Source organism: Camellia sinensis, chromosome 10, assembly GCF_055761805.1.
Source record: "Camellia sinensis isolate YWXY chromosome 10, ASM5576180v1, whole genome shotgun sequence".
NCBI lineage: Eukaryota > Viridiplantae > Streptophyta > Magnoliopsida > Ericales > Theaceae > Camellia > Camellia sinensis.
This window is the reverse complement of record NC_138970.1, coordinates 74211650-74283738: the sequence shown is the minus strand read 5'-3', so window position 1 is coordinate 74283738 and position 72089 is coordinate 74211650. Positions and strand designations below refer to the sequence as shown.

Genomic DNA, 72089 nt, shown 5'->3' with positions numbered 1-72089 from the left:
ACCGGCGCTCTCCGGCAATGTAATCTGACTTCTGGCCCTTCCGGCCACAGCTAATATTCCTGCCCCTGCTGGGCTCTGTTCTAGTTGGGACTCTTCCACCACATCCGGTTGATCATCCAGCCATCCAGTGGCCTCTGCCGATTCCTCATAATCAAACTAGTTGACTGCCGCGCCCCCTGATTCTTGGTCATCGAAAAACTGTAGGTCGGCAAAGTCCTCCTCCACAGCCGTCAAATCATTTGCCCCTTGCTCAAATCCATCCCCTTGGATCACACACAGCTCTTCCTTCTCTGGTAATTCTATACCCAGCCCAATCTGGCCTGTTGACAAGATGTACTCACTCGGATCATAGACTTCCCCAACAAAACTCTCAGACTGTTCAATCCCAGACTCAACAATTCCATTCTTTTCTGAAGTCTGTCGTACCCCATTTTCGATGGTCACCACCGTCGGCTTTGGTTGGGTTGTGGAGATGTCCAACATGCACAAAGAGTCGGTGCAGTCAGGAAGGAGCACCTCCGGCTTGGGTATGTGGGATGGGGTGATATAGATACTAGGATCGTAAGATGCGACCCCAGTTTGGATAAAATTGATTCTATTGGAAGGGGGAGCTTGGTTATGCGGTGGGAGAGGATTGGTTGTGACATTGGGTTTGTCGGGAGGCGCAATCACCTGCTTGTCAATAAGATCCTGGATCTCGTGACGCAATCTAAAACAACGGTCGGTGTCGTGACCATGTTGTTGGTGATACGCGTAGTATTTTGCTGGGTCATGAGAGGGAGGGAGTGGATTTGGTAGTGGCCTCGGCTCCAGGGGCTTCAAATGCTTTTTCCTGATTAATACCCCTAGAGCTTTGGACAGGGGCATGTATAAGGGTGTGAAGGTTCTTTGGCCTCTGGGTTGGTATTTGGTGGTCTGCGTGTTGCTTACGGATGCACCGGAGAAGGGCGGGGCTGCCATGGGTCTTGGAAGGGGAGGGGGAATGGTGGTGACCATGCTCACCTCTGAAGCTCTTGCAGTTGCAGCGCCATTCGGGCCTGCATTGTTGTTACGGTTGAATGTCCTCCTTGGTTGCTCCCTATCTTGGTCGATCAGACCCTGTTTCATTGCATCTTCAATCTGTACCCCCATCTCGTGCAGATCTGAAAAAGTGGGGAAGGGGAGTACAATCATCTTTTGCATCAATTTTGGCTAGAGATTGCGCACAATCATCCTGATCTGGTCTTTATCGGTGGGCCTTAAAGTCATCATCGAGGCCTTCGCCCTCCACCGGGTTACGAAATCCGAGAAACTCTCCTTGGGCTCCTGCCTTGTTGTTTCGAGATCACGAGTTGTAATCTCAATTTGGGTGCTGTAAGAGTATTGCACAACAAAGGCCTCGGCCATTTCATCCCAACTTCGCTTGACATCATCCTCCAACTTCGCATACCAGATAGCGGCCACGCCTGACAGGGTCCGGCCGAATAGCGAAAGCTTCTGGGGTCTGGTGAGGCCCATTGGCCGTAATATATCTGAGAATAGCCGGAGGTGGACCATGGGATCACCAGATCCGTCGAAGCGATCGATCTGCGGCATTTTAAATCTATCCGGTAGCGTCACGGCCACATCGGTATATCCGTCTTCGATATCCGGAATAGCCTTTACCCCTTGGGATTTTTGAATAGCTTCTCGAGCTTGCTCAATTTCAGTGCTGTATGGTCTACCTCGAACTCGAAGGGAGAGTCCGGTTGATTGACAGGCGTAGGTGCCTTAGATAGCTGGGGCAGAATTGGGGGCGGAGCTGGCCCTGTTGGTATGTCCGTATCTGCCTGGACATTTGGTGCCTCCTTGGGTGCTGGGATTCCTGGTAGGGGAGGGACCGGGTGTGAAGCAGATGCTCTGGCTTGTTGTTGCAGCCTAACAATTAATTCTGCTTGCTGGGCCATGATCTCAGCCTGTTGTTTGGCAAACTCATCCCGGCGAACAGCGTCCTGCTGCATGGCTCTCATGGTCTCTTGCATCTGACGCATCATTTCCTCAACTCCCGTCGGTACCGCCATACTGCCCTGATTTGTCTGAACTATTGGCAGGTCTATTTCTATAGCAACAATCGGGATCTCAATCTGACTGTCTACTGATGGGGTAATCCACTGCTCTGGCAACCTCTGCTCGGGTACACTGCGTTTTCTTGGCCTCCGTCTGATAACTGGGGGTAGAGAGTGAAACACTGGCTGTCCGTCGACCAGATCCTCGGATCGATTGAGTCGGCGACCTCTTGTCCAAGGTGCTTGGGGAATATCTACTTGGTCGGATGCAATTGTGCTAAAACTGCCCTAGTAAAAAGATAAATAAAGCAATAAGGAAATAAATAAATAGATAAACGGACAGCATAACAGCTTAAAATAAATACACAACACACAGCTGGGCATAATAACACATGGTCGATAAGCTGAATACACATTGTCCTCAAACACTGATCATTGTCCCTGAATCACTGTTTCCCTGTCCTATTTTGTTAGGAGGTAGGGTTTCACTACGCACGCAGCGGTTTCAAACAACCTATATCGGGTAAGCAACCTGTCCTAGTTTGCAATGGTCACTATGGATCCGAATATGCACTAGGTCGAATGGTCGAAAAGGGTGCCCCGGTAAAGCCGGGGTTTGTGTTCCCATACTGGCAGAGCCCATAACCGGTTAGCCTTATGGTCATGCCTTGACAAGACAAGCCTCCGGCAAACCGTTCAGGAATAGCAGATGGAAAACACGGTGTCCTAGGCGCACCAATGCACATGCAATGCAAAGAAACACACAAGTGTAGTCAAAACAAGATATCATGAGTTCGAGTCAAGTTCTCCAAACTCCCCAGCAGAGTCGCCAGAAACTGTAGACGTCCCTGAACGCCCCGGGAGGGAGAGTCCCCCCCCCCCCCGGTTCTGTTCGTATTGGGCTCACTACAGTTCAGGACTCTCAAATTGTCACAGTTCTTAATCTGACCCAAAGAGTCCAAATCCGGCAAATCGTTTTGAGAAAAAATAGATTTTGAAAGAAGTGCCAAACATGGACTGCTTTGCCAGATACAGAGTCGCCACCTAAATATTTTATTTTGGGAAAATTTAGGAAACCCTGACTCGTTTGCCTAAGGCCACGTGTCCGTCATCACCAAAGTTGCCTCGGCTCGGGAACTTGGGTACGATTGGGGAAGGTCACTTCGTGAGCACCCCCGCTCGCCCGATCAAAGATCGGCCTCTACTAACCATGATATCTATTTTTGAAAACATTATGCGTTCTTATTCCGGTTATTAGCCTAGATTTACTATGTGATGCGTACAGCATACAAGTATAGACTGGATCGCCTGAATTGGAACAAAACATTTCATGTTTGTTTGTTTGAAAATGGTTTGATGGTGCTACCCGCAAGTAGGCTAAGACGTGGATTTGCCACCCTCGGGTGGGCTTAGAAAACATGATTTTGCCACCATCTAGTGGGCTTAAAACACACATTTGATGAATTGTTCCAATTCAAATAACCCAACCTTTACCCACAGGCATTCAGGCAGATATATCACATAAGCAATTACCCTCATGGTAAGCATGCTATCATGGCAGTCACTCACACGCATGCAAGGATGCTAAAGCATAAAACTTACCGAGTACTCCAAGCCAAAACAGAAGCTAATTAGAAATCCATACATGATCCGAATTATACAGAAATGCCTAATGCAAAACATGCAAAAGTGCAACTATAGCAGGCTCGGCTATTCTAGACATGACATATGAAATGCTATAGCTAACATGTATTCAACTTGGAATTGAGATACAAATGCAGTTAGTACGATGCGCCGAGCCCGATGCATGCAAGACAGATGAATGAATGCAAACATGCTATCATACTGTATGCTAATTGAAACATGCCCTAATCTAACCATCATAAGCGGGTAAATAAAAGGGAGAAAGACGTGGGGTTGGAAGACATACATCACACACACGCACACTTATTACAACATTGCCCTCGTGCAGAGGGTCCGAATAAATAATATACAATCCCAAATGAATAATTACAGTCCAAATATGTACAAAACCCTAATTAATTAACAAATTAAATTAGGAAAGTAATAAATTGGCATGCAAGCCAGGGACTGCCTCAAATCTGCTCCGGATGATGAATGATGCATGCTCCGGTTGCCTTGTGCGGAGAATCCCTCGCGATGCCCCGGTTTGCCTCTGTTTGTAATTGTTCTTGGAATGTGTGCCAAGCTCCAAAAGGCTGCCGATTTCTGATTTGCTGCAACAGAGAGCAACAAAGGGACATGGCGAAGTATTTTCACATATGTATGCATGACTACTCTTCAAGGAGTGTAGTCCTCGATCCTCGTGCCACCAATCACGCATATCGATGCATGATGGCCAAGGAGTCGAATTGCACGACTCAATATGAAATGAATGTATATATAAACACAACAAGACCTAAACTCCATCATGGATAATCCAGAGTGTCGGTGACTGGGAATTGAGACACGTTCCGTCACTCGAAGTACGAAACGTCCCTCGTTTCCCGTGCTCGGGCTAACTCCTATCCCAAACACAATGCAATATGCATGACATGCATGAATGCAATTCTAACATGCAACCTAGCATACACAATGCTATGAAATGGCATACACGATGCACGAGGTAACATGGCATACACAATGCGCTAACATACAACCTAGCATACACAATGCTATGAAATGAAATGGCATACACAATGCACGATGGACTTACACCAACATGAGTGGACCTCAGCCACACTCACATTAGTAGCCATGGGATGAAAATGAGACTCTTGAAATACGTCCACGCATGCACGCAAACCGAGGACCAAGCCTAAGGCATAGTATGCAACTCTAACAAGGCATGGCAAGGCATGAAATGTGGCACATAAGCATGTAATTCCAGCACTGAAATATGATACAAAGCAGTCCCGAAACATGGAAACATTGCACCCAATGCATGGAATGAGCCCCGAAATTCGAAACTAGGCACATGGAATGACTTACAGCTATACAAAGCATGCGTTATTTGACCATGAAGCATGAAGACAGATGCAAGAAAGTCCCAAAACATGCATATTTCCAGTTTATAATAAGTCTCAAAAATGAACACAAATAGGGCTAATCTATCATGCAAAAATGGCCCTAAAGGAGAGATTAAACACAAGGGACAGCAGCTGACCCAAATGGCAAAGATCCCTTCAACAAAGTTTAAGAGAGGCTCAAAACAAGGCACTTTACAGTTTATGTCAAGCCACGAAAATAATCACAAATAAGACCAATCTATCATGCAAGAAAAGGCCTAAAAGAGGGGTAAAGAGATAAGCGGCAGCTTCTGTTCCCAAAAAGAGGAGATCCCTTCAACAAAGTTGAAGAGGGGCTCAAAAAAAGATATTTCACAGTTTATGGAAAAGTCCAAAACAGCTCACAAATAAGCTTAAAATACTATGCAAAAATAGGCCTAAAAGAGAGTTAAAGAGGCAAGTGATAGCTTCTGGCGTCAAAAAGGGGAGAGCCCTTCAACAATGTTGAAAACGGGCTCAAAACAAGTTATTTTACAGTTTGTGACCAAGTCCAAAACAACTTACAAATAAGCCTAAAATACTATGCAAAAAAATGGCCTAAAAGAGAGATAAAGAGGCAAGTGGTAGTAGGAGACCTCAAACAGCCAGAGGTCCTTGATCAAACATGAAAATCGGGTCAAAATATGGCTATTTACAGTTTGGGTCGGAGCCCAAAAAATCTAGCAAGTATGGCTTAGATACAAAGAAAAATAAGGCAAGAAAAGAGGAGAGGAGGACTCACCCTTGAAGACCAATGAACCAGCAGCTTTTGGTTGAAGAAATGGTACTCCTAACCTCTGGAAATAACCTCCAAGTTGCTGGAATGGAGTATGGATGTGTGGTGCTATGAGGTGGTGTAGAAATGGTCCAAGAACAAAGGTATTTGATGGTTGAATGAGAGAGATGGAGGATGTATGTATGCAAGGCTCCAATTGGTTTTCGTCAACCCTTAGAAATGGTGGAGAGGTGCTGGTCTTATAGAGGGAGAGAGGCAAGGAAAGGGGGGGAAAATGAAATTCAAATTTCCCCCCCAAAAGAGCCCCCCTCGGATACAGGATCTGGGGGGAAAAAGAGGGCATATCTGTAAGGAACCAGGTGAGGGGGTCATGGCCGGCCAGGTTTTGAGGGTTCAGGGGGCCAGCCGGCCACCCCCCATGGCCGGCCGACCAAGGGTCAAAAGGGGCAATGACAATTGCTAGTCGGCCACCTCAAAAGATGGCCTCCCATGTGTGCACAACACAACTATGTAGTCAAAACCCAGAAAAAGTGAACCAGGAGAGAGAAAAGATCATTTTTTAGAGGGGTTCAAAAGGGTCAGGCACAATTACTGGTCGGCCACCAAATATTGGTGGCCTCCCAGGTGTGTACAACACAAATATGAGGTTTAGGGTTCAAGAAAGTGGCCCCGGGGTGGTCAACATTGGCTTTTTAGTGAGGAAAACGGGCGTCGGAGAGCGATGAAGAAATAAAGCTGGCTTTTCAGAACAATTGCTGGCCTCCCACCCTACTACAAGCTTCCTAACTATAAAAATAAGGTCTCCACCAAAAATGAACCAAAACGGATGCAAAACGGAGGTTCGGGGAACCAAAACGCGCGGCCCGGGACCCCGAAAATGGGTAGTTAAGCACCGGAGGTGGTATTCGACCACGAAGTTGGTCTCTCGGGCCACAGTGTTCCTCAAAAGGGAGGAAATAAGGTGTATGCCAAAAACCGGAGCAAACGGAGGTGGTTAGGTGGTCCCGAACCAAGGCACACAGCCGTCGGCTCCGAAAAACCGGAAACCGGGCTCCAAACGGGAAAAATGGCCTACGACCGCGAAACGTAGCCTACGGCCACTGAGAGATGGTCTATGAGACCTCTCCCTCTCTTTGGGAAGAGAAAACAGAGAAAACAGAGCTGGTTCGCAAACCGAGGCAAGGTACAAAAGAGTCCGGAAGTCCGGAGGCAAGGCTTGCAGCCGGCACTCTAAAACTTCTGAATGAGCGCAATATGCAATATCACCGAGCGTTCAATCAGTGACGTCTGAGTCTTAAGGTCGGTCAAAAATGGGTTGTCTACACCGAGTTGCTCCTTGAACATGGTGGTGACTAGTCTCTGGTAAGTTGCCCCTGCATTCTTCAGCCCAAAAGGCATAACCTTATAGCAATAGGTTCCTCTTAGAGTGAGGAATGCAATTTTGTCTTGGTCCTCCGGATGCATGGCAATTTGATGGTAGCCTCTGTAGGCATCGAGGAAGCTCATACGCTGATAACGTTCCGTAGCATCTACAAGTTGGTCTATCCTGGGGAGAGGAAAACAATCTTTGGGGCAGGCTTTGTTTAGGTCTGTGAAATCGACGCAGACTCGCCAAGTCCCATTTTTCTTCTTCACAACCACAGTATTAGAGAGCCATGTAGGGTAGGTCACTTCCCTGATTGCCCCGGCATCAAGCAATCGGTCAACCTCTTCAACGACGGCAGCAGTGTGCTCTGCGGCTAATCACCGGCTTTTCTGAATGATCAGCTTGCATTTAGGGTCAACATTTAAATGGTGCTACAAAACAGACGGATCTACACCCAGCATCTCATATGGAGTCCACGCAAATACATCAAGGTTGCCGAGAAGAAAGGAAATTAGCTGCTGTCTGTCGGCCTGATTCAATGAGGCGCCGACCATGAAGAACCTGTCTGGGTTTCTGTTGATTTCAACTCGATCTAGGACTTTCGTGGCCTTTTCACTTGGGAGTTGCCCAACATCATCGAGGCTCTTCCGATCCGTCACCTCAATAGAGTTCACTCGCAACTCCTTTGGCATTTTTTCAACAAGGAGATAACATGCTTGTGCCGATTTCTGGGAGCCACGGATTTGCTCGAAAGCGTAGTAGTTGATGATAGGTGCTTGGCACGGCCTGCATAGTATGCAACCAGGATTGCCCCATGATAAGATTATACGACGACGGAAACTTGACGACCAAGAACTCCACATCCACTGTTCGAGAGCCCGCTCGAACGGGTAATGTAATTTTTCCCAACGGGTATTCTGGATTGGCGTTGAAGCCGAATAGGGGATAAGGAGCTGGAGAAAGGTCCGATTCGGAGAAGCTGAGTTTGATGAATGTCTTGTAATACATAACTTCCGATGTGCTCCCCGGGTCAATGAGTACGCGCTCAACGGTGAATCGGTTTACGCATAACTCAATTACCAAGGGATTAATGTGGGGAAGTGTCACTCCGGCCAAATTTGAATCATCAAAAGCAATGCTTGCAGCTTCATGGGGCCGTTTAGCCGGAGTGAGTTGAGTTTGAGGGTCGGGATTCGACTGAATTGTATGCACCGCGGATGACATTGGCAGGCTGTATATCATGTGGATTACGCCGAGCGGGGGTGAATCCTGTCTTAAGGCTATTGTTTTGGTTGGGTTGCCTTTTCGGACATACTGTTGTAATCGACCATCTTGTACCAATTCCTCCAAGTGATCCTTCAATGCATAACAACTCTCAGTAACGTGGCCATGATCCTTGTGATATTCGCATCGCCTATCCTGTCTTCGCGTGTCGAGAGGTCCCACCATTTTCGACGGCCATTTGAAGAACGGAAGGTGTTGGATTTTGGACATAACCGCACTAATCGGCTCTGTCAACTCCGTATATTTCTTTTCGGCGCGCCTTGTGCGCCTACTATCGACTTGCAGCTGTTCGCTTGCTCGATGGGACCATTGGTCGCTTGATCGGCGAGAATCCTGTCTCTTATCTTGTTTAGCCCGATGCCGCGGTTCAAGGCTCTGAGGTGGTACAGAACTTATCGGCTGGGCAATTTCAAAAGGGGCCGTCTTGTTGGCCACGTTTCCGGCTTTAACCTGCAAGGCGTCATCCTCCACTTTGCAGTATTCCTCAACCTTCTTCATCAACAACCAGACTGTTTTGAGGGGTCTTCTAGTCAAGGAGCTGCGGAGAGCACTGTCAGGATGCAAACCCATTTTGAAGGTGGTGATGGCCATGGAGTCGTTGCAAGCGTCATCAACAAGATTAAAGCACTCCCAGTAGCGTGCCGAATACGCTCTTAGTGTTTCTCCTAGCTGGATCTGCATTGCCCAGACAGAGTCGGCTTGTTTCGGCTGGACCTTGTTGGTGATGAATCTGGCCCTGAAGGATTTCTGTAATTAATGGAAGCTCTTGATCGAAGCCGGCTCCAATTTATAATACCACCTGACAGCCAATGGTCCCAAACTGCTGGGAAATATTCGACACATGAGGGCCTCGTCGTCTACATGCAATGTCATGGCTTGCTTGTAGTGACGGATATAATCGGTGGGGTCTGATTTTCCATCATAGAGAGTGAACGACGAAGCTTTGAACTTTTTGGACAGGATTGCCCTTGTGATCTGTCGTACAAAGGGATCATGCTGGTCTTCTTCATCTGAACTGTTTCTTCTTCGCTTGTGCCTTATGTGTACACTCTCTTCAGAAGAACTGGTAGCTTCGAGTCGACCCTTCTTTTGGGCTCCGGAGATAATGAGTCAGAGTCACTATCAGTGCCGTGTTGTCGGGCTCGAGGTCATCAACCATCTGCCCTCAGGGGTCGTTCCGGATCTTGGCGTACAGCTTGTTTGGACTTCGCTACTTCCAAGGCCAAATCCTGACGGAGACGTTCGTTCTCAGCGATCATGTTCTCCAACCTCTGTTCACTTTGCTTTGCTTGCTCCATAATCGCTTGCATTGCCTCTTGTGCTAATGTCGAGGGTGAACCGAAGTTCAAGGCCCTTCTTGCAGTAATATTCTCTGGCCCAAGCATGTTGCTTGGGGTGGTTTCATCTTGCGGTGTAGGGTCGACAGTGACTGCCAGAGGATCTTCTGTCACGCCCTCCATGGATGTGCTTGAGTATTCCCACAGACGGCGCCAATTATGGGGAAGTGGTTTGGAAATACTCTTCTGATCCTGGAAGATATTCGTGATCCTCAGCTAGTCACCTGAAAATGAATAAACACTTCAGTCGGGGGTGCAGGAATTAGCACTTCGACGGGCAAGTCAGTCTCTACACTCTGGATTACTTGTATTCTAAGCTAAGCATAATGGTTCTCACATACCTTTCTCTGACTGATGATCTCGTATTTATAGTGTTCTCTTTAGGCCTTAGGGCCTGGCCCATCCTTGATTCTTTACATGTACTTCTACTCGGCCTTTGTTCTACTGGCTGGAGTGCTGGTTATTTTATTCGGCTCTTCGATTGACTAGGATCAAAGCCGAATAGGGGTTACGTTCCAGACCGGACGGGTCCATTCGTCCCTATAAATCCAGATAAATTCGGCTCCCACAACCACCTTTATTCCTTTCACGTAAAACGTGTTAGGATTTGATGTTTACCCGATTAAAACATTTCCCCTCTCTGTATAAGATACGGTTAGGTATGATGTTGGTTTCACACCTTTGTTCCTTTCACGTGAAACGTATTAGGATTTGATGTTTACCTTCATCCTCTCCGTATGAGACACGGTTAGGTACACCTGTTGGTTACACAACCTTTGCTCCTTTCAGGTGAAACGTGTTAGGATTAGATGTTTACTTGGTTAAAACCTTCCCCCTCTCCGTATGAAATACGGTTAGGAACATCTATTGGTTATACCACTATACCTCATCCGCATGAAACGCGTTTGGATTTCGAGTTCACCTATCATTTGTGTTCTGGCACATTTGTATGTGATCTTGTGGCACATTTAATGCGATGCACCCCCTATTATGTTTCATATCATTTGCACGAAACTTGCCTCTCATGTTTCCATCTTCATATCTTTATCATCACTTCATGACATTGCATTGCATTGCATAATCATGAATTTTCAAACAATCAGCTTCACGAAGTGTATAAGTCCAACTTTCAAACTGCATTTTGAGCATGTCATTTGCATTCTGCCCCTGAACTACGTTGGTTTGATTCCTTGCAAAGGGATACATAGGAAACCTTCGGGTTTGTGAAAACCCATCTTTTAATTATTCTTTAAAGAAAATTAATTAATTAATTAATTAATTAATTTTGTCCACAGTCTATCTGAATTATATATTAGTGTAAAAGTTAGTTTTAAATCGACTCAATTCAATCACTAACAAGACATTATTAAGAATAATAATTTTGTGGGTGTTCAATATTTGTTGTTTATAAATTATTTTAATTAGGATTCAATATAATAACTATTCTTACTAAATACCTTAGTTAAAAATCTTAGTGTGTCAATTTTCAGAAACCCACACAAAAATAAAATAAAATAAAATAAAATAAAAAAATAATAATACAAACAAACAAACCGTGGGCAAACAACCCACAGCTCCTACCAAACCCACCATCCTTTATAAAATTTAGGGAAGAACTTATAAAAATTAGAGAAAGTTTGCTCTTAAAAATTGGAGAAAGGGAATGGAATGTTTTTGAGAAAATAAAATAATGGAAAGAATGAGAGGGAGAGAGAGATGTCTTCAATTTATATATATGCATGCAAGCTTTCCTTGTGCATGCAAGCATTCGGTGGGAAAAAAAAGAAAAAAGAAGAGAGAAATTCCCAAAGCAACCAAGCTTAGTGATAGGAGAGGAAGAAGAGTAGGAGATTAAGGAAGCCAAAATTCTCAACCATTTTGTCACCCTATTACTAGGTAGGAAAACCCTCTCAACCCTCTCATTTTTTTTTACATAATTGAAATTTTCAGATTGTGTACATATGATACATTGTCTAAATTGTGTTGAAGATAATCTGTGTTGAATCTGCCAGCATGTTGCCTGAATTTTTAGACAATTTTATACTCAAAATTTCGAGATGATTTCTTCTACAAAGTTGTTGATAATGATATCTAGTTTATCCAGAAATTTTTGGAAATAATTTTTGAGCTTTCTACGAATTTATACAAATTTTTAACTAAATCTGAAACTGTGTTGAGAAATCTGTCTTGAATCTGCCGGCATGTTACCCGAATTTTTAGGCAATTTTATACTCAGAATTTCGAGATGATTTCTTCTATAAAGTTGTTGATAATGATGTCTAGTTTATCCAGAAATTTTTGGAAACAATTTTTGAGCCCTCTACGAATTTATACAAATTTTTAACTAAATCTGAAACTGTGTTGAGAAATCTGTCTTGAATCTACCAGCATGTTACCCGAATTTTTAGACAATTTTATACTCATAATTTCGAGATGATTTCTTCTACAAAGTTGTTGATAATGATATCTAGTTTATCCAGAAATTTTTGGAAACAATTTTCTATCTTTCTACGAATTTATACAAATTTCTAACTAAATCTGAAACTGTGAGACAGATTTTACCATGTATTTGAAAATTTATTTAAAATTCTATACTAAGCCAAATCTGGTAATTTCTAAATAGAATATGAAATTTGAGAAGTCTAGTTTCATAATAAATTTTTAGAATATGGGTTTGATCTATAAATTTAAGCATGGAATTAATGTAAGGAAATGTGACAAATCTGTGTCATAAACACCCTTGGAATTTGTTTAGAATTATTTATAAGTTATTTTTGGAAAAAGCTTTCTGAAAAATAACCATAACATGTTTATTGAGTATCCTGTAGATTGATATGAATTTTAGAGTTGTATAAGTAATGTATTTATAATTTTAATTGCAAGATATATACTCTGAAAATTTTTCTGGACAGAATAAAATCACCACTTTAATATTATGCTAGTCTAATTTTGTAAATCAAAAATTTGTGCATGTGTGTGTTTAGGGTTTAATTCTTGTATCTAAGTTATTATTTCATACCATGGTTTAAATAAATTGTTTATTTAAATTCTGTACTTTTATTTAGTATTGTGTGACACATGCAATATTTTATGATTGGGAATTTTAATGAGTTGGTATAACATTATTTGTGATTAAAAAATTTGAAATTATTTGTAATTAATATCAAAATTAACTGAAATGATTAACGGCATATACAAAGTTAACAATTGACGGTTAATACCAGTTGTTCGGGGTGAGTCTTGGTTTAAAGACTTTACGGAATTAAGGGCTGACGGTTAACACCGGTTGTTCAGGGTGAGCCCTGATTTTGAGAATTCTCACGTAAATTGTGTTGCGAAACTCTAAGATGGCACGGGACTTATTTGAACCCTTTTCGGTATTCGGTTTTGGAATAAGGGTGGATGTGCAGGTGGCACACAGGGAGGTTGCTTACCCCTAGCAGACCGTTTCCTTGGGGCAGACCACGGATGCCACTACTTGGGTATATAACTCTGGACGTGGGCATCCCTGGTAGTTACGGTTGGTAACACTTAAATATTTGACCAAGGGAGGGTTTCAAATTAACCGTTGCCATGCTTAGTGGTTGGTAAGTTAAATCTCTTTGGTGAGATTTCGAGTGTCACCTAATTTATTAAAATTACTGAAACTATTCTAATGGTTGTAGTTTCTGTGTATAATTATATTGTTATCTCATGTTTAGAATATTATTATTTGTCTCTTAAAAAGAATGGTAGGTTGGTTACGTTTTCTTACTGTGTTGCAAAACTCATGGCATATATTTTGTTGCCCTGGCGTTTCATGCCAGATTATGTTGAAGAAGGGACTAAGGCTGAAATTGGAGCTGCTGCCAATATCGAACCTTGGCTGACTTAGAGTCAAGATTTTGTCAGAATAAAATCCTGTTATCCCTTGTATTAGGATTAAACTATGTTGTGACGTTGTGTGTGAACTCGTAGTTTTATTTTGTCGTTGGACTTTGGCTTTGTAAGAACTTAAAAGTTCCTAACTAGTAGTTAAAATTTTATCTAGCAAGTTATTGTTTTTTAAAATCTTATGACGTTTCAAAAAAAAAAAAAAAAATTGGGGCGTCACAGGGTTCAACCAATTGCATATACATCCTGTTTGTTTGCCCAAGTCTTATGGCCTTGTCAAAAGGGTCGTCTTCGGGCTTTGACATTTACTCACGTTAAGAAATGACTTTGAGCTCTATCAAAGAGGGACAACTGTAGACACCTCATTGTTGCTGGCCCTAAGACTTGGGTGTTTCTTTTTTATCACCCGATGATGAAAACAAGAAGGTGTATCTCACAGAATCCTCAATAAGAAAACTTAGAATTTGAGGCCTATTTCAAACCCTAAATAGCCACAAATTACCTTTCCGAGGGAATATTCTGACCTCACGGTTGTGTCCAAAATGGTTCATTTATCTAGGATCAACCTTCACTACCCTTCTAAGGGCCTCACTGAAAATTTCTCCCGAAATCTGGGTTACAGCACAATTATTTGAAACTTTTGCGCCAAATTGTAATTTTCAAAACACAGGGAATATTCTGTTATATGAAGGAATATTTTGTTAAGTCAGGGAACATTCTGTCCATATGCAGAATATTTCGTCAATGATGACTGTGACGATGACGTGACGATCTTGTTGACGTGGCATGACTGGATTGGTCCTTGCTGATGATATGGCGTTGACTTCTCTTTATCCCAAAAAATGAATTTAAGTAATGTTGGTGAAGGGGTTTGAACCCCTAACCTAAGACTCCACACCCAACACCTTAACCACTTTGCCAAAGCTTTGCCTTGTGTTATATTTTTCCACAAATAATATTTGACCATTTCAAACCAGCAAGCAAAGAAGGTGTATTTTTTGCATTTTTTTCTTGTGTGGGACACTTCCCTACCCCATTGGCCGACCCATATATCACCAAATACATACCTAATCATCCCTCATTGTCAAAAAGAGATTTTGTTTGCATCCATAAAGGAGTATTCCATGCAACCACCTTGAAAATTTACCCTCCTATCACATTCTTGTCTCCCACCTTCATTTTGACCTTCACTCTCCCTCATTGCCTATATAGAATGATCATATTGTAAGAGAGAGGGAGGACCAAAAAATTGAAGAGAAAATAGTGAGAAAAGGATGAAAAAAATTAAGTTTTTGAGCTAAAAATACTCTTATCTTCCATATATACCGCATACATTCCATACAAACTAAAATTCCATCTTTCCTACACACAAAACTCCTCCAAAAATTCTAAAATAGCTAAATTTTAGTAGTGATTGATCAAAGGAAAGAGTGAGTGTTGTTGAAAGTGAGAAAAAATAAGAGAGTTAGACACTTTTCCACCATACATACCAAGAGTTCCATTCTAGTTTCAAATTGAGGATTAAAAACACACTTCCTAAACTTGAGGGTGAGCAAAAAGAAGTTTGGAAATCAAGAAGTTCAATCTTTCTTTGGAAAGTGAATTTCTAGTCTTTTATTTTCTTATATTTTCTATCTCATATTTATTTTATTGCTTCTTATTTCATAGTGTTTTGTTATAATCCAAGTGGTTTGTTTATCTCATATTTTTTTTTCTTGCTTCTTATTTCATAGTGTTTTGTTATAATCCAAATGGTTTGTTTATCTCATATTTATTTTCTTACTTTATATTTCATAGTGTTTTGTTATAATTCAAGTGATTTATTTATCTCATATTTGTTTGTTTGCTCTTATTTCATAGTAGTTGTGCTGTAAGCTAACCGGTAGTGGTTAGTTGAGCCAACTACATATTTCTTGTTCGTTCCTTTTCTTGGTTTCGCAACAAGACAGGTTTTGCTCGGCCTAGTTGGCTGGCTGGCCTATTTGGCCAGTCGGTTAGCTTCTTTCGGACAAGATGGCGTAATCTTCCAATGTTGACCGATTTCCACCGACGGTTCCAAGGAACATGAAGCTTTTGTTTATCTTTATTTTGAGTGTTTTGCGAGGTTTTATTTTGATGTAATATTCTCCTCATCCCTCTCTAACTTGGTTTGTAATTATTCTTTTAAGTGTTATAATAATTCCCCGCCCCGCTTCTTTCTATCTCGTTCTTTTACTAGCTTTCTTTATCTGTGAATATGCATCATATTTTGTCTTTCATTATATCCATACTTTGCATCCATGTTTCATGCATTTTGATTCGGCTAATTTTGCATTTATGGATTTAACTAATTCCTATGTGATTATGTGCGTTACCTCATGTTCTTGAGATGATTCACATGTCATATCTTACAAGCCGAATCTTTAGTTACATCTCATGAGTGAATTGTATTAGAATTTTGTATATAAGATCATGCATGTTTTACTAACTTTATTTTGTAGCTTGTTCATGGGACGTCGAACATGTAAGTTTTTATGTTTTAGCATCCCGTTTGTGTGTGTTTTTCTTACTATGTTTAGCATTCTACCATGAGGCTATTTGCTTATGTGATATAACTCTATGAATGCCAATGGATAGAGGTTGTGTCATTTAATTTGGAATGATGTTGATTTTCATGTTTGTAAACTCAATTTATTTGGGTTATACATCTTCAAAACTCTTTCAAAACTACATGAAATCAAGTTGTTCCAAAGTGGGTGACATAGTCTATACTTGTATGCTTCAGATAGTAATTTTTTTAAGATTTGTTAAATAATCGGAATATGAACATAGAAAGCAAACAAAATTCATATCATAGTTTAGTAAAGGCCAATCTTTTGATCAGGTGAGCAGGTGTGCTCAATTAATGACCTTCCCCTCTCATACCTAAGGTTCGGAACCGATACAACTTTGATTATGACGAACAATGGCCTTGGCACAAGTCATGGGTTTTCTAATTTTCCAAAATATTAGGTGGCGGCTCTGAGATCTAATGACGCACTCCATTTCTAGCAAAAGGTTTTGCAATAAAATGAATTTTCTAAAAGTTGTCAAATCTGGACTCTCATCTATGTTTCGCATTGCACTAGTGAGACTAGATCAAAGAGATTGAGGGTCCGAACTGTTTAACGCGCGCTGGTACTCCCCAGGCATATTACAATATGTCATACAAAATTATTATCTGATAATTATACTTTTATAATGCGATAGAGCTAAAATTATCAAAATACATAAATAATTTAACTAAAATTAATATATATATATATATATAAGTATTCAAGTAACAATTTTATAGAACAACAGTGCCAATATTATCAAAATAAATAATAAAAATCATGCTTCAATTCCAAGTTTAATTTAAAATTAAAATTACAATTAAAATTAGGGTAAATTATACAGACACCTTCTAAGATTTTTGTTTAATACAGATCCCCCTCACGTTTGAAAAATTACACTTACCCTCCTGTCAGATTAAAATGACATATTTGCCCCCTTAGCCGTTATACTTATAAAATACTAAAATAATGCTGATATTTTGTTCATGTTATTTCAAGAAAAATAACAATCATCTTTTTTGGTTTAACTTACACAAAAAAATTATTTTTCGTATTTTTTTTTATGAATTTGTTTTTAATATTTTAAGCAATTTTTATTTTTATTTTTTAGATAGACCTAATGTAGATATACTTAAGAAGTATAATATTTTGTGTTTTTTTTTTTTAAATTCACCAAATACAAAAAAAAATGTGTAATAAAAAAAATCAGTAATATTGTAATAAATGTGAATAACTGTGTTTGGTAATATTGTAATAAATGTGGGTGAATAGATGAGAAAGAAAAATGATGGTGAAAATAAAAATAAAAAATTCTATTCATATATAAAAATTTATACAAAAAATATCATAAAAATGTTATGATAGTGATGTTGTTGTAAATATAAATCATATTTATGAGTGTTTTGTTTTAAAGTAAAATGTCACCATTAAGTTATATCATTGTGTTTGAAAATTTTATATAAAATTTATGTTTATATATCATCACTCAATAAGAATATATTCAGGTAGAATTTAATGATAGAAAGGTGTAGAATATAGTCATGATGATAGAAAGAAGAAATGTTAGGAAAAGAGACAAAATGGTCATTTAAAAAATTTTAGGGCATGACATCAGCAATTCAGGGGGTAATTTACAATGAGACTACAAACCTTACGGGGGGAATGTAATTTTTCAAATGTCATGGGGGATCTGTATTAAACAGAAATCTCATAGGGTGTCAGTGTAATTTACCCTTAAAATTATGCTTTTATAACACATAATGTACAACAAATATTTTTTTAAAAAAAATAACACGTGCATTACACGGGTCAACTGCTAATATAATATTATAATATTATTAATTTATTTATACTTTAATAAATTGAAATTGAATTGTAAAATTTGATCATCATTTATCACAAATAAATAAATAAATAAAATAAACACATGAAGCCCTGGTTTGGTTATCATTTTGGTTCTAAAAAAGCACAAAATGACAAAATAGACTAAATAAGTTAATAAGACAAAATATCACATCCAACCCATAATCATTATATTTTTTTTCTCACAATAGTGAAAAAAACCCAAAAACAAAAACCAAACGAAACTAAAAAAACCAGCCTAAAAATGTCCCAACACAAAAAAATTGGCTATATTTGCCAATGTTAAACGAAGCTGAACTATCTCAACGTGGGATTAAATAGACCAACATGATTTTTAATTCATGACCCCAAAATTTAGCGTCAATTTTTTTCAAAAGTTAGCTCTAAAGAGTAAAAGTGAACATTTTGGTTTCTCCAGCTCATGCAAAATCAATGATAATTTTTGTGTTTTTTTTTTTTTTGTTTTGTTTTTTTAATGTTACAAAACTGGAGCACTTATGTTTTTTTGATTCCTTCACTTTTACTTATAACATATAATCTCTTATACTTTAAATTAAGTTGTAATATTACAATTTTGTCCATCTACCATTAGTGATGTTGATAAAAATTAAAAGTGAAAGGACCAAACTGAAATTTTAGTGAAAGTACAAAGATTAAAGTGATTTTGATAAAATTGTAGGGGCACTAGTGAAATGAAAAAACAAAAATATCACGTTTAACTCACATAACAAGTTCAACTTTATTAACAATAAATTGATAGAAGAGTGACATTACAACTTAACTTAAAATGTAGAGAGTTAGCTGTCATAATTAAAAGTAAAGAGACCAAAGTGAGAATATAATGAAAATGCAAGAGTGTTAGTATAACTAACCCTTGTTTTTTAATTAATTAATTAATTTACTTTTTTTCTTCAGTAAAATTTCTTCCACCACCAGATAACCAACTGGAAGATATATATAATTCTCACAGTAACTTTTATTTTTTTTTAAACCTATTGTTCACCAATTTCTCTTTCACAATGCATGCGATGTCAAACTGTTGATTCTAATGAAGGCTAAAACTGCCCAGTTCAAGAATGAATTTACACACCAAAAAAAAAAAATTTAAATTTCTAGTAAAAAACAATGAAATTTTCAGTAAAAAGTCCAAAGCTTGGAGAAAGGAATTAGAAACTGAGGCCAAGTTGAAGTCCAAGAGCAGCATGGACAAGAAAGAGTGTCATGATCCCACTACCCAAGATCCCATGCACATTCCACAATCCGGGATTTCCCTGCATCGGATCAAAATTTAACAGACACGTGTAAGGCTGTGTTTGAAACTTGAATTTGTAAAAAAATTTGTTGGTAGAAAAACTAATATAAATTTAACTTCTACTTCATTTCTCTTTTTCCCTTTTTTTTTTTTTTTTTTTCTTTTCCCCTCCACAAATCACTCTAACAAATCCAAAGTGTCAAACACAGTCCAAATCAACAACAAAAACAATCATTGAAAAAAGAAATTCAATTTTCTGCTTTAATAATTTATTTATTTTTTTCAATGAGAAAGTTTGTAATATATTCAGAAGTGAAAAGGGTCATTGAAACATTTCTTTACCTCAAACAATGATGGCAATATGGTCTGTATAGTCAAGAGAGTAAGGCCAATCAAACCTGTCACAGCATGAGGGCTACAAACAAAAGATTTCAAATCAGAATGTCCAAAAGCAGAACTGAAGATTTAAAATCAGAATGTCCAATTGAAATAGAACATTGCTTTTGAAATCTAATTCATAAGTATTTAGATTTGTCATATATACCTCTCAAAGATAGGCTTATCTGAAGTCAGAAGAGCTGTTATTCCACCTGTAGCTCCTAATGCCAAGAAGAAAAACATTTCCCCTAGAAGTTTTGGGTGCAAGTCCTTGGCATTGGCTTTCTCCTCCTGCAAACCGTAAAATTCTATCTGGGTAAGTCTGAAGATTACTTGAAAGCACGGCATTTCATGTCATGCAATTCGATTGTCTTACCACATCATCAGAAAACCGTATTCGGAAACCAAGATAAGTTCCATAACCGCCCATAGTGAAAAGCACGACACAGCCTGCAACATCACAACATGAGATAGTCCAATCAATCAAGATGAAGGTGCTGACTCCAATTAAGTAGTTCCATTATGAGATTAATAGTCACTAAAAACTATTGGCACATGCGATACGTGTGTCAATCCCTAAATATGCTCTATTTGAGAAGTCAAGCAATTACAAGAAAAAGTTGAGCAATTATTTGATCAGCTCCTCATCCTCTCCTCCTCAACCTGCATGATAGTCTCTAGATGGGTCGCTACCTCCACAAGGCGGCCATAATCTCTAATCATGGATCCGACCACTTGAAACCTAAGTCCAGTCCTCAACCTCTTCTCGAACTCCAAACAACAGCGCTTCTCAGTCGCCACTAACTCAGGTGCAAATCTAGAGAGGCTAGTGAAAGTGGCCTCAAACTCGGCTTCAGGTGTGTTCAACTGCTTGAGGTGAGAAAACTAATCCCTTAACTTCTCCCTAACAATGGGAGGTAAGTACTTGTCCTGGAAGGCGTCAACGAAAGCCTCCCAAGTCCCTCCAATGCATCCCCTCGCATACTTCCACCATTGACCCGCGTCTCCTTTCAACTGGAAGGACGCCAAGGTCACTCTCAATCCCCCCATCTGTTCCAACCATTCATCTGCCTTCAGTGGTTCCTTTGGATCACCCAAAAACTCATCCGAGTTTGATCGGAAAAACTCCCTCTTCAGAAAAGAAGGCCCTGCCTCAGCTACTTGGGCCTGGACTTGATTCTCAGCTCTGAGAATGTTCATTGATTCCCTCAATGCTCCGGCCATTTCACGAGCTAAGGCGCCCATGGCCTGCTGACCTGCTGGTTCGGCCGCATTGGCCTAACCAATCCCTTCCTCTTGTGCTGGAATCTCATCCGGTATAGGCACCTCGTGCATCCTAGGCCTAGCACGCCTACCTCTACGACTACGTCCTGACATCCTAATAAAGGTAACATAAGAAATTAGTACATCCACAAATGTGTCGAAGCTAATTCACTCGCATCCTAATACATTGGACAATAGTAATTCACTCCACATAAGCATGTAATCACGTAAACACATACGAATTTCATCTCTGAATAACGACCGTTCCGCGGCGTTGCTAGAGTTCCAATTAGAAATAGCAGTGATCAAGTACCTTTCTAACAGGACTCCTAAAAACCCGTAGACCCAATCAACATCCAAGAAATTTAATCCCATACCCAAATAATCACATAAGCATGTTGTCATATAAGCATATATTGTTCACACTTTAGTCTCTAGCAAGTGAGACAAACCCATTGTAGTACTAACCACTTCCCACGTACCCAAAGTATTCAAATCCGATACGCTCTGATACCAAGTTGTAAATAAAAATAAAAATAAAAAATTCTATTCATATATAAAACTTTATACAAAAAAAAAAAAAAATGTTATGATAGTGATGTTGTAAATATAAATCATATTTATGATTGTTTTGTAGTGAAATGTCACCATTAAACTATATCATTGTGTTTAAAAATTTTATATAAAATTTATATTTATATATCATCACTCAATATGTTCAAGTAGAATTTAATGATAAAAAGTTATACAATATAGTCATGATGATAGAAAGAAGATAAATGGTCGGAAAAGAGGCAAAATGGTTATTTAAAAAAATTTATGACATGACATCAGCAATTCAGGGGACAATTTGCAATGAGATTACAAATGTGAAGGGGGAATTTGTATTAAATAGAAACCTCAAGGGGTGTCAGTGTAATTTACCCTTAAAATTATGCTTTTATAACATATTATACCATCAAATATATATATTTTAAAAAAAAAAAATACGTGCGTTGCATGGGTCAACTGCTACTATAATATTATAACATTATTAATTTATTTATACTTTAATAAATTGAAATTGAATTGTAAAATTTGATCATCATTTGTCACAAATAAATAAATAAAAAATAAACACATGAACTATCTCAACGTGGGATTAAATAGTCCAACATGAATTCTAATTCACGACTCCAAAATTTAGCGTCAATTCTTTTCAAAACTTATTGTCTAAAGAGTAAAATTGAACATTTTGGTTTCTCCAGCTCATGCCAAATCCATGATAATTTTTGTTTTGTTTTATTTCGTTTTGTTTTATTTTGTTTTTAATGTTACAAAACTGGAGCACTTTTGTTTTTTTGATTCCTTCACTCTTAATTATAACATTTAATCTTTTATACTTAATTTGTAATATCATAATTTTGTCCATCTACCATTAGTGATGTTGATAAAAATTAAAAGTGAAAGGACCAAACTCAAATTTTAGTGAAAGTACAAGGACTAAAGTGCGATTTTGATAAAAGTGTAGGTACACTAGTGAAATGCAAAAAATAAAAAAAAAAATATCACGTTTAACTCACATGAAAAGTTCAACTTTATTAACAATAGATTGATAGAAAAGTGACAATACAACTTAACTTAAAATCAAGGTTGTTAAAATCGGGATCCTACGTCGGATCGTTGGAGGTATTTATAGGATCGGATCGTAGAATCGGATCGAGGATCGTAAGATCCTACCGAAAAAGACAAATTACATAGTAATTTAATTTAAACAAATATTTCTTATAAAGTATACACAAAATGAACCTATATTCTATTAAAAAGAAGTAAACATATTGTGAAAAATATAATATTTCATGTAAAATGTACATATAATATTATGCAATAGAAAACTCGATGGTAAAAGTTTTGTATTTTAGCAAAAAAGAAGGTGAAGAAGAAGAAGAATTCTATAACAAAATACTTTACAATGTACAATAATGCATAAAAAGTGAAGAAAAAATATTTAACAAAATTGGATATGAAAATAGATTAAGAACTCAAAAGAGTAGCTTAGTCGAATGATAAGATTTGTCGTTTGCATCCATGGTGGAGCGGATTCGAGTCACAAAAATAATTTCTCCAGAAATTGGGATAAAGTTGCAATCATCTTACCCTTCTTAGACTCCGCTAAAACTAAGTTTGTTTTTCCGACTATTTAATTTTCTTAAATTACCGCAATATTTGAATGTTTGTTTCTTAGTTTGTTTTTCTTAGTCTATTTGATTCAATACTACTTAATTTTTATTATTTATTTTGACAGCATAAATTAGTATTTAGACAACAAACATAAAATTTACAACAAAATATGTCATACAATACAAAACAAGGCTTGTAAATTGAATCGGATAGGATCGGATAGGATCGGATTCGGATCGGGATTCCACGATCCTATAAGATCCCACTACTAGGATCGAAAGATCCTACCTATAAGGAGTTTTTCATACGATCCGGATCGATTGTACTCAAATGGATCGTAAGATCGTAGGATCGTAAGATCCGGATCGGGATTCTGATAACCATGCTTAAAATGTAGAGAGCTAACTGTCATAATTAAAAGTGAAGAGATTAAAGTGAGATTACAGTGAAAATGCAAGAGTGTTAGTGTAACTAATCCTTGTTTTTTAATTGATTAATTAAATTTTTTTTTTTCCTTCAGTAAAATTTCTTCCACCACCAGATAACCAACTGGAAGATATATATAATTCTCACAGTAACTTTTTTTTTTTTTTAAACCTATTGTTCACCAATTTCTCTTTCCCAATGCATGCAATGTCAAAACTGTTGATTCTAATGAAGGCTAAACTGCCCAGTTCAAGAATGAATTTACACACACACACACACACACACAAAATGAAATTTCTAGTAAAAAGTCCTAAGCTTGGAGAAAGGAATTCGAAACTGAGGCCAAGTTGAAGTCCAAGAGCAGCATGGACAAGAAAGAGTGTCATGATCCCACTACCCAAGATCCCATGCACATTCCGCAATCCGGGATTTCCCTGCATCAAGTCAGAATTTAACAGACGTGTAAGGCTGTGTTTGAATCTTGAATTTGTAAAAAAATTTGTTGATAGAAAAACTAATATAAATTTAACTTCTACTTCATTTCTCTTTTTCTTTTTTTTCCCTTTCCCCTCCACAAATCAAATCCAAAGTGTCAAACACAGTCCAAATCAACAACAAAAACAATCATAGAAAAAAGAAATTCAATTTTCTGCTTTACTTATTTATTTATTTTTCAATGAGAGTTTGTAATATATTCAGAAGTGAAAAGGGTTATTGAAACATTTCTTTACCTCAAACAATGATGGCAATATGGTCTGTATAGTCAAGAGAGTAAGGCCAATCAAGCCTGTCACAGCATGAGGGCTGCAAACAAAAGATTTAAAATCAGAATGTCAAAAGCAGAACTGAAGATTTAAAATCAGAATGTCCAATTGAAATAGAACATTGCTTTTGAAATTTAATTTATAAGTATTTAGATTTGTCATATACCTCTCAAAGATAGGTTTATCTGAAGTCAGAAGAGCTGTTATTCCAGCGGTAGTTCCTAATGCGAAGAAGAAAAACATTCCCCCTAGAAGTTTTGGGCGCAAGTCCTTGGCATTGGCTTTCTCCTCCTGCAAACCATAAAATTTTATCTGGGTAAGTCAGAAGAATACTCGAAAGCACGGCATTTCATGTCATGTAATTCGATTATCTTACCACATCATTAGAAAACTGTATTCGGAAACCAAGATAAGTTCCATAACTGCCCATAGCGAAAAGCACGACAGCCTGCAACATCACAACATGAGATAGTTCAATCAATCAAGATGAAGGTGCTGACTCCAATTAAGTAGTTCCATTATGAGATTAATAGTCACTAAAAACTGTTGGCACATGCGATGCGTGTGTCAATCCCTAAATATGCTCTATTTGAGAAGTCAAGAGCAATTACCAGAAAAAGTTGAACAGTTATTTGATCAGACGGGATAGTTTAGACATATTAAAAAACGTTACATAGTTTTGTTTACACGAACTGAAGTGTTGACATTATATATTAGTATAGATGACAAAAGACGAAAGAAAAAAGGGAAAGTTTACCATGTTACCAGGGTGACCCCAATGAACAAGCCAGTCTGGAAGACTCCATGATTTAACAAGCTCGACAAATGGCCCGAACAGAGACCTCAAAGTTCTAGCTGATATTTCATATGTTCAATCTTAATATGATGACTATGTAAAGGAAGAACAAAAGAAGAAAGAAAAGAGATATGAGTCTATGGCAATTCCCAAATTCAGACATGGCTTGTATAGTGGGAGGTTAAGGATTGGACTGAAAGTAATTTTTCAAACCAAATAATTAGAAATGCGCAAACAGAGCCCAAGAAAAATATAGCTCAAATAATTTCTATTATGGAATGCTTGTTAACTAACAAAAGTTTATCATATCTAGAATTTTAGTATTCAAATTATAAGCATGCTTGAGTAATGGTACACTAATAAAAAATTCATACAAAATTTCAGTACATAATGATGTTGTTTAATGTAGATCATTCACTTTAAAACAATGCACTCACAAAGAAGACATCTTATCAAAATAAGATTACCACATCATTCTTATAATATTTTTTGTATGAATTTTATATATGAATAACATTTTTCTTTTGGTTTTCTTGTTTTCAGTAACAAAAACAATAAAAATTGTGCAAAAGAGTTTAGAAAATTTCAAATGTAACTTTCCATTTTTTTTGTTGGTGGAACACTGATTTCCTAGTGAGGTGGTATACATGAATCCAGGGGTTGAGAATGTACAAAACTTTCACACACAAACACACATATGAAGGTACATATATGATGATAATATATTTTCCTCCAGGAAGAGCAGCCACAAAAAGCAAAGGCAAAGGAGTGAAGGCATACAATAGAGTCTCACTGGGCTCTACTTCAACTTCCTCCTCTTCATGAGCTGAATCAATAGCTTCAGCTGGTTGATTATTGAGGGAAACAGAAGGAAAGAGAAGAGCTCTTCTCTTTCTGGGTGAAGGCAATAATGATGCAATAGGAAAGGAATCAGAGGAGGGAATTTTGGAGGAAGTGAATGCAGAAGAACTGGGAAATGAAGAAGAGGAGGAGGGTAGAAGAGAGGATGAGATGTTCAAATGAAAAGCAGAAGAAACATTCAACACCATAGCCATTTTTGAATGCCACACACACCAAGTATATTAAACAAAGCAAAGGAAAGATTGTGTGAAAGTGCTTACACTGTGTTTCTTGGGGGAAAACAGAAAGAGAGAGATATGTGGAAGTAAAGAAGAGTTCCTTAAACAGTTGCAGAGAGGGTATTGTTGACCAACCTTTCTACATGTTTGGAACAATTAGACTGTGTTTTGATCATAAATTTATATAATGTTTTAAATTTTTTTAATCTAAATTTATGTTCCAAACAAAGCTTTAAAAGTTAATAATCAGAAAATAAAAGTCAAAAAGACCTTTATCCCAGTTTTTACATGATCAATTTGTAAAAATTATTTCTGCCTCATAAGTTATAAGCAAAAATTACATCAAACAGATAATCACTGTCAAGTTAAAAATAATAATTTTCTTCTAGAATAATGTTAAGGGCTCTTAAAATAATTTTAAAATTTTTTTTGAAGAATTTGGCCAAAACCCCTACATTGAGCCTTTTTTGGTGCAAAGGACACTAACAATTTTTATTGTGTAAAGTCCATTAAGATAGGTTTTTCTTGCAAGAAGGATAAGAATACTGTGCAGGTGCATTTTTATTGACAAATTTATCCATTTTGGTTGAATTCAGTAGCGATTGTTTTTATTTAATTTCTACAGCGTGGTTGCGATATAATCAAGTCACATTCATGATGCCATTGTGGATCACCATGAATTGTGCCTACAGACGAGATCATTATTCTTACCATTCATTGTGTCGAAAACCCTAGACATGAACAAAGATGATTGATTGCTCAAAGCATCACTTTTGTGGTTTGTGTGTTAGTTTCAAAGCAATCAATAAATTTTATTTTGTTGCTTCTAGTTTTTCAATTTTTAAGTCTATTTTGTGATTGGTATGCTTTCAAGTCTATTTTGATGGGATTGGACGGAATTTGTTAATTAATTTGTTGAGTTTGTTGATTATTGTTTATAAAGGTTCCTTCAAATATGTTGAATTATTATTGAATTGTTGTTGATTTGTTTATGAACTCGTAAACTTGTAGAGTTTCTTTTAATTCATACTCTATTTTTCTTTTTGGTTATTGATACCCTATTAATGAAGACAATAATATGTTACTGTCATATTACTATTAAACAGAATAACATGTTATTGTTAAGTCAATTTTGATAGTAATTTTTTTTTTATTTAAAGAATTTCATAGTCAATATGAATGATGTTTGATAATCTTTATAAGAAAATTCTAAAAATATTAATTTTATTAAAAAACCGATATCTAAATCAAAAGTTATATCATTTTATAATTTAAAATACTAAATTAGTTCCAAAGAATATTTTAATAATAGTGGTATTTATTGGACTTTTCAAAAAAAAAATTTAAAACTTATTCTTAATGCATTAAAATTTTATTATGAGGAGGTTTTAACCAAACACCCCTTTTTTATTGCGCTGACATGATAAAAGGATGTTAGAATTTTTTTACCATAGCATATCACATGAAAAAATCATTCATAAATACAAAATCAATTTGCGACTGAATCTTAATTTGAGAAATTCTTTTTAAGAAATCAACATGGTCAAAAATTCCACAAAATGAAGAACTTGCATCATTCATCCATTTCCAAAAAAATTGACATAGCTTTTAAATATCTCTCATGTCATATATGCGAGAAATGCCATCTAAAAATACAAAATTTAACTTATTACATACAATACCCAGCAGCGTACTAGTGTGAACCTAATTTTCCAGTAAAATTTATGTTAAAATAGATACATTACCGGCACCAGGATGCTGGTGCGATGCGACTGTCAGCACTAATTTTCTAGCAGAACGAACCAAGTTATATCTGCAGCAATCAACGGATTTCTTGCCCAAATCACTCTGAAAAAAAGAAAAAAGAAAAAGCAGCAGCAGCAGAACTACCGTCAATTCTTTACACAACCGCTCAGGATAGGGTTAGAGCCCTTGTTTTCAATGTCATAGTGGTAATGTGAAGCCAGAAGCTGCATTATCCTGCATGTTTCATATCTCCTTCACCAACGCACACTCCGCGTTTTGATGTATTCCATTGCAGAGCAATGAAATGGTAAACCAATAAATTATTGTTGTTTTCCTGACCAAATGACAAGAAGGTGATAAATAGGATGTTCAGTTAAGTAGTCACCGTATGTCAAGATTTTACATAGAATCAAGGTACAAGAAAGATTTTCAAAATGAAAATGTGAATTGAATACTGGCTATTATAAGCAAGTGAATATCTGAAATTGAATGCTCTCACCTCCAAAACATGCAGAATCCACAATAAACAGGCCGCACGGTGGATTTGTCAATGCCATAGTCATCAACACTGCAAAAATAAAAAAATAAACCGTCACATTTTGCAGCTTTGTAATGACTAGATTGAATTGTTATTTGATATTCGTTAATCCAAAGTAATTTGACAGACCAAACGGCCATGAAATATGAAATACAAATACTTGAATAAGGATTTTCACTACATTGCAAGTTAATCGAAGTAAATTAACAATTACCTTGGTGGTATGTACATGAAAAAAAAATGTCACTGGTCAAAGCCATATCATCCATTAACACGAAGAATGTTGTTTTGCATAGAACCACTAGTAACTGATTCTCTCTGAGAATCAATCCTCCACTGGCCATCAACAATAAATTTTATCTGAAACAAAATACGATTGATCCATAGATCAGAAAATTATAAATGATGGCTAAACTGAAATGTTCAAATAGTTTTATGATGACAGACTGCATTGTAATATGTGTAGCGAAATCATTACCCTTTTCCAGGACTTCATTTCTACTTCTCATTTGCTTACCACTTCTATTATATATTTGTAAACAAAGACTGAAATTATATTCCTCAGTCCTCACCCAGTAGGTAATGGACTAGAAATTAATTCAAATAAAGGCGGAGAATAAGTGCAAATTTACGTTATTTTTCTTTTATCATTGGATTCTAAGTTATATCATTCAAACTAGTAATGTGTTTCGTGTGTGTCTAAGTGATATACGTGTGTTCCTCAAGTGCTTAAAGTGTGTCCGAATCTAAAATTTTTAAAAATAGGACATGTTTGGATGTTGTGTATGGCAGGTGGTGGAAAGTGTCCGACAAGTGTTGTGTTATGTTGGTTGGGTGTCTGACACTGTTCGACACAACACGACCCCTTCTTGGAAGTGTTGGTGTTTCTTTGGGCCCAATAATGCATATCAAACTCTTGACATGCAATCTCGTTTTACATGTGGAGGTACAAAGACACATACATAAAAAGAAATATAATGCAAACAGAGAACAAATGCAAACGGAAGACTTTAACTCAAGAATCCCCCAGCCAAAGCTCTGATACCATGTTAGATCAACACTAGCCCCAAAAGATTAAGCTATTAGAAAATGAATCCAACAATGCATATCAAGCTATCCAACACACACAAACAAACAAAATAGGAAACACACCAAATGAAGATAAGACCTCTTAGAACCAAGCCCTAATGCCATGTTAGACAACTAGTTGCTTCAAATGATTAAGTTAATAGAAAACGAGATCAACTATGTATATTAAAGCCACAAAACCCACGTCATGACCAATTATAGCCACGACATCACCTTCCACATTGACAACTATCCAAGGAAAAAGCCTAGTAAGTTGGTTTATGATATCCTGGCTGGTACACTGGTGCTGAATTTCAGAGATCACTACAAGTTGATTTTCCAGAACATTGATTGTGGGTTTGCACTTTGTTAAACTACCTTATGTTTATTGGTTACAAGCCTAAACATTGCTGTAGCATAAAGTAGTTGGTGGCAGATTTCCACACCTCATATGTCCCCGGATAAAGCCACAACACTGTTGTCCAAAGTCTAGATTTCCTGGAAAAAACATGTCATCAAAGTCAACTCTTCTGGAACAAACAGGTAAACAAATAAATGAGCAGTTTTGATTTATAAAATGAATGCATGAAATGGGAAAGTGCAGAATAAGAATGAAAGTGGACAAGTACGATGTCCTCTTGGCTCTGAGCATACATGCACAAGTGTCATATAGAGTGTCCAGTCATCATTATCATCATTCAAGAAGCCAGACCGATTACTTGAGGCAAAAGTTTGGAACCATATAGTTTTAGTATGACATCTGGCTGGCTAATTATCCAGGATCAGAGGGGACATGAAAAAGTCTCCAAATAAATGGAAGGACATAAGTATACATTAATAATAATGACATACCTAATACAAAATATAAATCAAAATCTTTTTCCAATGAGAAAATAAGAACTATAGACCACAATTATTGGACATCAAGGAAAACAGAGGGATAGGTTTACTGAAAGAAAAGAACCTTGATCCAATAGCGTCTAAGATACTTGATGATGGCTGTGGGTCCATTGTAATCCGATGATGCCAACCATTAAAGCTTCCTGCCAACTCTACAGCTTCACCATCCCCCCGGTACTGAACCTCAACCTAATAAATTCAGAAGAATTTGTTTCACTCAATTGAAGCTATCAATCCAAAGCAAAAAGTCTAGACAGAACACTAGCCACAGCATTTAGCACACAGGTGATGAAAAGCTCAACAATATATATATATATATATAGAGAGAGAGAGAGAGATGGAATAACTTATTCTAATGTAATGGCCTCCCCGTCTACCCCCGGGAAGTAGCGCAAAGGCCAAAATCGTTTTGGTTTGGTCATAATTTGTTTTAATACCTCTATCCTACCAACAGTTGAATCAATGAGCTCTCACTCAAATCAGCTTGAAAAATCTTCAACTAGAGCGGCTCTCATCAATTAGAGCAGCTCTAAGTTTGTAACTTACAAAACTTTTAAATCCAAATCTGATAATTATTTTACTTGAGTTCCAACCAGTTTTGCCTTATAAAGACTAACTGGTGCAGAACCAGTGGGGAAACAGAAAATGTTCAAAATTAGGCATCTTGGATTTTATTTAGCCAAAAAGAAGCTTATTCTGGTATTGTTTTAAGAACTCTACAACCAACCTATTGCACATCATGGTTCTAACCCCTTCAAAGTAAACATCTCAAGTTGTTAAGGACTTCTAATGTCTTCTAACAGTATGAAAGTGCCCTCCCCCGGTGTGACACCCCTGTTCCGTAGTATGTTAATTGGTCCTTAACATGATGTGATTATGTATTTTGATATGATTTTGTGTTCCACTATGTGAAAATATGTGGTTTGAAATTTTATCTGTTCATCGTAGGAATATCTGTTTGAGTAGTCTGTTTTGGAAATTTAATTGAGGGCCTTATCGGCCACGGAACCCGAAATTGATTACGCCATTGTGGTTGGCATAATTTTTAGGGCCTACGGTGAAATTTAATTGAAATTTGATTCTGGTCAATTTAAACTGATTAAATTGAGAAATTAAGTACCCCATTATTTTATATTAAAATATTTGTTAGTGGGGCTTGTTGTATATTTGTATTGCACTCTCCTTTAGCTCTCTTAAAACTCAAAATCTGAGTTAGACAATTGAGAGTGAGAGAGAGGCCGGCCATGGAGAGAAAAAGGGAGAGATTTGTGTAATTTGGGCTCAAGACTTGGGAATTTGAAGATCTAGCTCAAGATTTGGCTAGGGCTTGAGTGTTGAAGCTCTTAGGTAAGTGATTTCATGAACTCTTACTTGTAATTTGTAAGTTCAAGGGTTGTTTGTGATCAAGAACATGTAATGAGTTGATTTTTGTTGAGATTGAAGTCTTAGAACTCATGCATGTAAGAAATTACTTTGAATTTGCATGTTTGAGCTTGAAACACATGATTCATGTGGAGTTTTGGGTAAAGCTCATATTGTAGTCACCATTTGTACCATCTAAGTTGAGAATGATGAGCATCTCCCACATGCATGTACAAATCATGGGAGTATAAGTCTTGAATGTTGAATTTGAGCATGTTGATGATGGGTTTGAGACAATTTGGGACATGCATGTAGATAATTCATGTAATTGAGCTTCCTAATGTTGTAATCTGCATTAGTAGCATGTTAGCATGTGTAAATGTGTAATTTGAACCATTGCATGCAAGAAATGTAGATGGAAAACTGATTTGGAGCTCAAGAACACGATCTGGGAAACCCAGATTTTTGAGGTCCGCTCGAGCGGGGTAATGGCCGCTCGAGCGGGAAAATCGTGCTCCCAGCATTTTTGCAGAGTTGGATGCCCGCTCGAGCGGGACATTTCACGCTCGAGCGTGGATTTTTGTAGACGGACCTTCAGCTCGAGCGCATCTTTTGTGCAACCAGTACCTTGCAGGCCTTAAGGGTCCGCTCGAGCGGAGAATCTTACGCTCGAGCGGGGACCCTGTTTCCTGGAATTTTGTTCATGCATTCTGTGATTCGTTTTCCGTTCTCTTTCACTTGTAAGCACTCCTAGGCATGTGTTGAGCATTGTAAATGAGTTAATGAGATAAGAACAAAGCCTAAAGAGGAATATGTGAATTAAAGAACGGATTGAACTGTTAGTGACCCTTTTGTATTCATGAAATGTGTAGGGTCAAGCTCCAGGGCGCATCCACAAGCCGATCACTGTGAGTAATATCAATATCTGAAAACTTGTCAATGTCCAATTGTTATTCCCCTATAAATATTATGAGTTGTTAATTGGGATTGTGGACAAAAGTTTGACATGAATGAATGGGCCAAAGGCCGTTTGACATGAACGAATGGGCCAAAGGCCGTTTGACATGAACGAATGGGCCAAAGGCCGTTTGACATGAACGAATGGGCCAAAGGCCGTTTGACATGAATGAATGGGCCAAAGGCCGTTTGACATGAATGAATGGGCCGAAGGCCGTTTTGCCATGAATGGAAACCCGGATGGGCCAAAGGCCAGAATGTTTGGAACTACAGTTACTTGACTTGCATTTCGTATAGTTATATATATATTTTGCTGTTAAACAGAAGTATGAATTGGGCCCAAGGCCGTTTGGAGCATGTTGTTCTACATATTGTTATGTAACTGTTATATTTGATATTATTCACTGGGCTATCGCTCACGCTCATTCATGTATTTGTAGGTGAGCCAAGGGAAGTCCAAACCCAGCCCCAGTGAAGTCTGCTAGGAACAACAGGAGTTTTGGGAGAGTCAGCCTTGTGCCTCGCGCATGAGACCATCCTTGCCCTTTTACTATGTACCTATGTTTTGTCTTGTTGGCAAGGACCCAGTGCATGTCTGTACATAGTCTGTTATAGGTTGACTCGTTTTGGACGATCCTGTCTGTAATGAATTTTGTGAAGCTGTACTTTTGATGTGAGTTATTAACGTATTTGAGTATGGTTTGTTTGATGTGCATATAAGCACGGCTCTATGGACAAAGTTTTTAATTTTGCTTCCGTTTGGCCCCCATTAACTCTGTTAAAATACGTTTAGAACAGTTTGAGGCCGTAGGTAATCTCATGATTACTGGCCGGTTACGTCCTTAACCCACGGGGGCGGGTTCGGGTCGTGACACCCGGTTAGCAGAAGTAACAATAAGTAATAGCCCTTTAGATCTACTTGTCTATTGGTAAAATATAGAAGTTGACAACCTGGGCTATCCAGTCAACAACCTACCATTGGCTGGATGCTTGAACTGCATCAGTTAACAAAAACATGAAAAGTTACAAGTAGAAGAGTACAGGTGGTACCTCCTCCAATCCAGAAAGGCTTTCTTCTGCAGCATGTAATTCTGCATCTTTCTCCATGATAAGTTCCTGCGCTTTGCTGATCTCTGTTTCTGCCTTAGTTTGCAAAATAGACAAAGCGTGCTGAAGGAGAGAGGGAGGGATGTTAACACAGAAAAAAATAAATGGCTGAAGGGAGGAACAAAATGATATTAACATGAAATAATCTTTCCAACAAATTATTGGACATGAAAATGCACTCTTACAAATTGTGAACTTCTCAGTGTACATTAAATACAGTTAAAAGCTGGAAGTAGAAGTATAACACTGGATCACAAATAATAAAATAGGGATATATAAAGTCAAATTAGTTGCCAAAAAGATTATTAAAAGAGAAAAAAATGTGAAAATCATAGAACCAAACTTTTCTATATGATCAAGTTATTTGTGTTTGCATGATCTCCATGTCAGTTGGGGGAAAAACAGTAGGAAAGAAGTGGGTGGTTCTAAAGGGGATTAGTATCGACCAGCAGGTGGGTAATACTTTAGGATTCAGTTTGCCTCAAAATTTGAGAGACGCAATAGATGTGTCCGAGTGGGTTATGAAGAGAATTAAGGGACTCGACAAATTTATCAGGATTTCAGGTGAGGGATTTGAGAATGATGCTTCAGAACTGATGATTGTAATTGAGGCGAGGCCAAAATTGGATCATAGTTCTGCTAGGAGTGGGAGAAGCATAGTGAGAAATGGAAGGGAGTCAAGGAGCTTGATTATTATTAACCTCTCTTTCGATCAATTTTTGGACTTCATATGGCTTTTGGACACTCATGGAAGTGTATATGGTTTTTTGTCGAGTTTTTTGTGCGTTATTCTCCTTTGTATATGGGTGGCATTCCCTTAATGCCCTCTTTTAATGAAATTTTACTTTTCTATGTAGAAAAAATGAGGGTAAAGGTAGCGGAGGGATTAGTTGAAGGTTGTCCATGTATTCTTTTTAAGACCCTGTGATTTAGTACGTTGTAGGGAAAGAGAAGACAGACTAAGGCCACAACCCTAACACAAACAGCCACAATCTTTTACTCAATATTAATAATCCAAAATAATACAATTCAAACCTTGGCATTTATAAGCTAAAAACTCTAATCAAAATAGGAAACCAAATCCTATTATTGTTGAAAATTTAATTCCTAATAAAATAAGAAACTAAATATTGCTAATATTCCTAATTAAACTATAAATAAAATAAATAAGCATCAATATTAAAATTAAACTTTTGAACTAAATTAAGGCCTTGTTTGGTGCAACTTATTGTAAGCTAAAAACTGATAATCAGAAAATCAGCTATAAGCAGGTCATTTAAGCTACAACAAACACCCAATAAATCTCTATGGTGTATACACATTCTGTATTTTATTTTTTTAGTCTCCATGGAGGATTGAGCTCATTTAGGAGTTTCTTCTCGGTACCTCCTCTAATCTAAGGAAAGAAAGAAAGAAATCTACGTTGCCCAAAATTAAAATGAAGGGCTTTGACCTTGAAATTTACAAACTTATGGGATAATTAGTTATTGCAGTTTTGGTTAGAGATCTAGGGGAGAGTAAAACTATGGGAGGAACAGTCTGTCAGGATATTTAATGCAACTAGAATTGTTCTTGCAATATATTTGAAATAACTAGTTTCACCTTGTTATTTCAAATCCACTCATAATAAAGTTCTCAGTTCCATCCATATATTTTACTGCAATCAAAAGTAATAAGTTTACAATCTATAAATATAAGATATGCTCTCCACAAAACTAAATTCAAATTCATTCAGTTTAAATCCATATATCCAAAACCAAATGCACAATAAATAGTAGTCAATTGTTTCTCTAACAGCATTTTAATAGTCTTTTATATCTTCAAATGCATGCAGAAAAATATATATATATATATACTGTAAGAATTGATGTATTATTGATTGATATGTTGATGTATTACAAGATTGATTAATTACAATTCCTATACAATCTATATATAGAAGAAAATGTGGTAGTAGGTGTAGTGGAGGTGATAGTGGGTTAGGTGAAGTGGAGTGTGTGGTGAAGTGGAGATAGGTGAAGTGGAGTGTGTAGTGGAGTAGGTGAAGGTAAAGATGGGAAATTCTAACAGCCCCCCGCAAACTCAAGGAGGAGAGAAACTAACCAACTTGAGTTTGGAGAGAGTAACAAAACAAGAAAATACATAAAAATAAAAAAGGATAGGAGACACTGTATGGTCGTGTCAGACCATTGGTGAAGACACTGGATGGTGGTGTCATAACGTTGTAGAAGACAGTTTATGGGGTCATGTCGGACCGTTGTAGAAGACAGTTTATGGGGTCATGTCGGACCGTTGTAGCAGACAATGTTGTGACAGTTGTTGTGACAGTTTACGGAGTCTTGCTGGACCCTTGTAGAAACTAACCGGAATCAATGTCGGGACAGTTTACAAAGTCTTGTCGGACCCTTGTAGAAACTAACCGGAATCAATGTCGGGACAGTTTACAGAGTCTTGTCGGACCCTTGTAGAAACTAACCGGAATCTATGTCGGGACAGTTTACAGAGTCTTGTCGGACCCATAAAGGAGCTAACCGGAATCAATGTCGGGACAGTTTACAGAGTCTTGTCGGACCCTTGTAGAAACTAACCGGAATCTATGTCGGGACAGTTTATAGAGTCTTGTCGGACCCATAAAGGAGCTAACCGGAATCAATGTCGGGACAGTTTACAGAGTCTTGTCGGACCCCTTAAAAAGTCGCACCCTCAAAAGGTGTGCCCAAAGTTGTCAAAAAGGCGTGCCATCAAAAGGCGTGCCCAATTCATCAAAAGGTGTGCCATCAAAAGGCGTGTCCATTTTATCAAAAGATGTGCCCTGAAAAGGCGTGCCAGTGTGTCGGGCGGCAAGAGGCGCGCGATGCGCGTGGCTGGCCCTGGCTATTTAAAACAAGGTTGAGGCGAAGGCTGTGCATACTAGTCTGAAACCTCTGAACGCTCGGAGAGCTTGTCTCTGCAAATCTTGAAACACCCGGTAACCAACCTTTCTCTGAAACACTTAGCAACCCAAAAACATGGCCTCTTCTTCCCGTCCAGCTACCCAGAACCTGCTCACGCTCTTTCCAGAACTGAACGAGCCCACAAGAGAAATAACTGGTGCGGTGGCCAGTGAACCTCAACCAAACACCTCTGGTTTTGCTCCATTGAACTTTCCGATGCGGTCGGTGGAGCAAAAAATGGCGGTGCAAACTGATATTGAGGCTAATCAGTATACTCTGAAGGCATGTGTGGAAAGCATGACGGCGGTCACAAATTTGTCGAACCGGCTACAGAGTAGGACAAATGAGGTGCAGCATTTAAATTCCCAGCTGGCTCTGCTCCAACGCATGTATAAGGATGCGCGAGCAGAGATAAGCGTGCTAAAGACGGAAAACAAGGAGCTGAAGCGGAAGGCCACCGTGATGTTCCGATTTGGAGGTCCACCATACGCTGTAGTGGAGGAGCAGGGAGGAGGCAACTTGCTTGGTGGTCTAGGAAGCACGGAGGCAACACCGTCAAGGGTCGCCCAGGACGGAGGCAAGAAGAAAAGACCGGCGGCAGAGTAGAGAAGTGAGGTCGGTGGGTGGCCGTCTGCAGAAAAGAAAAACAAATCTTTTGGTGTTGTTGTTGTTTTTTTTTTTTTTTTTTTTTTTTTTTTTTTTGTGTGTGTGTGTGTGTGTGTGTGTAAAATTGTGATCGGGGTTGATCCCTGAGATGAATAAATTATGGTTTGGTGTGCAAAGCTATATGGTATGAATGGAATTTGAAAAAGATTAAAAATAATGTGAAAGAAAACTAAAGAAAGAAATAATAAAAATATATTTGAAATCAAAATGAAAGATGGGGAAATAAGGAAAGTGGTTTGGAGAAAATAAATAAAAATAATGGATTTTGAAATCAAACGGGGGACTGCGAATAACACCAAACAACCCCTCAAACACCTCCCTGGGTTGTGTGTTGAGTTTCTGTTGGAACTGGAACTGGAACTGACGGTTCTGATGATGATACTTGAACAACCTCCACATCCTTATGAGCTGTTTGTGAAGACTGAGATGAAGAAACTGCAGCCGGTACAGACTGCAACAACTGACCTGGGGTTACAAGTAAAGGTGTTGGTGTTTCAGTCTGACTTGAACTGGATGTCCCAAGACTCCCAACAATAGAGGATATGGGTTGAGATATGGTTTGATATGGCAAAGTTGGACCAGAGATTGCATTAGTCTTGTTGGAGATTGGTGGTATAACAGCATTTGTATCTGGATTTGATGTAACCAAAGGAGAAAGAGAAGGCAAGTTAGCATTTAGAGTTGCTGTAGGGAGGGCAGCACTAGGAGCCTTGTTTGTGATTGAACTAGGTAATGCTTCAGGAGCTAGTGTGATAGAAGGTGCAGGAGGAAGCATTGATGGCAAAGTTGATGCCGGAAAAGATGTAGGTGCCAAGTTGAGGGAATTGGTAGTAACAGGAAGCAGAGGAGAAGGATATTCTGGTAAGTTTGAACCAGGCAAGTTAGATGCTCCAGTTGGAAATGGGGCATTGAATCCAGAATACTGCATCGGCTGCTGCATGGAAGGAGGCATTGATAGCCCAGGTGGTGGCCTAAGCAAAGTTTGCTGGTGCAACTGAGGGAGTGAAGGCCTGAACAGGTGCAGAAGATTTAACCTGTAAATCCTTCTGTCCATCACGTGAAGGCTGCGGCAATAGCAATATTGGTGGTTATTGGCGGTGATTGGAGAGGAGGTATGTGTTGGAGGTTTCAATTGGTTGAGGTCTGGCGGGCGGTTAAGGCAAAGTTGCCGCCCGCCAGAAGGCGAAGAGCACCAAGAGCTTAACCTATAGCTCTGATACCATGTAAGAATTGATGTATTATTGATTGATATGTTATACACTGCTGGAACAAGAGGGGGAAGTACTAAAAACAATTTTATAATGAAATAAATTTTCAAGTTTCCAAACCTTTGCATGTATTCTGTTTTGTACCATGCCAGAAACAGAAAGCAAAGTGAATTTAGATTGAAATTACACTGAGCGATATTACATACAATGATATAATGTCACGATTACCTTTTCCTTCTCAACCTGTTCCTTCAAACGAGACAATTCCAGCTCCTTCTGATGCTAAGCAGTAAGCAGATCAAATAACAATATCAAGCATTTAATTATTCAAATAATAAATCAATTATAGATTTCTGGACATAGGAAGCCATTTAAGGTAAGTAGGCTACAAAAATTAGTACCAGCATGAACTTGAGATGATCAACTTCAGTTTGGTTTTCCATTTTTATGGTCTGTCTTACAAAAGGCAAGATACTTAAAGGTTAGGACAAGCAATTAATGAAAATCTTGATAATTAAATACAGTATGTCATGGTGACCTCAACATCCAGATCCTCATGATCACCACTGAATAGTCGTTCACTTGAAAAATAATCATTCCTACAGATAATTCCAAAAACAAAGAAATATACTTAAATAAAATGGGGGGGGGGGGGGGGGGGGGAAATTTAAACGAGGAGAGAAACAAATCGAAATTTGAACGAAAAATAAAGGGCATTTTTTTTTGGGGGGGGGAGGGGGGGGGGAGAGGATGGAGGAATGTATTAAGGTAGTCAAGAAGATACAGAAAGTGGGGAAGAGGAGAAAAACTGGGAATATAAAAAAAAAATTCTTCTTTCACGCCATCTTCTTGGTTATCAAGCAAAGCATTTTCTAGTTCAAGAAGAATTTATTTTATTGACATCAGGCTTCCATTCCAGTCATAATGTTGACATGTCCTTGTAAGGAAACAAGAAAAAAAAAAAATTGTTATACAAAAAGTTAATTTGTAAGAAATTGGAAATTTATCTCGATCAGCTTACATTAAAAGTTGATCCTCACTTAACAGCAAGTAAAATGCCACCAGGACATTCACCATCAATTATCAAGACATGGAACTAAGTTACATGACCAAGGAAAGAAATAAAAACTGCAGATTTGGAAATTTGTGCAAATGTGGAAAGTACTATTGCTAACCTTGAGGTGTTTTTCCCTGATGTATGAAGTACAACTTGCTTCAATGGTGATACATCTTGACCAAAAGAACTCAATTCTTTTGTTACATCCTCTGACTCAACGAACTTCTTGCCATTGTTAGCGGCAATCTCATTTAAAATGCCAAAGCCATCATCTGAGCAAAAGCAGCTGCACCTACTCAACTTTAACATTTTGAAAGTACCAAGACATAACTAAATACAATTTACACAATAGTTAGGATGCATATATATTAGACTAGAAGAATAGTGGCGATGTTAAATCCGATAGTGATGGGGTACAGACTAAATGTGATTCCCTTGTAATCTCTGCCAGTTGTTCTACTCTGTTTGTAAGAAATGTGCAGGTCATGTGGACAAATCTTTGTGTTCATATTTGCAAGACATTATCCTCCATGCATTAGCATTCTGCTTTAGTCTTCACTTTTTTCTGTTTTTATTTTGTTGGTAGATGAAACAAAAGGCAGGTAATCTGCTCTAATTTGCTTGCTGGCCTTCTCTTCCTTTTTTCCCTTTTCGAATTTCCCAAGCAGATGATTTCCATCAGATATTCCTCATGGTTCCCAAGCAGATGGTTTGTTGTGGACCTTATGAAAGTTAACTTTGGAAAAGCTGGTTTGAGGAACTGGTAGAGGTCCTAGAGGAATACCAAATTCAGATGTTGATACTACAGCTGGGTGGCACAAAACCTCATGATTGTTTAAAATCCTTCTAATATCAAAATCCAATAACTGCTTTTCATTTCAATGCCATTGAACCAAACAAAGTGGGATTCTAACTTAAAAACACTATGCCAAATGGATTCACCTGCAGTTTAACCTATAATTTGCAGATAAACATTATGTTTGTCATCACTTGGACTGCAATTTATACAAATTACACTATAGAATTTTGGGCTTCATGTGCTTAAAAAGCCTATTCAAACTAAATTGCCAACAAAGCCAGTTATCCCAACCCAATTGCTTGGAAACCAAGCTTTAGCTTAAACGTAACCCAAAGCTCGATTAGATTATAGACCTATCAACATAGATTATTATCATCCAAAGCGAATTATAAAAATATTTGCTAATGAATAGTGAACATTTTTTTAGATTTTATTTTGGAACTGAGTGTGTGCAATGAAAAACTTAGGAAAACAAACCCCAATTTTTTGTAATAAAAAATTGAAGCAGTTGAGAGAGACTGAGGAACAAAAAACTGGAGCAGTTGCTAAAATTTGGAAGACACGGGAGCTATTTAAAGGTGAATCTTTGACTAACAAGGCAATGACTTGGATCACATGTTGGAACCTATTCCAAGTTCCACTTTTTTTTCATTTTTTTTTTTTTTCTTTCAGAAGCTAATATTTGGAAACCATAGAGCACACAACCACCACTTCGTTTTTACTTGCTGTGTATAACTGCAGCCAGTGGTCCACCAATCAACAAGTACAACATTGCAATCATTGAATTGTCACTCTAAATCCTCAAACATTCACAAAGTACACATTGGAACTTCAACATTACAATTGCAGTAGCATGGCTATATTATTCCACATCATTCAACATCTATATATAGTACAACGAGAGAACACCAGTTTGGTGTGTACCCCTCTGTTGAAGATCTGTCAATTTCTAAATTTTCCAAAGAAAAAAAAAAAAAAAAAAAAAAAAAAAAACCCCTGTTTTTTAGTAAATTTATTTGAATTGATGCTTTTGTAAAGGGTACTACAAGCATTTTGTAATCAACTATAAATTTAAAAGGATGAGAGAAAGAAATTAGATTCCATAAAAAATACAAATTAAAAAAAAAACTCTGTACTCTTACAGTGCCGCACACGCATAGTGTGTGCTTTCCCTATAGTAATAATAACAAAAATAAAAGAATGATTCTGACCCTACAAATTTGGACATGTGCCAAAACCCCTTTGATCAGCCAATATAGAGAACAACAAATATTGGCTTGCAAGAGGTCCTTTGTATCTTCTGGTATGACGCAACACTAACCCATGTTTGTAGGATATGAAAGGTGTGTCTAAGAATGTTAGTTCAGAAAAACAATTATTGATAAGCAAACGTAAAACCGAAATTTGTCAAGGTACCTTCCATTGCATCTAATTTTCCATTCTGGATAAACTTTGCCACCTTCTCCTGCAAGGATGAATTGGTGGAAGATTCTATAGCCATGCAACTTTTGCTATCAGAGCTAAAAGCATAATCATTATTTTCTCCATTTGCACTATTTAAATCATTTTGCTTGACAGAAACTTCACTCGATGAGGAAGCATCTTCAGTCATATCCCCCACCCTTTCACCTGGACCTGCTAATAATGTATGAGGCCATCAATGAATAACTTATAATTAAATCATTTCAAAATAAGAATTGATAGCCAAAAACTGAGAAACAAATACTAACCTGTTGATTCATGTTCACATTTACCACTTATATCCTGTTTTTCAACCAAGACTTCCTCTGGATCAGACCCCTTTCCGTCAGACTTTGTTGAGATTGCAAGAAGCTCCTTGATAAGTTTATATCCCCTCCGTCTAATAATGTTTGCCAGGTCTTGCCTAAAGAATTTTGGGAAGAAAAAATTCACAAATCAAACTTAAAAGATATTTCTTTAATTAAAAAATTACAATCCATGTTGTCAATATCGTATGATTCACAAGACTAGAGAAATCGATACATGTCACTAAGGCCTCGTTTGTTAACGTTTTCAGTTTCTAGTTTACAAAAAACAAGAAATAGGTTTTCATTTAGTTTTGTAAAAAACAAAAACAAAAAACTTGTTTGGTGTACAAAAATATTTTGAAAACAAATAAAAATAAAAATAGAGAAATATATTTGATGAGTTGCTGGAGTTGGTGGATGGAGATAGAGGATGGATGGATGTGGTGATCAATAGTGGCGCGTGGCCGGAGGTGTCCGCCGGAGTTAGTGATTAGATGTCACCGGAGTTCACGAGGTGGTTGGAAGGATGCCAAAAGGTGGCTAAAGACTACGACGGTGACTACCGACCCACCGAAGAGTCGCTGGGGGTTGGCTGGAGCTCGCTACCCACACGCAGTGGGTGGTGGTTGTCAGTGGCCAGTGGCAATGGCGGCCAAAGGTGGTGGGTGAAAGGAGAAAGTGAAAACTTGGTTTAAAAACAAGTGAAAACACATTTTTGTGTTTTCAAAAATTTTGAAAATTTTGAAATCAAATTTATTTATTTTTTTGAAAATGAAAACAATATACCAAATAAGTTTTTCTTTTTACTTTCCAAAAAAAAAAAAAAAAGTTAACAAAAGACGTTTAATGTATCTTACGTATTAATGATACATGATATATACGTGATGCAATACATACAATACATGACTAGTTGAATTTTCTTTAGCATTTGTTGAGAAAAGTAATTAAACACATTTTTATGAAAATTAATTTTTTTAAAAGGTTCATTTACTCATCAAAAAGACATTGCTAGAAATGGGAACATTTCTTTGTTTTTGCCTACTTTATTCGCAAATATCTGCTTTGCCCGGTATCTAAGTAACATAGACACATTAAAATTTTATGTCTTTACAAATTATTATATGCCATATATATAAATAATTTATTGAAGATAATGAAAAATATGTAACATAACACTAACTATATATATTTTTTAAAAAACAATATATTTCATAACTTACACATCGAGATATTATTCACGTAACAATTATATTCTAAATAAAGTAAGGAAAAACAAACAAACAAAAAAAAAAAAAAAAAAAAAAAACTTAGAACATTGTAATATACGTGATCTATTCATCTAATAAATGTTTCAAAATATATTTCAAGTGTATAAGTTGAGCTATGAATAATATAGAACATTGTTATCATGAAGGGATTCATTATATAGGATGTATTCAAATGGTTCAAAAAATATATCTGAAGTGTCGGTGAAGTGTCCAATATTATGAATTTAACTTTTTTTAATTAAGACACGTTAAAAGAAGTGTCGGATATGCTTTAGAAGCATCCAAAGAGTATGTCGAACATTACATGCTTCCTCCGCAGAACTGTCCGTGCTTCTTAGCCTAGAATTAACTACCAAGTATCTTATGCCACTGACAAGCTCACTTACATGAGAAGAAGCTTCAAGTTTTATATTATTGAGAAAATATTTGAGTAAAAGTAGTAAATTGAATATCAAAACCTAAATACAACTTAATTTTGTTGTTGATAAAAATATATATCGCCTTTTCCAAACTCATAGTCAAGGTTGTCAAAATAGGGATCCTAGGCATCGTGAGAGGGTCTCGTGGATCGAATCGTAGGATCTGATAGAGGATCGTAAGATCCTACTTTCTATTAAAAATAAGGTAAAAAATACAAATTAGAATAATACATATTAAAAATAAGGTGAAAAATCACAAAATCAGCGATCCTGCGTACGATCCTACTGTGATCCTAAAGAATCCCAAACAGCCTAAACCGTGATTTGGTTATTTGCCAATCCGCCAAATGATTTATAATTTTACACTCAAACTGCCCTAACTGAACCACACACACCCCTACAGGAAGTGAGATAAGTCATCTTAGGATTTTCAAAGAATATTAATCTACCCATATAATTAATTTCCTTTATTGACAAAACAAATGTGAAACATGATGAGATTAGGAAACAATATCTAAATCTCTCATGTATTTTAGTCCAGTTTAGTAAACTACTTGTGATTGTCTATTTTCCTTTGTCTGACTTAATTTAATTTTTGTATACTTCAATTCACAAAATTACAAGATAACTAAAAAAAAATAATTAAAAGACCAAATTAGAACCAGAAAATACAAAAACAAAATCAAAACCTTCCATGTAGGGAAAGCTCCTTCATAGAGGGAACATGGCCGTCCGGAAACCCGGCCACAGATAAGAATTCCCGGATATCGTTGCAGAGATCTGCATTGCTCCTCACCTTCCTACTGGCCCTATTGTCACCACAAAATTTCTAACTCCAGTAAGAACAACAAACAATAAGCAAAAATTCAATTATACATATACAACTACCAATTTGAGTAATAGAAAAGAAAAGAACCTGGGTTTCTTGATTGAAGAAGCAAAAATTGTGGGGTTGCTGTGATCGTGACGGTGGATGTGGTGGAGAGTGTGATCTGTGTGGAGAGAATGAAGAGGAAAGAGTTTATGGGAAGAGGGAGAAAAGAAGCTTGGGAAGTGAAACAGTGATGCCATTGGAGAGTAGACTATGAAGCATTGAGAGGTTTGGATTTGGGTTCTTCGAATGATGAAGATTGTTTCGGAGAATGATGTTTCAACTGGAAAATGATTTTCAACTTGCTACTGTTGAAAATTAGGACAAATTGTAATTTACCTCTTCGATTATGAGATATTATCACTTTGGTCCCTTCTAACTAAAGTTTGTTACATTTTACTCCGTTGATCTTTCTGATTTGTTTCAATATCAACCTTTTTATTAACATTTCATGAAAGATGACGGAAAAATAACATGCAAGCCGCCTATACCAATTTTATAATTAAAATACTCATTCAAAAGTTAATTTATTTACATATGTGTAGGATCTTTCATATGAAGAAATATGTTAGGAATTTTTTTTTTTTCTTTTGGTAATCAATAGATGTATTTACACTACAAAAATTACAATTTAACAATCATAGTTTTAACGGATATATAAGTCTAACAATTCAATCCAACAAAAAATCCTATAATTTGAAAGAATATATCAGTCCAGGGATTAACCTAAGAAGAGCCCATAGAGAGAAAAAAAAAATTTAATATAAACAATATTACAAAGTCCCATAATATAAGAAAAATTAACTAAGCCATTCGGTCTAGTGATTGTGTAGCACCCTTTGTGGTCTGAAATTTCGAGTTCAACTCTTATAAAGAGGAGTTTGATATATTTTGTGGTGATTGGTTTATTTCTCCCTTATTATGAGTATCATATGTTATTATTAATGGTTGCTGTGTTTGGCTTGATGGGCTTGGTGGATTAATTTTTAAACTTTGTTGACTTTCTAACTATTATGGATTAGTAGTCTACTTGATCATGTAAATATTTCTCATTGTATAATTACTCTTCTATCTATTGAAATATATAGGGTAAATTACAAATATAATCTCTAAAATTTACTTAAAATACGGATTGCCCTTGTAATTTTAAAAATTATAAATACTCTCTTGTCAGAATTTTTTACTTAATAGAATTAATGCAAAAATGAAATTTCTAACTATGCTTCTATACAATAATAAAATTATCCGAATTATTAATTGAAATATATTTTAGATATCATTAAAAACAGTTAATTGTCTTGATAATTTTTTGACAAAAGAGATAATTTGTTGCAATTAGAAATTTGAAGAGGTGGGATATAACTTTCATAACCATAAGGGATAATGCATATTTTGAGCAAATATCAAGGATGTATTTATAAATTACCTAAATATAAATGTATGAAAAATTATCAATATTTGCATTAGTTAGTATTAAACCCCTAACCTTTTTGGCAAGTGGGTTTGCAGGCTTTTTTGGCTATTTTAGCCATAAAAAACAAAATAGACTATTTTAACCATAACAAACAAAACATCACATCCAACTCATAATCATTACATTCTTCTCTCACAAAAAAACTCAAAAAAGCCAAAAATTCAAAAAGCCCTTCCCAAACCAAGCTTTTAAGCCCAGGCTAAAATAGCCAAAAAAATCAAAAAACCAACCCACTTCCCAAACGGAGGCAAATAAAAATATAAAAGAATGGCTAACTGAGCTATTCTGTATTACATAGACATAAAGTTGCCGTTTAACAAAATAATCTTTAGTTAACATTTTGGAATTGGAATTTTTTTAGCTTAAGATTAAAAAGTTTATTTGGCAAATTTTTTTTAAGTTTTTTGACTTCTGTTAGGGAAAAAATTAAATAATTATAATTTGAATGTGATATTTTGTTTTATTAACTTATTTAACATATTTTATTTTTTATATTTTTTTTAGTCTCAACTAGGATAGCCAAACGAAACCAAAATATCATGTGACTATGTGTACCTCCAACGATATTTTATTATTTATCCATCATTATAATTATTTAATCCATTACTATTGGTTAATCACACAATCAGTTTTTAAACATTTTCTATTAAAAATACTTTAGTTGACAACCCCTTTTTTCTTTATTTGTTATTAATATTCGGATTTTAAACTTTAATTTCATTTTATTTTTACATGTCTTTTTAATTTGGAAATGAAAAACTCATTTTAGGGCAATATTAGACACAGACAAAAAAACATGTGTATGCATTAGGCCCAACCCTAGGCAAATAATGACACCAAAATTTTGTGCCATCTCAATCAAACAATGAACATATAGATAAATCATACTTTTCTCTTAGTTGTACCTGCTAAAATTTTGAATGAGAACTTTTTAACAAAATTTAAGATGGTGTAGGTGTACAAAATAATCTTTTCGTATAATCTTATTAATTAAATTTACACTCCTCCAAACGTCGTCGCTTTACTTCTTGAAAACACAAATGTGAGCTAGTCGGCGGGTGTGTGCTGGATACCTCTCCGATGCCTAAGTCAGCAAATAGACAATAAACAGAAGTCAGCAAATAGACAATAAACAAAAAGCTCTGTCTTTTTTAGAGTAGAAATCGTGATACCTGTACATAAGTTCTACTATGAGCTTTTATAGTTTCTGCCTGGCACATTCCTAGTAGGACTTCAACTCTCTTTAGTAGAGTCCTCCTAAGAATCACAAAGATAATGCCTATCGTTTTACACCGTCCTCACCGCTTAACCAAGTGAGATGGTTCTACCACGGTCTGGTAGCAAAACAACCAAGCTAACACTACCACGATTCACAACAGATTTAACCGCGCTCACTTAGCTTGGTTCTGCCTTGTCCTCATCCAGCTCGGCTCTCTTCTACTTATATCTCAGTTCATAGCACAAAGACCAGGCTACTGGCACACAACCTTGACCAAACTGACGGGATCAAGGACCAGGCTAAGCAAGCCATCACCTCAGCCTATAGCTCAGCCTATTTCCCATCTGGTCCCAGTTCGGCCCATGTTCAAACATAAATTACTCTCTCAATTGCCTCTTAATTCCATCTGCAACACATGATTTGGGATTATTCTTCTCTAGTTGAGCCAAAACATACAAGCCAACCGAACTAAAATAAGTAATTCCACCGGGATTAAAATATTCAGCCCCACCGAGTTGGGTTAGCTCGGTCTTCAGCTCTGTACCTGCCACAACCCGTCTCTTCACGTACCTAACACTATGTCCTGTCTGTGACACATGGCACAAGTTTATTGATTCTTCAAACTGCGATAGCCGTCCCACGTTTATCAAAAAACATTTGAAAAGTCTCGCCGTTTTTATGCCTATTCAAAAGCCATTTTCTAAATTTCACCCCCACTATTCATCTTCTTCTCTTCTTGTGCTTTTGAGACCTACTCCAGCTTCTGCGGTCCAGTCCCTCTCATTTTACTTGCTTTCTCGCTGGCTGGGTTTTGTTCTTACACTTAAACTCGTAAGTTTGTTCAATACCTCTTTCTAATGTTCTTATGTACTCATTTATGTACTTTCATTTTTAATTTACCATATATATGCATGTGTATCCATAACTGAGCATTTAAGCAAATACCATCACCTAAAAAACCACACGCCTGCGCCCAAAAAACTCATAATCCAGATTTTGAACCAACGTCAAACATGATTTTTGATCCAAAATCGTGTTATGACCGAGCTACTAACCTGTTTGCAACCTTCAAGGTTGTATTAGACCGAACTAGGACGCACTGATCACCATCCGTGCTATAAAACAATGAGTTTAGCCTTCGCTATATGACCGAACTATGAAATGGTCCGTAACCATTCGCAGTCGAGCTAGGCTTTCTTTTAAATTGCACTTTTACTTAGCCCGGTCCAGTTGTCTGGGCATAACACTTCTTTATTTCCACTTTGCAGACTTGACTAGGTTGGCCAGGCACACCTTTACATCTTGCCCCTAGACAGCTTTGCTCAATCGAGCCAACCAAAGCCTCAGCTGCGCCGATCAAGGCCACTGTGAACATACCAACAATTTTATAAGTTAACATAAGTAAATACCAGCTCCTAGTGAATTCGCCTGGAGCCATGGCCGAATTCCACCGAGACTACTAAATTCCTAATGGCGTCCATCTCTCTCTAGCTGAGCTAGACACAACACCTTGGGGTAAATCGAGCTTCGTCCCTTTCACCGTGATATTTATCGTAGAAGCCGGGTTTCGGTTCCCTGCTCAACTCATATGCGAATTCCTCAGGCAAACAAAATTATGCCCAACCTAGCTCTCCACCAATACCTATAGAATAATAAATGGCATAGCCGAGCTAAACTGCTGGCTGGGCCTCAACCTTGGATTGGCCGAGCTATTCCATCAATATTCATTTGGTCAAAATGACGACGGTTGTGCAACAACCCTCATTTTAACTTAGTCATACTTGCATACATTTATGTATAATCTTGTTTTGATATGTGCATTTGCAAATCTTGTCTTGTTTTGCTCGAATGATGCTTGCATGCTTTGTTCTTGCCTGGTGTGTTGCTGAGGTTATCTTGAGCCTAGACACCTTGGAACTTTTCCACACTTAGAACTATCTTGGAACCCCATCGGTTGACCTCCATCTTTACCTTGGCATATTGGCCAAGATGTCACCATCTAGGCCGAGGTGCGCGTCGCCTAGGCCGAGATGTTAATATCTAGGCGTTCTAGATCCTTGATCCTTGCATTAGTGATTTTGTTCCTGGAATGGTATGACCTAGACCGAGGTGTGGCACATCTAGGCCAAGGTGTGGCATAGCTTAGTCAAGTGTTGACCTTCCAAGCCGATGTCCTTGCCACTTGCTTGCCGGAGTCTTGTCGTTACTTGCCGGAGTGCTCTTACCGTCTAGCTTGTTGAACACACTTTGTCATGATCTTGTCTTGTCAAGTCAGTTACCTTTTTGAGTAGAGCCAATCAACCGATGTCACGTGTCCCGGCAGAGGGATTAAGTCAGTGACTGTCGAGAGAAACATATCATTTTTGTATCAAATCTTGCTTTTAGAGAGAGGGACTCTAGGAAGAAGGAAGTGAAGCCTTTAGGTAAGAGAGTGAGCTTCCAAGCTTGATCATTGGAGCTTAAACCGTTAGATTCGAGTTTTGAGGTTAGAATCTTAACCTACTCTTGTTGTTCTTATTGATCATCTAGCTGCATTGCACGATCAAACCCGTTCTGCACGTCATGCATTGATTTAAAGTTGGTTTTAGAAAGAGAAAATGGTTTTCATGTGTTCTTGAAGAAAAGCCTCGTTTGATCCGAAAGTTTGCATTAAGGCTCATGTTTTTGTGTTTGTTTTGATAAGATCCTTGAGTATGGGTACCCAAGTCCATGTTTTTGAATTCATAGCATAAAGTCTCAGCTTTTGTAATAGCAAGTTTTGATCGTTGCATTCATCTTCCTCATGTTCATGTTCTTCAAGTTCTTCATGCTCATGTTCTTCATGTTTATCAAGAGGGAAACCCAGATTGTTCCCGACTTCGCTTTTGAATGTTGCCGTCAGGACCACACCTCGGCGAGAAGGTGTGGGACCTCGGCCAAGACCTGGTGGTTGCCCAACATGTTTTCCTGAGATAAGAAACTGTGTTTTGTTTCGATTTGACTTAGTCTTTGAAGAATGTCGAGGTCATTTGCATGCATGCAAGACTTGTTTTGAGAAGTGCATTCAATAGACTTTGCCATGTGTTTGTAGGACTTGGACTTGCCTTGACCCCGACGTTTGCAGAACTATGTGAGTGGTATTTTTAATAAAGCTATGTTATATGTTTTGATAAAGACTTTGCTTTGCTTTGTTTTGAAAGTATTTGTTAAGCATGAATAATTGTCCCTATTTTGTACATCAAGCATTATCTTGTTTTGATGACCTTCTCGGAAAGTCCTTAGTGCCAGGGGACTATAATGCAACTGCACATCTTGTTTCGAAAGTCCCTTGTGCTGGAGGACTCTAAACTTTCGCAGCGCATCTTGTTTTGAAAGTCCCTTGTGCTGGAGGACTCTAAACTTTCGCAGCACATCTTGTCTTGAAAGTCCCTTGTGCTGGAGGACTCTAAACTTTCGCAGTACTCTCGTGTTAAAGGGCTACGGGCCTTTGTAGCATAGGTCCCTTGTGCTAGAGGACTCTAAACTTTGGTAGCACCCTTGTTTGAGATATCTCCCTTGCTTTGTCTTGTTTTGCCACTGACGGTTTACCGCATGGATATGTTAGCCGGAATGTTATCATTTGTAATATGTTGATGCTAGTAAGCATCCCTTGAAGCTTTGAAGATTTGTTAGATGGACGAGATCCATCCCTTGTTATATAAAGTTTTGACTTGTATTGTTTTGAAAGACTTCGGCTATTATTCATGCAAACCCTTTATTATTTATACCATTCACTGAGTATCCAAGCTCACCCTCTCTATATATATGTAGGTGATGAGCAAGAGGGTGTTGACGCCTAGATGTGATTCGCGAGCTTGTTTTGGATTTTTGATTATGTCAGCTTGACTTGTATTTATGTCGGCAGTCTTGAAAATTATGCTTCTCGATTTGTAATACTTGTATTTTGCACACGTCGGCTTGAGAAGACTTTTGATCAAGATGTAAATTGTACTTTGCTTCATTTGTAATTAAGTTGTAACCCATATGAAGATGGTTGTTATTCCACTTGACATACGCACAGCTCTTATGGACTAATCTGGTTTGTATGTATCGCTTCTGTACTTGTGAGCCCCATATATTTATACTCTGTTGTGTGTGGATTTTGAGAGTTGGCCTTTGGTAATCTCAGATTACTGGCCATCACGGCACCAAACTACTAGGGGCGGTTTGGGGTCGTGACAGGTTGGGTGTACTATTTAAAAGTAAGAAGAGGCCGAGAAAAAATTATAAAAGACACACTGGATAAAGACTTAAATGACGACGACTTCCTCTGGGTTTCTGGAAATTTTGAAGACCAAGAAGCCCAGATACCGGGCTACAATATAAACTGGAATAAACGAACTGCTGGTAAGAATGCTCTGGTTCAATTTTAGTTTGCTGATCCAGCTTACTCATTGTGCTAACCCTTCTTTCTTTTGTGCAGACCTAAATCAGCTTAAATCACATTACCCATACGCCAACCAAGACACTCTTCGTGTCGCACTCTGATACCGTCATCGTGGTTGGGCCGAGCTGCTTAACTTCGAACCGTTCTACCGATATAGCGGAAGGAGAAATATGAGGGTGACTGACTTTCTCCTTGAACCATCACCTAAACCAGATCCCACTCTTCCCCAAATCAACCTGATCCCCCCTAACAAAAGAATAAGAAATGGCAAAGAAGAGAGTTGTACGAGCGCTTATCACTGAGTAGGCCCCTAGTGAAGCGCAAACCGGGCTGGAGTCGTCTGGCCAACACTGCAAAACTATGGTCGCCCTTCCAACTGCCAAGGCCTCCACATCTTGGCCGAACAAGCGTACACGAACTGCTTCAACCGAGCCGCAACGCTTGGTTGATGAGGAGGACACCGTGCTTCCTGAAACCACGCTGCCGAGCCCTGAGCCCGTGCAGTTTGACCGAGCAAGCCCATCAGAATGGGCACCAAAAATAACTTACAAAAATCATGCTATATCCATCACAGACTCGGTGGTTGCTGAAAAGGACCACACGCTTGCTTTTAACCTGGCTAAAAGCGTGTGTCTGCCACCAGACATGGAGCACCATGACCACTTAACCGAGCTAAAGGCCATCCGCTCGGCCACTAAGTCAATGGTGTTTGTGAGTGCTCCCATCTATTTGTTTTTCATTTTACACAATCTGTTTGCTCGGTTTTAACATAATCCCTACCTCTCCTTTGTGCAGGCCATGCAGAAAAACCATATTGATCACAAGCATGTGCTAGAGCTTCGTAAGACTGCGCGGTCGGCCGTGGCGAATGCCAGCGACAAGTCGGCCGAGCTACATGAAGCCAAGCAAAGAATGACCGAGCTCGAATCTGAAAACGTACGGCTCACCGAGCTGGTCAACGCGGTAGAAGTGGAAAAGCAAAAGGTGCTAGCCGAAAGGAAAGACCGTTATCTGCGTGAACTGGCCAAGCTCGAAAAGAAGAAAGATGCTGAGATCACCGAGCTAAAAAAGAAAATGGAAAACGCTGAAGACCGTGGCTATAAAGAAGGGGAGGCCACCTATGTCTTGCAGTGTAAAGCTGCGAAGGACATCTTTTTCAAATGTGGATGGAAGGCAGCTGTTACGAAGCTCAGTCAGGGGCAAGAAACTGAGGTCTTCCAGAACTCTCCCGCTCACTTCATTCCAAGTTACATGGCGGACTACGCCAACGCCATTCAATAGAAATTTCTCCAAGAGGGGGAGGAGGATGAAGGATCCCCTGATCCAGACAATGCCCCACCTGCAATCAATGATCACGGTTTCCAAACAACTTGGGTGGAGCTACCGGTGTCAAGTACGGTTGAGGAGGCTCCTGTGACCGACCTACCCGCTGAAACCGGCCTAAGGAGTGGTGAAGCTTGGATTGATCTGGATGCTGACTTGGACAATCTTTTCGCTTAATTTTGTTTTTGATGTTTGCTTTCAATGAAATTATAACCGGGCTCAAGCCCCTCCTCTTGTAATGTACATTTCAAAATGGAATGAAATCCGTTAGTTTTCCCAACTTTTTGTTCGGTTCATGCCCTGTTTTTGTAATTATCTTTCAATCTTAATTGCAAAAAGTTTGAACTCTTTAGCTAAGCCTTACCTAATCCTGCCAACCCTTTTTTGGCCGAGATAGTTATCTTGGTCCAAAAGCCCGGAAAAAATGTTTGTCATACCTGCCAACTTTTTTTAGCCTAGATCCTTATCTTGGCTGAATAAGGGAACTAAATGTTGGTCAATCCTGCCAACCTTCTTCAGCCTAGATCCTTATCTCGGCTGAAGAAGGGAACTAAATGTTGGTCAAACCTGCCAACTTTCTTCAGCCTAGATCCTTATCTCAGTTGAAGAGAGCTAAATATTGGTTAAATCTGCCAACTTTCTTCAGCCTAGATCCTTATCTCGGCTGAAGAGAGTTAAATGTTGGTCAAACCTACTAACTTTCTTCAGCCTAGATCCTTATCTCAACTGAAGAGATCTAAATGTTGGTGCCAACCTTCTTCAGCCTAGATCCTTATCTCGGCTGAAGAGAGCTAAATGTTGGTCAAACCTGCCAACTTTCTTCAGTCTAGATCCTTATCTCGGCTGAAGAAGAGAAAGTGTTTGGCCAATCCTGTCAACCTTCTTGAGGAAAAGGACTGAATGTTGGTCAAACCTGCCAACTTTCTTCAGTCTAGATCCTTATCTTGGCTGAAGAAGAGAAAGTGTTTAGTCAATCCTGTCAACCTTCTTCTGCCTAGTTCCTTATCTTGGTTGAGGAAGAGGACTGAATGTTGGTCAATCCTACACATTTTCTTGATTGCCCCTAGCTGGCAATGACTAAGAATAACTTTTACAGTAAAAAGAATTATGCAGAAAAAACTACTTTCTTTATTTGAAAAAAGAAAAATTACAAGTATTTTAGGGAAAAGTTAAAAATAAAATAGTTTGAGATTGGCAGTGTTCTATGGCTTGGGAATAGCTTTGATGTCTCCATCTTCCAAGTGATATGTCCATTTTCCTACAAAACCAACCACTTTGTATGGTCCTTCCCAGTTAGGTCCTAACTTGCTATCTCCAAGTACCAAAGTGTTGCCCATTACTTTGCACAGTACCCAATCTCCAATCTTGAATTGCCTCGGATGCACTGTTTTGTTATATTTTCTGGATAACTCTTGCTCATATGAGGCAATGTGAACTAATGCTCTTTCCCTTCTCTCTTCTACAAGGTCGAGTTCCAAGGTTATGGCTTTTTTATTTAAGTTTGGGTCAAAATTTTCACTTCTAATAGTGGGGAGGCCTACTTCCAATGGGATTACTACCTTTATGCCATTGGCCAAGGAAAAAGGCGTTTCTCCAGTTGACCGCTGAGGTGTGGTACGGTAAGCCCATAAAACATGAGGAAGTTCCTCAGCCCACTTGCCTTTTGCTCTCTCCAACCAGTTCTTCAAACCATCTAGGACAACTTTGTTGGAGGCTTCCGCCTGGCCATTTGCTTGAGGGTATGCTGGTGTAAAGTTGTAGAAATCTATCTTGTACTCTTCGCAAAAGCCCCTGAAGATTTTGCCATCAAACTGAGTGCCATTTTCAGATATTAGAGCCTTAGGTATGTCGAATCGAGCGATGATGTTCTGCCAGATGAACTTTTTAACGCCTTTCTCCTTTATAGATGCGAGTGCTTCTGCCTCCACCCACTTTGTAAAATAGTCTGTTGCTGTAAGAAAGAACTTTCTGTTGCCGGGCGTAGTTGGAAGTGGTCCCACTATGTCCAAGCCCCACATTGCGAAGGGCCACAAGCTAGTCAATGGTAAAAACTCTCTGGCTGGTTAATGTATTTGGTGTGCGAACTTCTAGCATTTCTTGCACCTCTTGACATATTTCTCTGAATCTGCTTGCATATATGGCCACCAATATCCTTGTGAAATTGCTCTATAAGCCAATGATCTTCCTCCTTGGTGGCTTCCGCATACGCCTTCGTATATCTCAAACAAAAATGCCTCGACCTTGCTGGGATGGACACATTTCAGGTAAGGTCCTGTGAAGGATTTTTTGTATAATGCCAGCAATGGCGAGAGCCAAAATTGCTGTGATTTTGCTCTAATTTTGTTGGCTTCTTTTTTTTCTTCAGGCAAGATGACATCTTTTAAAAATATTATGACGGGATCCATCCAGGATGGGCCTAGTTTGGCACAACATGCCTCGGCTGCTTTGGGTTCCTCAATACTTGGTCTAGGTAGGAAGTTAATCAGTAATGGGTGTGGGATAGATGTATCTGCTATGGAAGCAAAACCTGCCAGGTCGTCTGCTCTACTATTTTCCTCTTGGCAGATTTGCTCTATCCGAACTACTTCAAATTTCATGATCTCCTTCTTGACTAACTCTTGATACTTAGCCATCTTATCATCTTTTGCCTCATAGTCACCTAAAATCTGGTTGACTACCAGTTGGGAGTCACTATACACCATCAACTTGGTAGCCTTTATGTAGAGTGCTGATTTTAAGCCTGCTAACAGTGCTTCATACTCCGTCTCATTGTTGGATGCTAGGAAGCCATGGTTGACTACCTGTTCAATTGTTAGGCCATTTGGTGAGATGAGGACTTTGCCAAGTCCTGCACCGTGCCTATTGGATGCTTCATCCACGAAGAGTTTTCACATCTCTCCGACGAATAGCTTCCAGCAAGTAGAGGGATCGGATGATGTCTTGGGATCATGGATGTTGCTGATGTTTTCTTCCAGGTCAATATTCGCTGTTGGGGTTTGATCTTCACTATCTGACTGCCTTAAATCTTTACTTTTTGATGAGTCCCCACTGGGAATAGCATGGTTTGTTCCTTCCTTCTTGTCCTCAAACCTGTATGGCTTGTAATGTAGTTGGGCATCCTGCATTAGGGGCTACGCAGTTCCCGCAGCACTTTTCGCCCCTTACTTCTATTGTGTCGATCAAATCGATCGGGCAGACATGATGACTTCCTGGCGTGAACTCAGTCACAAAGTCTGCTAAAGCTTGGGCTTTTATTGCGGTTCTGGGTTGAAACTTGATATCGAACTGCCCCAACTCCACTGCCCATTTTAAGATTTATCCAGAAAAATCTGCCCTCTCAAACAAGGCCTTTAAGGGAAAAGCCGTTAAGACGATCACGGTGTGGGCATGGAAATAATGTGACAACTTTCTTGAGGCCATCATCAAAGCTAGGGCCAACTTTTCCAATGGTAGGTACCTTGTTTCAGTGCCCAACAAGGTCTTGCTAACATAAAAGATAGGCAGGTGTTGGATTCCTTCCGTTCTAACCAATACTGCGCTGACTGCATGTTGTGAAACTACTAAGTACAAAAAGAGCTCTTCTCCTAGTACCGGGGTTACTAACAACGGAGGAGAGGTCATATAGTCTTTCAAGCTTTCTAGGGCGCAGTCACACTTCTCATCCCACTCAAATTTGGCTTTCAGTGCCTGGAAGAATGGTCGACATCTGTCTGACGACCAACTTATGAGCCGGTTTAGTGTAGCTACTAGGCCAATGAGATGCTGTACTTCTTTGACTGTGTTGGGCCTCTCAAGATCTTGGATGGCTTTGATCTAAGAGGGATCAGCTTCTATACCCCGGTTGGTCACTAGAAAGCCTAGGAATTTGCCTTACCCTGCACCGAATGCACACTTAGATGCGTTTAGACACAACTTGTGGGACTTCAAAATTTGAAACATTTCATCTAGGTCCCTAAGATGGTCCTTCTCATCTCTGCTTTTGACCACCATGTCATTTATGTAAGCCTCCATTGTTCTGCCTAACAATGATTCAAACATTTTGGTGACTATCCGTTGGAATGTAGCCCCCGCGTATTTCAGGCCAAAAGGCATGGCCTTGTAACAGTATAGTCATCTGGGTGTTGTAAATGACATGACCTCCTGGTCTGGTTTATACATAGCGATCTGATGGTAACCCCGATACGCATCAAGAAAGCTAAGTCGATTATGTCCTGCTGTTAGGTCCACCAATTGGTCTATCCGTGGTAGGGGGAAACTGTCTTTTGGGCATGCCTTGTTGACTGTTTTGTAGTCCACGCAAACGCGCCATTTTATGTTCTTCTTTGGTACTATGGCAGTGTTGGAGATCCACCTGGGATAGTGTACTTCTATGATGGCTCCTGCCTCTAGCAAGTTTCCCACTTCCTCCACCACTATTTCTGCGTGGTGGAGTGCCGATCGGCGTGTGCGTTGTATAATTGGTCTAGCAGTTGGATGGACATTAAGTTGATGGAAGATGAAATTAGGGTCAATGCCAGGCATGTCGTATGGTGTCCAAGCAAACACTTCGATGTTAGAGGTTAAAAATTCCATAACCTCTACTCTTTCAGTGCTAGATAAAGACGAGCCGAGCAAAAAGAACTTTTCTGGGTTCTTTTCATCTATCCTAACCTCAACCAAGTCTTCCACTGCCTTCTGTTCTACTGCTTTGTCGACATCTGCAAACAGTTCATTACTTTCTGGCGCCTCCACCATCTGTACAAACCCTTTTGCAGCACGGTTGCCGTTTACCGTGACGAAACACTGTTTCGGCATGATTTGGTCTCCTAAGACTTCTTCAATCACTCCGGTTTCATTGGGGAACCGTAATGCCTGATAGTAGTTGATGCCACCGACTGCATGGCGTGTAACCATGCTCTTCCCAAGATTGTGTTGTAAGTGGAAGGAACCTTCAATACCCAAAACTCCACCTGTTTCATCATTGTTCCTACCTTAACTGGCAGGATTATCTTGTCCACTGGCCATTCTGGCATCGAGTTGAAACCAACTAGGGGAGATGTCGCGAGCGCTAAGTTTTTGTCCTCCAATTTTAGTTGCTTGAAGGTCTTGTAATATATTATCTCGCATGAGCTTCCTTGGTCAATCAGAATCCGTTTGATGTCGAAATTCTTGACACGCAAAGTGACCACTAGTGCATCATTGTGAGAACAATGTAGCCTTGTTAGATCCCTGCCAGAGAAGGAGATGACGTTTGTTGCCTCCGTTTTTCCCCTCTTGACGGTGGGTTGTACATTTAGCACCTCTCTCAAGTGCTGAGCCTTTTTTAACATCCCTCTAAGCTCACATACCCGCTCTGGTTCGACAATCCCATGTATAACGTTGATTATGCCTTGAGGTGGGCCATCAACCGGCATCCCGCTCGGCCTGCTGTGGTCCTGGGGGGCTGGCTATCTTCCCCCTTCTATATACTGGTCCAGGTGACTGGCGGCCACTGACTCCTCCAGATGTTGCCACGATGGTATGTAATTTTCAGTTCCGTGCCCTTTTTCATCATGGAAGGTGCAACGACACCTCTCATCGTAACCTCTTTGTGCTTCTCCCAACTTGGCTGGCCGCCGAACGAAGGGTTCATCGCGTATCTCTGTAGCTTGACTTTTCCGTGCCCCCTTTCGGAAAGCTCGAATTGGTCCTACAGTTTGGACTCCTATCACGGTTCTGAATTTAATCTCACAAAGTGCAATGTAAGATTGATAAATCACCAAAGAGTCAAAATCCGGCAGTTGGTTTTGAAAAATCAATTTTGAATCAAAAAGTGTCAAACATGGACTGCTTTGCCAGATTTCAAAGTCGCCACCTAAATATTTTGTTTTGAAAAATTTAGAAAATCCTGACTCATGCCTAAGGCCACGTGTCCGTCATCACCAAAGTTTTCTCGGCTCTGGAACTTGGGTATGAGAGGGGAAGGTCCTGAAATGAGCACCCCCGCTCGCCCGATCAAAGGATCGGCCTCTACTAAACATGATATGTTGTTTTTGAAAACACATGCGTTATTGTCTGATTATTAATCTAACTTACTTTGCGATGCGCACAACATACAAATATAGACTAAATCACTCAATTTGGAACAAAACATCTCATGTTTGTTTTTTAAAATGATTTGAAGGTGCTACTCGTAAGTAGGCTAAAGCGCAGATTTGCCACCCTCAAGTGGGCTTAAAACATGATGATTTGCCACTTCAAGTGGGCTTAAAACTCACATTTTGATGAATTGTCCCAATTCAGGCAATCAAGCCTCCACCCACAGGCATTCATGTAGTTAAACATTTAAGCAAATAGCCTCATGGCAAGCATGCTATCATGGCAACACTCACACTCATGCAAGGATGCTGAAGTGTAAACACTTACAGTATACTCCGAGCCAAAACAGAAGCTAGTTAGTAATCATGCATAATCCTAGCTATGTTAAGATGCCTAATGCAACACGTGCAAAAATGCAACTAAAATAGGCTCGGCTATCTAGAATGGCATATGAATACAACACTTGATACATGTATTCAAATAGGAATTGAAATACAATGCAGTTTGCATGATGCGCTGAGCCCGGTGTATGCAAGACAAATGAATGATGCACGCATGCAAGCATAAGGTATGCTAATTGAGATATGACCTAAACTAACCATCGAAAGCTAATAAGTAAAATAGAGAAAGAAATGGGGTTGGAAGACATGCATCGCACACAAGCACACTTATTACAACATTTGCCCTCTAGACGAACGGTCCGAATGAAATGAAAACTAACTAGCTACGCTAATTAAACTAACTATTACAAATCACAACTAATTAACTAACTAGTTAACTAATTACAAACACAAATGAATAGCTAAACGCATTAACTACTTAAATACAAAACTAATGAACTAACTAGCTAATCAAAGCAATTAAAAGGAGCCTCGGGGCAAGGAATGCATGCATGCTCGGTTGCTTCTTTCCAAAATCCCGTCGCCTTGCCACCGGTTGCCTCTGTTTGCATTCGCTTTTATTCTGAACACCAAACCAATTCCCAGACTGCTTCTGCTCTAGAACCAGAACAACTTTGAACCATCTTCAAGCTGGTGGACTGTCGGCCACCAGGGGAGGCTGTAGGCCACTTAAAGTGGCCGGTCGGCCAGTTGCTTCTCCATACTTCCATTTTGCTGAAAACAGAGTTCAACAAGAGCAAAGCAAGGCATTTGCAGGGTATGTGTGTACAACCACCCTCCTTATCATTTCTCAAACTCAAAGGAGTGCAGTACTCGACTCTCGGGCCACCAACCGAGCATCGCAATGCACGATGGCCGAAAAGCCAAATTTGTACAAGTTTATGAATGCACAAGTAACACACAAGACTCAAGAAGCCTCCACCCTATCATGCACAATCAAGGAGGACGACGACTAAGAAATGAGGCACATTTCATCACTTTAAGTATGAAACATCCCTCATTTCTCATGTTTGGATTAACGTCCAATCCAAACACATGCAAACAACATGCTTATCTATTAATGCTAGAGTGGCATGCACGAGGCTCTATCATATAAGCAATGCATGCATGGCATGTTTAGAAGCTAAGGCATCAAAGCTAGAGAAGTGTATTACACATGAGGCATGCACTACAATGCTCAAATGGTCAAACCAACTATGGACAGACCTAAGACATCTCAAAACAGTGGCCAAAACACATTAAGACTTAGGCACAAAAAGGCAAGAAATACATGCTCATTCATTTGCTCGCAAGCAAGGCAAAAGGCTCAACTTTCAAACACATTGAAAGAGTGACTTATATGAGAGCATGACAAAGGTTCAAGCACTGGAATCATATGCCAAATGATGACATATCATGCAAGCAACACAAGTAAGGCATGGTAGAAGGCCCAAAGCATAAGGCTAGTAAAGGGGACTACACAAGAGGCATGCAATACATGGCACAAATGACTAAACCAGCTCTGGACAGAGTTCAATTAGGCCAAAAAAAAGACCAAAACATGCTGAGATGGAAGCTCAAAAGCTTAGGCAAGCATGCATGCAAGTTGGCTTACAAGTGAAGCATAAGGCTCAACCCTCAAACACAATGAAAGGACGATAAATGCAAGAATATGGCAGAGGTATATGGTTTGAAATAACATGCCAAATGATGTCATGCCATGCAAAAAGCTCAAATATGACATGCTAGAGGTCTCAAAATGCAAGACTAGCAAAGCCAAATGAACTATAGCTATGCAAAGCCAAGCATGCATGACCAAAACCACTCAAATTAGACCTAAAGCATGCTAAAACATAGCCAAAAATGTACTGGGGCAGAGCATACACATGCTAGATCACTAGGCTAAAACACCAAATACACTAGGCTAGTAAACAAAATTGCACTACAAGTGTAAGAAGCATGCAAGGGGCAACCAAACCAACCCAAAACAGAGTTATATCATGTTAAATCAAGAGCAAAAGCATGTGGGAGCATAGCCAAAATAAGCTAAAATGATGAGCCAAAGTAGAAAGCATGTAAGGCTAAAAGGCAAGATTACACTACAAGTGCAAAAAACATGCATGAGGTGACCCAACCAGGCCAAAACAGAGTTATGCCATGCTAAATTAAGACCAAAAATGAGCTGAGAACAAGCCAACACATGCTAGAAAAACATGCTCACTAATTAGGCCAACAAGGCATGGAACCAAGAAGCAAGAATGGGAGGCCACCCCTTACTATTTTGGACCTCAAAACATGGTTGCTACCACTGAAATTCCTCTGAGTTTCAGTGGTAGAAAGGCTAAACAAAGGGTGCCTCCAAGGCTTTAAAAGAAGGCCCCAACCTCAAGCAAATAAGGCACACAAAAGGGTTAACAACCCCCAACACCAAAGAGGCCTTAAACAACCATTTTAAGCACTTAAAAAAGGAACTTTTTGTAGTTGAAAGCTAAGCCTAAAATAGCATGCAAAGGTGGCTAAGTAAGCAACTAAAACAAGGCTCAAAAGGGGATAAAGGGATTACCTTTGAAGCACAGCCACAACAGCAACTTCTTGAGTCAAAAACCAGCCTTTGAGCTCCAAACAAGACCTCCAAATATCTCAGCAACAAAGTAGGAGTGTTTAGAGAAGAGGTTGTGTGCAAATATGCAAAGAAAATGCAATTCTAGGCACAATAGACCACAACAATATAGAGAGAGAAAAATCTAGAGAGAGAGTAGATATTTTGCTTCTCAAAATTTCTGAACCCTTGAAAGGGAGAGAGAGCTCCCCTTATATAGAAGAAGCAAGCATAAGCTTGCTTGACAAGCTAAAAACTTGTTTGAATCCCTCCATACACGTGTATGGAGGATGCATTCTGTGCTCACCAGCTGGCACAGCTAGCACCAAAAATATCTACAAAAGTAGAAAAATGGCCGTAGGCCACCTAAAGTGGCCTACAGGGGGAAAAAGTGGCCTACAACCACCAAAAGCGGCCAACAGCCTCTCCTCTCCCTGTAGGCAAGGAGTAACAAGGTATGGCACAAAAACAAGCCAAAAGGAAGAGATCCAAGAGGCCACAAGGCAAGGCACTCAGCCGAAAGCCCCGAAAACTAGCCTACGGGCCACTACAAGTGGCCTACAAGAGGAAAAAGTAGCCTCTAGCTACAAAAAGTGGCCTACAGGCCTCTTTCTCCCTCTAGGAAAAAGCATCAAGGCAATGGTCCAAAAGCGAACCAAAAGGAAAAGAGTTAAGAGGCCCCGAGACAAGGAGCTCAGCCGAAACCCCTAGAAACTCATGACAAGCACAAATATGCGCAATCACCGAGTGCACAAACGATGACATCAAATTTTGAGGTCGGTCAAAAATGGGGTGTCTACAATCTCGCTAAGAATCTGGTAGATAGGTTTATTGAATACTGTGGTAATGGTAGTGCGGACTCTTAACTTCCTTGTTTGGGGGTCCTCTTTGTTTGCTCGCCTGCCTCACCCATTTTTTCTTGGTTGTTCTATTGTGTTGACTTTTGCTGCAGTCTTTTTATCTGGCATCGCTGTTGTAGCGCTATCTTCTTCTACCCGGATATGCTGATGCACTCTCTCCATTAGGTCCTCCATCGTGAGGGGTGGCATCATCGTGATTGAATTTCTCAACTTGTTACCGACTGCTAAACCTCATTTATACTGTGCGATGGCAAGATTTGTAGGGCAATCCCCAATCTGGTTGAAAGTCTCCCAATATCGACTGTTGTAAGACATCAATGTTTCCTTCTCGCCAATGTTAATGGAGAGTAGCTGGTCAATCTCCATTAGCATCTTGGTATTCGTTCTGAATCTAGTCACAAACGCTTCTGCCAACTGCGCCCATGAGGTTATGCTGCCTTTCGGTAGCCTTTCGAACCATGTTAGACCTAGGTCGCCAAAGTTGGAAGGAAACAAGATACACATTAGAGCCTCATTTCGCCGGTATACTGCCATAACCTGGCGAAAAGTGGCTTAAGTGCATGTAGGAGTCTGACTTCCCCTCATAAGTGGTGAATTTGGGCTGGTGGAAGCCTGAGGATAGCGGTACGTTCTCAATTGTCGGAACGAACGGCAAGCTCTATAACCTTGCTAACACTTTATCTGTCGGTTTGTAAGCAAGGTGCGACATTGGTATTCCATACGTCCTAAGGGCCAATCGCTGTAGGGCTGAAACTCTACAAGGGTCACGAGCCCTGGTGTCCTCCTTCCATTAAGCCCTCTTCTCTAGTATTGTTTGCAGGTCCGCTGACCTAGGCAACTCCATGTGTCTAGATGTCATTTGCTGCATGTGCGAGGGCCGATAGTTACTTCCCTTCGTATACGACCTTTCAACCCTCGTTTTCTCAGACCTGGAGTAACGAGTCCTGGAAGTCCTTGATTGAGTGTCACCTGTTCTGAGGCTCCTACTTTCTGCTTACGATGGCGTGACCTATTTGCCACGATCTTCCGAGTGGTAAAAAAGCGTGTTGCCTTTGCGCCCCTCTTCCATCGCCACCTCTTTACCCTTTATTTGGCGCTTCATAGTCTCCATGTCTGCCACCATCCTCCTTATTAATTCGTCTTGCACCCTTACACGATCCTCCAAAACCTGAGGATCCAACCTCCGCCTCTGCCTTTCAGAACTTTGAGAGCGACAAGGACTTGTACCCCATCTCTCCTGTGTGTCCCTCCGGGAGTTCCATCGTTGGGGTTCTAATTCTGCTATGGGTGGGATAGAAGGTAAACCTTCGCGCCTCCCACCTCTCTTCGGGGTTTGCCCATCAATAGCAGATTGTAACAAATCTTCATTGTACGCCATTGATTTTAACTAATGAGGAAAACTTGATCAAAAAGTCTTGTTCTTTATCCTTCTCACAGATGGCACCAATTGTATGAGCACGAAATAATCTTTTCGTATAATCCTGTTGATCAAGTTTGCACTCTTCCAAACGTCGTCGCTTTACTTCCTGAAAACACAAACGTGAGCTAGCCGGCGGGTGTATGCCGGATACCTCTCTGATGCCTAAGTCAGCAAATAGACAATAGACAAAAAAAACTCTGTGTTTTTTAGAGTAGAAATCGTAATACCTGTACATAGGTCCTACTATGAGCTTTTATAGTTTCCGCTTGGCACAATCCTAGTAGGACTCCAACTCTCTTTAGTAGAGTCCTCCTAGGAATCACAAAGATAATGCCTATCTTTTTACACCCTCCTCACCGCTTAACCAAGTAAGATGGTTCTACCACAGTCTGGTAGCAAAACAACCGAGCTAACACTACCACGATTCACAACAGATTTAACCGCGCTCACTTAGCTTGGTTCTGCCTTGTCCTCATCCAGCTTGGCTCTCTTCCACCTATATCTCGGTTCAGAGCACAAAGACCAGGCTATTGGCACACAGCCTTAACCAAATTGACAGGATCAAGGACCAAACTAAGCAAGCCATCACCACAACCCGTAGCTCGGCCCATTTCCCATCTGGTCCCCGCTCGGCTTATGTTCAAACATAAATTACCCTTTCAGATGGTAATTAAACTCATAGCATATTTGATAAATCTAAAATTTGAAACCCTATATTAGTAATAATGCAAATTGTTTTTAGGTAAATTGATTATCAAAGAAAAAAATTTATTACTCATTAAATTTAAGATTAAATGTCGAAAATCTCATTTCACAACGCTGCGTTTGGTTTATGAATTTAGGTAGGTATTTGAAAAGGAAAAAGGAAAAGGTGAATAAAATATAATTACATTTCACCTACATTTTACATACATTTTTTCTTTTCTTTTCCAAATATCTCCCCAAACTCATGTATCAACACAGTCTAAGTATCTTCTAGAAGAAGTCATATCTATTTTATATACTTACAGTAATAATTTTCAAGTGAATTATTAATAGTTGTGTGCATTATCAAATTCACTTAATTGATAATTCATGTAATATATGTAAACTTTTGAAAAGTGTAGCACGCGTCCGCGAGGGACCCCGCTACAGTTCGGACTCGATTTTGTTTGCGGTTCTTAATCTTGAACCAAAGAGTCCAAATCTGGCAAATCGTTTTGAGAAAACAGTTTTTAGGAAAGAAGTGCCAAGCATGGACTGCTTTGCCAGATACAGAGTCGCCACCTAAATATTTTTTTATGGGGGAATTTAGGAAACCCTGACTCGGTGCCGAAGGCCACATGTCCGTCATCACCGGAGCTGTCTCGGCTCGGGAGCTTGGGTACGATCGGGGAAGGTCAGCTATGAGCACCCCCTTTCGCCCGGTCCGAAAACCGGCCTCTACTAACCATGATATCCGATTTTGAAAACGTTATGTGTTCTTAAACCAATTATTAGCCTAGCGTTACTATGTTATGCGCACAGCAAACAAGTATAGACTAGATTGCCTAATTTGGAAATAAGCATTGCATATCCGTTTATCTTAAAAAAAAAGAGTACTTTGGAATTTGCTACTCGCAAGCAGGCTAAAATACGGATTTCAACGAGTTTTTCCAACTCAAACAATCCAACCTTCACCCACAGGCATTCAAACAATTTATACACATAAGCATCTAGCCACATGGTAAGCATGCTATCATGGCAACACTCGCACGCATGCAGTATGCTAAAGCAGGAAAATACTTACATAGTACTCCGTGCCAAAACAATAAACTAGTTAGCAAACATGCATGATCCTAGTTCATGTTAGAGTGGCTAATGCAACGCATGCAAAATGCAATTAGAGTAGGCTCGGCTAACCTAAGCATGGCATGTGAAATGCAGTCAATTGATGCACGTATTCAATTTGGAATTGAAATACAAATGCAGTTAGCGTGATGTACCGAGCCCGGTGCATGTAAAACAAATGGATGAATGCACGCATGCATAACATAAGGTATGCTAATTTGAACGTGCCCTAATCTACCATCATAAGCAGGTAAATAAAAGGGGAGGAAAGAAGTGGGAATTGGAAAACATGCACACACTCATCCACACTTATTACAGATTTGCCCTCGCTCGGAGGGACCAAATAAATAATATAAATTAATTAACTACGCAAGCTAATTAAATATTACAAATTTCCTAATTAATTAATAAATTAACTAAGCTAGGAAAAACAGTAAACCGCCTCGGGAGGAGAGCCAGATGCAGCGCATGCACGGGTCCCGCTCAGAAGTGCACGGCCATGCATAGTCTGCCTCTGTTTTCCCTGCTCTGCTCCTCTGGAGGCTACCAAAACCTCAGGGATGTTTCTCTGGATACTGGGAACCACCACCGGCTGAGTAGAATTACCATCGGCAGTGGTATGTGGTCACCGGCACAAAATGAATCCATCGGCTGGTGAATTACTGCCGGTCGGCAATGTACACTGCCGGTCGGCAAAGAATGCCTGCAGAACCTGCAACTCACAGCAGTAGAGGACAGAACTTGCATGGCAATACAATTCAAACAATGTATGCACCAATTATGCCCTCTATCATGTTTATGACTCAAAAGGGCACGTGTCTCGATTCTCGGACCGCCAATCACGCATTTCCATGCATGACGGCCCAAAGAATTAAGTGTGCAACTTTCATGTCAAATGAAATGTAAACCAAACAAACAAACCAAGGCCCAATTCCTATCACCAAGTCAAGGAATAAAGCATGCATGCAAGATGCAATGCAACCTAGGCATACAAGCTAAGGATGCAACATGGCATGGCAAGACACTTATGCAAGCATACAAGCAAACATGAGGCTATGCAAATTGATGGAAAGGTGGACTTATACATGATTTAGGAAACTCTAAATAGGCCTAAAACAATGGCCAAAGTAACCAAAATAAAGGACTAAACACATACACACATGCACATGTTAAGGGTCAACACTTAGGCACAAATGGGACAACTCAAAAACACATTTGAAAGAAGGTAATCATGGACATATGGCATGCAAGGTAAGCTTTGAAAATCATGTTAAAACATGGTGCCAAACCAAGTAACAAGTCAAGCTAAACATGCAACAAATAGCCCAAGTGCTTGAAGCAAGTCAAAGGGGCTTGAACCATGACCAAGCCAACCAAGCCTCACAAGGCTAAGGGGACTTAAAATAGGTTCAAGGCAGACGTAGACCATGCAAAGGGGACCCCCTAGATGGCATCTAAGTGGCTCAAAATCAAAAGTATACACAAAGGCCAAAACATGGGGCATGCAAGTCAAGCTTCCAAAACTTCAAAGAGGTGTCCAAAGCAAACATACAAGCATGATATAAGGTCTGAAATTATGCTAAAAATGATGCCAAATCATTAGAATAAAGCAAATAGTGCATGCTACAAACTCACACACTTGAGGCCAACAAGCCAAAATGCAAAGGGGGCATATAATGCGTGCCATGGCCGACCCAAACAACTATGGACAGACCTCTAGCATGGCAAAATAAGCACACAAGCTTCACAAAACGAGACCTAAAACATGCTCGAGCAAAGGCTAACAACCTAAGGCATATTAAGGCAATAACAAGGCATTACATGGTAGGTATGCTAAGCATGCATGGTGTACCAAAACCAACACACAACAAGGTTATATCATGGCATAATAAGCATGGACAACAGCCAAGATATGATCAATACACACTCTAACATGATGCTCTCTCAAGAGGCCAAAAAGGGTCCATTTCAAGGACAACAAGGAGAGGGGGTGGCCCTCCCCTTTTGGAGACCTCAAGGCACCATCTCCACCACTGAAATCCCTCAAGATTTCAGTGGTGAAGAGGCCCAAACACCAAAGTCTCGAAACTCACTCAAAATAGCACAAAATGGGGCCTTTCAAGGCCTAAGAGGGGTCAAACACCTCCAAACCACAAAATACTCTAAACAAACAATTTAGAGGGCCTAAAAACTGAACTTTTTTGTATTATACACCAAGCTCAAAAACGATTTTAAGATAGGTAGAAATATAATGCAAGATTGGGGAATAAAGAGGCAAAATTGTTACCCTTGAAGACCCCTTCACAAATGGTGCTCCAATAGCCCTCCTTGGCTTGAAAACAGCTCCAAAACTTCAAAACCAACCTCTTAGAACCTCAGTAGCTAAGTCAAGGTGAAACACTATGTGTTTGTGTGCAATAGTAAGACACAAATGCACTTAAGCACACACAAGAGGGAGATATAGAGATAGAAAGTGTATGGTTTCTAACCCTAGAACTCAAAACTCTAAAAATGGCTGTCTAAAAATATCTTATGTCTCTCAAGTGTCTAACCCTCAAGCCAAGAGAGAAGGCTCTCTCTTATAGAGCCTTTTGTCTTGTAAAGCTTACAAGACAAGCTTCTAAAGAGAGAGATCCCTCCATACACGTGTATGGAGGGGAGCCAAAAGCAAGACAGTTGTGATAAAATATCTGCAAAAGCATATGCACAGTAGTCGGCCGGCCAAAGATGCCATTTTGGCAAAAAGGAGTGCGACCGGCAATAAATAGTGCCGACCGGCAATATACATTGCCGATGGCAGCAAAAACCAGCCGGTGACCTCTAGCCACTGCGGTGGTGTGTGGGGATGCCTCACAGGGCATTCCCTGCCCTTCCAAGGCAAAACACAAGTGTTTGGTGCAAAACTAGACACTAAACATTCAAGTTCAGAGATCCTGAGGCAAGGCGCGTAGCCGAGACCTCCGGGAACTCCAAACGAACACAAACAGGGGTAATCACCAAGTGTTCCAATGGTGACATCCAAGTCTTAAGGACGGTCAAAAATGGGGTGTCTACAGTTGCCCCTCTTTGACAGAACTCGAAAGTCATAACAATGACGGGAGTGAATGTCAAAGCCAAGAGACGACCCATTTTTGACAAGGCCGAAGACTTAGATAAACAAGCAAGACAAACAAGATATGCGCCCGAAGGCAGGGGCAAAATGCAAGACAATGCAAAAAAGAATGCAAAATGATATGCAATATATACAAAACAATGTATAAATAATGCAAATGAAAATGCAATGCAATTGAAACAATGCAAACTATATGCAAAGCAATTGAATTACGATCCAATCACGAGTGGTTCAAAACCACACCTATGTCAAATAGATTGATGGAGGTAACAAGTCTGTCTACCATAGAACGGTCTATTGAACTATGGGCATCGTAGACAGACACAAGAACGAGTATTGGGGGGGGGGAATTGACACAAGTGGGGAAACGACCCGCTGGAGGAAGGACAATGATCCTAATGCCGGATGCAAAAATTACACTACAATGCAATATATATATGGATATGCTGGGGAGGTGGCAATGGATATGGCACGCGGGCCAAACCAAATCTTGCCTAGGTAAGGCATGTACGCATACAAGCCATGTCTAACATAGAACGGTCCACTGAACTATGCTTCGACACGAGAAGTATGGGCACATACCAGACCAAGCTCAACATGGAAAGGCGCAAGCCATAGATGGAAATGATGCGATGAATGCATGCAATCTACAATGCAGTGGATATGGCACGCAAACCAAACCAAATCTTGCCTAGGAAAGGCATGTACGCATACGAGCCCTGTATAACACAGAAAAGGTGCCGCAACCCTCAAACCAACATACCAGCGTGGAATAAGCGCGTACACATGCAGAACTGTGCTTTAACGTGAAAAGTAAGGGCACATACCAGACCAAGCTCAATATGGAAAGGCGCAAGCCATAGATGGAAGGTGATGTAATGAATACATGCAAACTACAATGCAATGGATATGGCACGCGGGCCAAACCAAATCTTGCCTAGGAAAGGCATGTACACAAACAAGCCGCGGCTAACATAGAACGGTCCACTGAACTATGCTTTGACACGAGAAGTATGGGCACATACCAAACCAAGCTCAACATGGAAAGGCGCTAGCCATAGATGGAAGGTGGTGCAATGAATGCATGCAAATTACCATGCAATATTTACAAATATGCAATGGAAATGGATATTTACAATATGCATGACAATGCAGTATGATGCGATCTACTGGGGAAAATGCAATGGATACATGCAAGCCACAATGGAAATGCATGACAATGCACTATGATGCAACGACTATGATTGCAACTTTCCCTATCTTACCGACAGGGCGATATACTAGGTTGGTTCAGTATCCAGAACTGAGGCGCCGACATGTCGCCTCAATCTATGGGGCTTCCATACAGATTTCAAGCCGAGGATACACCCCTGGGTATTTAAACCAGACTTTAGTCTCAGAACTCCCGAACCTTTGCGTTCTAGGCATTAGCCGTTCGAACTCTAGTTTCCACCGTCCCAGTTGGTCTTCTAGGAACTCACCGCAAACATAGGCAGGTGGCTTTACCAGACCATCGAAAGTCGTTCGAGCACGACAAACACCAAAGGAATTGCACCTTCAGAGGATTTAGGGTCTCCTAGACCGGGATGCAAAATGTATGCATGACAATGCAACTATTTATGATGATGCATGACATTGCAACTATATTTTTGTTTTGTTTGTTTTTTTTTTTTGAAATGCAAATGATGTATAAAATGTATGTTGCATGAAATGCGCGACAACACGCGGCTTAAGATATGCATGACAATGCAACCGAAATGCACACATCAATGTGTCGAAGGTTTCGCACCTTCCAAGGATTTAAGGTCTCCTAGACCGTGTAGATACCTGCGCGGTTCGTCTGGTCGCTCCAGCCTCAAATGAACCGTACATACAATATCGCGCCTGAAAAGAAAACAAACTTAACAGGTACAATGTTGTTAGCAACATGCATGACAATGCAAATGAGGCACGCATGCTAATGCAAATGTTGACACAAATGCCAACGAAAATGTGACACGCATGCCAATGAAAATGAGGCACACATGCCGATGAAGAAGATGGGGCACATGTGCCAATGCAAATGAGGCATGATGCAAGATGATACAAATGAGACACGCATGCCTCATAAGATGCAGAATGATGCAAGTGTGACACGCATGCCACACGGAATGTAAAATGATACAAATGAGACACGCATGCCTCATAAGATGCAAAAATGATACAAATGAGACACGCATGCCTCGTAAGATGCAAAATGATGCAAGTGTGACACGCATGCCACATCGAATGCAAAATGATACAAATGAGACACGCATGGCTCATAAGATGCAAAATGATACAAGTGTGACACGCATGCCACACAGAATGTAAAATGATACAAATGAGACACGCCTGTCTCATAAGATGCAAAAATGAGGCGCACAAAACAGTGCGATGTGCTAAACAGCGCGAATGTAAACTGCACAAAACAGTGCGATGGAGGTGCGCAAAAGAGCGCGAAATGTAAACTGCACAAAACAGTGCGATTGAGGTGCACAAAATAGCGCGAATGTAAACTGCA

General features: G+C 39.2%; 1 protein-coding gene across 6 annotated transcripts; it reads right to left on the bottom strand.

The window, feature by feature from the left end:
- Window positions 1–27805: 27805 nt before the first annotated feature.
- Window positions 27806–45184, bottom strand: LOC114288962 (5'-AMP-activated protein kinase-like protein). Of its 6 annotated transcripts, none has more exons than XM_082891661.1 (14): window positions 44935–45184; window positions 44708–44827; window positions 42293–42447; window positions 41979–42200; window positions 39882–40035; window positions 39245–39305; window positions 39108–39158; window positions 38935–38988; window positions 33843–33962; window positions 30538–30662; window positions 29952–30071; window positions 28720–28865; window positions 28467–28535; window positions 27806–28301 (listed from the first exon to the last, which is right to left on the bottom strand). In XM_082891661.1, exons 1-11 carry the CDS (start codon window positions 45087–45089, stop codon window positions 29966–29968), a joined length of 1323 nt encoding a protein of 440 aa, XP_082747787.1. In that variant the 5' UTR covers window positions 45090–45184; the 3' UTR covers window positions 27806–28301; window positions 28467–28535; window positions 28720–28865; window positions 29952–29965. The 6 variants fall into 6 exon arrangements, with proteins under 6 accessions (XP_082747787.1, XP_082747788.1, XP_082747784.1 ...); XM_082891662.1 differs by having other exon boundaries at window positions 41979–42197; window positions 44935–45183; XM_082891658.1 differs by having other exon boundaries at window positions 30020–30071; window positions 44935–45182.
- Window positions 45185–72089: the final 26905 nt, after the last annotated feature.

Excerpts from the sequence above, each read along its gene's own strand:
- LOC114288962 (XM_082891658.1), bottom strand. The coding sequence starts at position 45,089 with ATGGCATCACTGTTTCACTTCCCAAGCTTCTTTTCTCCCTCTTCCCAT. Across the intron at positions 42,201-42,292 it reads ATGTGAACATGAATCAACAG|CAGGTCCAGGTGAAAGGGTG; the intron begins GTTAGTATTTGT and ends ATACATTATTAG. Across the intron at positions 39,306-39,881 it reads TCAGGGAAAAACACCTCAAG|GAATGATTATTTTTCAAGTG; the intron begins GTTAGCAATAGT and ends AATTATCTGTAG.